The 72,089-nt window shown below is 42.9% G+C and overlaps 1 protein-coding gene across 1 annotated transcript; it reads right to left on the reverse strand.

Moving 5' to 3' along the window:
* Positions 1-2,796: 2,796 nt before the first annotated feature.
* Positions 2,797-40,653, reverse strand: LOC135230557 (protein S100-A7-like). Its single transcript, XM_064279991.1, has 2 exons — positions 40,483-40,653; positions 2,797-3,561 (listed from the first exon to the last, which is right to left on the reverse strand). Exons 1-2 carry the CDS (start codon positions 40,651-40,653, stop codon positions 3,313-3,315), a joined length of 420 nt encoding a protein of 139 aa, XP_064136061.1. The 3' UTR covers positions 2,797-3,312.
* Between the last annotated feature and the right edge of the window lie 31,436 nt (positions 40,654-72,089).

Below are 72,089 nucleotides of genomic sequence, written 5' to 3' on the forward strand. Positions count from 1 at the left end.
CCATGATTCTCAGTGATTTGACTGTTAGCTAATGATGTAGTTTGGCAATTGTGTAATGATATAGTTTTGGCAGTTATGTAATCATGTATTTATCCTTCATTTTGTGATATAATGTAATCACTTCCATGATGTGATCTGATATGATCAGCCAACCTGTTGGAAGGGGGTCCCCTCAAGGGTGTGGCCTGCATCCAATATATGCAGACGTTCTGGCAAAGCTGTCTGGCTTTTGCTCACTCTTGACCTTGCATCCCACTCATCATCATCCGAACTCTGGTTCTTCGGATTTGAGCCAGCGGACTGCCATATTGACTGCCAATCTTGGGGGTTGTAGGCCTCTCCAGGCTGTGAGGCAGCAGCCTGCTGTCTCACCTCTGCTCTTGGGTTCACCCACCTCTAGCAGCCTGCCCTCTGACTTGCCAATCTTCAATTCATCAGCCCCTGCTGCTGTGTGAGCCAGGAGAATTCTCCAACCTGACACCTGACACCTGACACACAGGCTGGGGACTTCAAAGCCTCTTACAACTGCATGAGCCATTTCCTTGAGATAAATATCTCTCTCCCTCCCTCTCTCCCAGTCTCTCTCTCTCTCTACACCCCCTCTTTGATGGCACTGTGGCTAACAGCTATCGCAACTAACCAAAAGGCTTTCAGGTCAAATCCACCAGCTGCTCCTTGGAAATCCTATGGGGCAGTTCTACTCCATCCTATAGGGCCACTATGACTTGGAATCAACTCGACGGCTACACATAAACTTCTCTAGAGTCCCCAGCCTAAGACACCACCCAGGTTCCAATGCCTGCCTTTGCAAGAATCCATTTTCATGATTCTATAGATGACCCCAACAGCTGTTTGGACTCTTGATTACCCTGACACAATATTCTTACCTACTGGGGTCTGTAAATATTCTGACAGGTGCCAGAGCCACTTTGCAGTCTGCCCTTATCACGAAGGGCAGAAGAACTTCGGGGTTCAATTCAATCAATTTTCAGAGGAGTTTTGTGTCAACAAATGTTTATAAACATCTACTCTTTGCCAGGTACACTGCCAGGTGTTGAGGATCCAGAGGTGCCAACACTCTCTGCCCTCTACAAGCTCATATTATACAAGAGATCACATAAATGAAGTAGGTGTTGTGGATGCTAGAAGGAAAAACAAGCATAATGGACAATAGAGACAAAAAAGGGGAAGTTATTCCATCTTTGGGGTCACCTCCGAGTATAACCACTATAGAGAAGATGACACTTAAACTCAGAATTAAGATAAGATGTTCCAAGGCAGGCAAGACTAAGAAAGAAATTAGAGGCACAGGAAACAGAAACAGCAAATGTAATGAAAGCAAGAAACAGCATGGAGTGCTGTGGGGATTCACAAGTACTTGGATCTATACCCAGAGCACAGCTGTTAGGACGAGTTCAGAGAAAAACTCTGTCAACGAGGGAGGCAGGAGACCAGCTTCAGGGCCATGGCACAAAATTAACCATCACAGATCAGCATCCTGAGTAGAAGAAGAGAGGAGGTGAAAGTTGAGAATGATTCTAGACTGGGATGTTGCAAGACAGGTGTGGGTAAAGAAAAGGCAAAAGCCACGTTGAGTTGTCACGGTGAATCATGGAGGGTAGGCTGAGGGAAGGAGGTGAAAACAGTCAAGGTTGACAGGAAGAGAGAAGAACAAGAGGCTTAGAGACCCAAGGTCCTGATTTGTTTGAAAAGTAGGGGAAATGAAAGCGAGGGAGAGAAGGAACAGAAAGGCTAAGCAGAAGTAGGTGGAGAGGAGAATGTCAGAAAGGAGTACAGCCAATTTGTGACAAAGCCCAGAGAGGAAGGGGACCCAAAGTAGAGAGGAGCAATAGATGAGGAGGGACTTGTGAGATAGTTAATTAGTAAAGGATTATTATCTTATCTCAAGGGTATCCTGTGGGTGAGGATAGAGAAGGAAACAGCAGGTCAGGTTGAAAGAGGGGCGTGACCAATACGTTAATAGGCGACTGTGACCAAGCAGATAGGAGTGAAGGAACGAGATGGAGTGAACCTCAAGGAGGAGATGTAGGGGACATGGCCTGGAAGTGGCACTGGAGATGGAAGTAAATACTGAACCCTCCTGCCTCCTGTCTCTCTCAGGCTTGTGCAAGTCCAGAGTGAGCAGACCCTGCCATCCCAGGGAAGAGGCCACAAGGGGATTGGTGTCCTCCAGAGAGCCAGGGCTGGGAAGGCAGCCCCTGTGCCATGTTGGTTTCTGAGTCCTAAGTGCCCAGCAGTGTGTGAACCCAAGCAGAGGATCCACACTGGGAGTTGGTTTCTCCCTTCCCACTTTATCTGGTCAAAAGGTTAGTTTCTTTTTCAAGTATCCCACTGAGGCAAGACTCCTTCCAGCACCTATAAGGGAACACAGAACAAGTGTGAACTTTAACCAGCCCTATTCTTTTACCTGCTTCCTGTGGGACTGCCCCACTAGACAACAAGCTCTTCAAACCTTCACTGTTCCCTCACTTCTGTCTCCACAGTGCACATGTCTCATGCCGCAGTAAGGAGAAACACCTCAGAGCAGAAGCACCCACTCGTTCACACACACACACACACACATGCATAAACACACACAAACACACACACCTTCTGCAGATTAACACACACAAGCACAAAAAAATCAGATCCATGGACTTCTGGAGGAGGAGCTCCTGCTCAGGACCCTGCTGCCTCTTCCCATTCATGACAATGACCCATAAAGAAAATGCCCACTGGCGCTCAGGCTCAAGGGTATGGCATGACTTTGGCCCAGGATGTACTTTTGACCTCAAAGGAGAGATCCAACTCCTCCATGGCTCTTAAAAGCAACTTCACTGAAGGACTAAGAAATAAAGCATCTGCTCCTCCTCCTTGCTCTTTCCTAAACAGCCAGGTGGGAGATGGACATCTCAGTGCCACACCTGAGATGCCCCACCCCCTATACACTCAAGCACAGGCAGGCACCACTTGGGAGACAAAGGGACTTCCCAGGATCCCAGCTCTATCCCAGGAGAAAAAAGAACATGTGCCATACTAGCAGGGCCTTCCTGCGATGCCAGCAGTTGGGCTACATTGGGGCCCTGAGGAGCAGAAGTGGGCCTGGGATAAGACCAGGAAGGCCTCTCTGCACTAAATGTCAGCTGGGTTGACCCCCCTTGTGGAAAGTCTACAAAGCCGAGAGTCAGTATTTGTCCATTTGTCCACTAATACCACCAAAAGAGAAGGAAGGAGTAATGCAAGTATCAGGTGAAAGGAGATATTTATTGTTTTGGGGGTGTCTGGAGGCCTGTAGGCTGGACTGGCCAGGGATCACTGGCATCCCCCGGAACAGGGTGGTGCACCATGGCTCTGTTTGTGGTAGTCAGTGGCTATGTCCCCCACTACACAGAGAAACTCGGAAAAGTCAATCTTCTTATCCTTATTCTTGTCTTTTTCATTAAAGACATTGCGTAAGTAATTTTTGCCCCTTCTTTCCTGCGGGGTTAAAAAACATACAAACAAACATAAAAATATTATCCAGGGGGAAGAAGAGAATAGAGACACATGAAGAGACAACACCTAGGGCTGAAACAAAGGTGTGGTGGCCAGGAGAGGCTATAGGGATGGAGAGTTGGAGTCAAGCAGTCAAGCCCTCACTCTTCACTGGAGATTTCTGGCCAAAAATGGCAACTTGCATGGGCAGTACACTGGTAAATGAGAAGTGGACTCAGGCTCCTCCACCACCTTAACTTCAGATGCACTATCTTCATTCTTCCCCCAGTGGACCAATACAACCCAGCCAGTTACTCTCCTCATTCTCTAATGCTCTTCACACTTAAATTCTTTCCCAACAACACCTATCAGTTCAGCCCCATTTATTCTATTCCTTAGTCTCAATCTGTGCTAATGATTCCTTCTCACAGTTAAATGAAATTAGGGCTATGAATGCACTTTGCCCGTGTGAAAGATGGTGGCCGTGTCTGTAGGGTGCATAATTCTCACTATGTTAACCTCTGATTCCACGGGCAGTGGTAGTTCAGTGGTAGAATTCCCACCTTCCAAACAGGAAACCCAAATTCAATTCCCCAGCAATGTACCTTCGTACACAGCCACCACCAATTCTGACCCCTCCACCCTCCAAGACCTTCCCAGAGTTATTTTGGAAGACCTCGTGCCAAAAGAGTGCACTGAAACCAGGGAGTAAAGAAAACCAAGGGCTACAGAAGGAAGATATTTTTTACCTGACAGTTCTCAGAAAAGCACCTAATACTGAGCCAAAAAGAATAACAAGATCATCTAGCCACACCAGCCCCCCACTGAGACCAGTGGAGAAGAAGGGATATGGGATTTGCCAGGACAAGCACAAGGTCCCACTGTATTAGTTGCAGAACCCACACACACTGACTCCCAGGCCAGGTTAGTATTCCCCCACAGCTACAGGCAGCAGAGCAGGTGGGCACCAGGCATGACTCCTAGGAAAGAACAGAGACAGGTGCAAACTTACTGGAGCTGAGGATAATCACAGAGGGCAGAATTAGTGAGATTGTGCGTCTGGGCACAACACAGGCCCTTTATGCAGCTTGGCCTCAGATTGTCACAGAGGCTGGGTGCCCTGTGGCAGTCTTCATTAGTTTCTCCAAACATTGCACCACTTTGGGTGGGGAGATACACAGAACAAGCTATCCTCAAAACTTCCTTCTAGATATGCTGGGTCTCCAGTGCCTACCACTATCAGGCCACATCACCACAATACTGCCCAGCCCAGGCTCCTGGCCAGTGGGAGGAGGCCCCATGCAAGAGAGATGTGGACAGAGTTGAGTACATTGCCATAGCTCAAGGATGATGGAATCTAGGGATCTGGGAGGGAAGAAACACATGTTTGTTCATTCAGTCATTCCACAACATTCTTTCAATGGCTAGTAATAACTGCCTCAATTTCCAAGTACTGTAGATAGCCACGCAGTGGGTTACTGTTTTATGTACATCACCTCAGAGTCCCTGAGAGCCCTGTGAGTTCACATAGGGCTCTCTACCACTGTGAGGTAGGTATTTTCCCTTCTTACAGATTTTTTTTTTTTTTATATTTACAGATGAGCAAATTGGGACCAAGTCTGGGTTTCTCAAGCTTACTCAGATAGAATATGACAAAGTCAGGATTCAAATCCAGATCTCTCAGACTTCAAAGCCCTCTCCTAATCATACTGACAGCTTGCTGAGCCTCTGATGGTGTTAACATCTGGACTGGGCAAGGGGTCATACCATTGCCTGCCCTGCAGGAGCCCACACTCCAGGACAGATGACCCTGCACAGAAGAATCCCACAGGTACCTCCATCCAGGAAAATGTGGGCTTCAGGGTAACGACAGCAGTGAATGGGGCCTCTGTGATTCACAAAGCCTTGGTTGTCACACTGTTCAGGCTATGAGCCCCTCTGTGAGAGCTGTCTGTGGCCACCATTCCCTGGGGACAATACCTTTCCCATCAGGGAAGATCACTGTGTTTTAAGAAACACCTTCACTGACATAATCTTGCCAGATCTTCAGAGGAATCCCCAGAGGGAGACTGCGATTACTAACAGAGAAAGGACTGACACTCAGCCAGAGATGATGCTCAGTGAGACACTTTAGTATCTTCTCCCACACACCACGTGGGTACCCCAGGTATATACCAGGAGCCACTATCGAGATCCAGATTCAGCTCTGTTGTCAGTATGGTAATCACTCTCTCAATCTCTCCTACTTGGAGATTGAAAGTGGAAAATCACATCTGAGATTTTTTGCATCTAGGGCCCGGATATAACCCTCCAAAGAGTTTTAAGCCCTTGACACTCTTGGTTAATTGTCTTTCTGCTGAAAATAGAGGGAGTGAACCCTCAGGCACAAGAAGAAAACAAATAATAAAAATTAGAGAAGAATTAAATGAATTACAGAAGAGAAAAACAATAGAAAGAGTTATCAAGACAAAAGCTTCTTCTTTGAAAAAAATTAACAAAACTGATAACCTTTGGCCAGACTGAAAAAAGAAAAACAAGAGATGAACGAAATAACCCAAATAAGAAATGAGATGGATGATATCACAGCAGACCCAACTGAAATTAAAAGAATCATATCAGATTACTATGAAAAATTGTACTCTAACAAATTTGAAAACCAGGAAGAAATGGATGAATTCCTAGAAACACACTACCTACCTAAACTAACATGAACAGCATTAGAACAAGTAAATACACCCATAGCAAAATAGGAAATTGAAAAGGAAATCAAATAACTGCCAACAGAGAACGCCCTGGCCCTGAGGGCTTCACTGCAGAGTTCTACCAAACATTCAGAGAAGAATTAACACCACTACTACTATAGGTATTTCAGAGCATAGGAAAGGATGGAATGCTGCCAAACTCGTTCTAGGAGGCCAGCATATCCCTGATACCAAAACAAGGTAAAGACCACAAAAAAAGAAAATTAAAGACCTATATCCCTCATGAACTTACATGCAAACATCCTCAAAAAATTCTAGCTAATAGAATTTAACAACATACCAAAAAAAATAATTCACCATGACCAAGTGGCATTCATACCAGCGGTGGTTCAACATTAGAAAAACAATTAATGTAATTCATCATGTAAATGAAACAAGAGACAAAAACCACATGATTTTATCAAGTGATGCAGAAAATGCATTTGAAAAAGTTCAACATCCATTCATGATAAAAACTCTCAGCAAAATAGAAATAGAAGGAAAATTCCTCAACATAAAGAAGGGCAAAAAAAAAAAAACAGACAACGTCACCCTAAATGCAGAAATTCTGAAAGCATTCCCCTTGAGATCGGGAACCAGAGAAGGATGCCGTTAAGCACCACTCGTATTCAACATTGTGCTGGAATACTAGCCAGAGAAATTAAGCTACATAAAGAAATAAAGGTCATCCAGATTGGCAAGAAAGAAGTAAAAGTATCTCTGTTTGCAGATGACATGATCTTATATGCAGAAAACCCTTAAGAATCCTCAAGGAAGCTACTGAAACTAATAGAAGAGTTCAGCAGAGTTTCATGATACGAGATAAACATACAAAAATCAGTTGGATTCCTCTACACCAACAAAAAGAACATTGAGAAGGAAATCACCAAATCAACACAATTTACAGTAGCCCCCAAGAAGATAAAATACTTAGGAATAAATCTTACCAGACATGTAAAAGACCTATATGAAGAAAACTACAAGGCTCTGCTGCAAGAAACTAAAAGAGACCTACATAAGTGGAAAAACATACTCTGCTCATGGATAGAAAGACTTAACATTGTAAAAATGTCTCTTCTACCAAAAGGCATCTATAGATACAATGCAATTCTGATCCAAATTCCAAAAGCATTTTTTAATGAAATGGAGAAACAATCACCAATTTCCTAGGGAAGGGAAAGAGGCCCTGGATAAATAAAGCAACACTGAAAAAGAAGAACAAAGTGGGAGGCCTCACTCTACCTGATTTTAGAACCTATTATACTGCCACAGTACTCAAAACAGCCTAGTACTGGTACTGCCATAGACCAATGGGACAGAATTGAGAATCCAAACATAAATCCTTCCACATATGAGCAGCTGATATTTGATGAAGGCCCAAAGTCAGCTAATTAGGGAAAAGGCAGTCTTTTTAACAAGTGATGCTGGCATAACTGGATATCTATCTGCAAAAAAATGAAACAAGACCCATACCTCACACCATGCACAGAAAAGGACTCAAATTGGATCAAAGACATAAATATAAAATCTAAAATGATAGATCGTGGAACAAAAAATAGGGACAATGCTAGGTATCCTAATACATGGCATAAACAGTATTCCAAGACCCAGTGCTGGTGAGTCGGTTCCGACATAAACACTGTACAAAACATTAATAACAGTGCAGAAGAATAACTAGAAAACTGGGAGCTCCTAAAAATCAAACACCTGTGCTCATCCAAAGACTTCACCAAAAGAGCAAAAAGACTACCTAAGACTGGAAAAAAGCTTTTAGCTGTGACATATCCGATCAGCGCCTGATCTCCAAAATCTACATGATACTGCAAAAACTCAACTACAAAAAGACAACCTAATTAAAAAATGGACAAAGGATATGAATAGGCACTTCACTAAAGAAGACATTCAGGTAGGTAACAGATACATGAAGAAATGCTCATGATCATTAGCCACTAGAGAAATGCAAATCAAAACTACAAGGAGATTCCATCTCACTCCAACATGGCTGGCATTAATTCAAAAAGCACAAAATAATAAATGTTGGAGAGGTTGTGAACAGGCTGGAACACTTATACACTGCTGGTGGGAATGTCAAATGCTACAGCCACTTTGGAAAACGATTTGGCCTATCCTTAAAGCTAGAAATAGATCTACCATACCAATCAGCAATTCCACTCCTTGGAATATATCCTAGAGAAATAAGAGCCTTTACACGAACAGATATATGCACACCCATGTTCATTGCAGCACTGTTCACATTAGCAAAAAGACGGAAGCAACCAAGGTGCCCATCAACAGATCAATGGATAAAAAAATTATGATATATTCACTCAATGAAATGCTATGATCAGTAAAGAACAATGATGAATCCATGAAACATTTCATAATATGGAGGAACCTGGAAGACATTATGCTGAGTGAAATTAAACAAACAAACAACAAAAAAAACAGCAGTTGCAAAAGTACAAATATTGTATACCACTAGTATTATAAGAACTGGGGAGATAGTTTAAACACAGAAGAAAATATTCTTCGATGGTTACGAGAGGACGTAGTGAGGGAAGAAGGGAGAGAGGTTTTCACTAATTAGATAATAAGTTTAATTTAGGTGAAGGGAAAAACAACACACAATACAGGAGAGGTCAACACAACTGGACTAAGCCAAAAGCAAAGAAGTTTCCTGAATAAACTGCACACCTCAAAGGCCAGCGTAGCAGGGACAGGGGTTTTGGGACCATGGTTTCAGGGGACGTCTAAGTCAATTGGCATAACACAATCTATTATGAGAACATTCTGCATCCCACTTTAGAGGGTGGCGTCTGGGGACTTAAACGCTAGTAAGCAGCCATCTAAGATGCATCAATTATTGCCAACCCACCTGGAACAAGGAAGAACGAAGAACACCAAAGACACAAGGTAATTATGAGCCCAAGAGAGAGGAATGGCCACATAAATCAGAGACTACATCAGCCTGAGGCCAGAGGAAATAGATGGTGCCCAGCCACAACCAATAACTACTGCTATAGGAAACACAACAGAGAACCCCTGAGGGAGCAGAAGAGCAGTGGGATGCAGACTCCAAATTCTTGTAAAAAGACCGGGCTTAATGGTCAGATTGAGATTAGAAGGATCCGAAAGGTCATCTCCACAGACCTTCTGTTAGCCCAAGACAGGAACCATTCCCAAAGCCAACTCTTCAGATGGGGATTGGACTGGACTGTGGGATAGAAAATGATGCTGGTAAAGAATGAGCTTCTTGGATCAAGTAGACACATGAGTCAATGCTGGCATCTCCTGTCTGGAGGAGAGATGAGAGGCCAGAGGAGGCCAGAAGCTGGACAAATGGACACAAGGAGAGAGAGTAGAAGGAAGGAGTGTGCTGTCTCAATAAGGAGAGAGCAATTAGAATTGTAAAGCAAAAAAGCAAGGTGTATACAAATTCTTGTGTGAGAGACTGACTCGATTGGTAGATTTTCAATTAAAGCAAAATAAAACTTGATTATAAATATATATATATATATATATAAACCCAGACCAGTAGGGAGTGATTTCTGTCTTCTCCACTATACCCTGGCGGATGCCAATGGTGACTGCAGGCTTCCAGGCTCTTAAATGCACCTGGAGACATGGCATTGAGAGAGGTAGCCTCCCAACCCTATGACTCTTGGCTTCCTATGGAGGAAGGGAGTGAAGACAAGTCATAGAGTCTTTAGCATCTGTCCTCTTTCCTTTATGCAAAACATTCCCATGAATGTCTGTGCAACGCCTTTGGCCCTGATGTGTTCCTACCTGCTACAGAAGAGCTGGAGTGGGAAGCAGGAGCTGGTGGTCAGAAGGAGAGTCCTTGAGGGCACACTGAGGTACAGCTGCGTGAAATCACTGAACTTTGCTCTTTGCCTGTTACCCCTGCCCCTAAAATTCCCCACAGGAAATCCTTGACCATTCAGACTGTTCCCCACAACTGTTCCTAATACCATCACAGAAAAAACAAACCAGTTTCCATCGAGTTCAGTCTGACTCATGGCAAGCCCGAGTGCATCAGAGTAGAACTGCTCCGTAGGGTTTTCATGGCTATGACCGTTCGGAACAAGATCTCCATGCTTTTCTTCCAAGATGTCTCTGGGAAGGTTCTAATCTCCAATCCTTCAGTTAGTGGCCAAGAACTTAACCATTTGAGCCACCCTGGGACTCTTAATACCGCTGCTAGGAAACTCTGGTGGTGTAGTGGTTAAGAGCTATGGCTGCTAACTAAAAGGTGGGCAGTTCGAATCCACCAGACACTCCTTGGAAACCCTGTGGGGCAGTTCTACTTGCTATGAGTCACAATCGACTCAATGACCGTGGATTTGTTTTTGTTTCAGGATGGGGCTTATTCCCAGGCTCTTCACATTCCCCAGTCAGCCCCTCTTTCAGTCTTCAGTGAAACTTACCAGCTTTCTGGACTTACCCCTTTCTCTCATGCACTTGTCTCATTCCCAAAAATTCCCCACAACGTTCCTTGAAAATGTATCTACAAGTTTTTGCTACTACCCCAAGCAGGACCTCTCGCCAGCCTGGCCCACCAGCCCCACCAGCTCCAGTCTCAGTCTCTGCCTCCATCTCCACCCACCCTCCCACTCACATCAGATCTCCCTTGATCACTGCTTAAAGCCAGTAATTATGGTTTTTAAATCCATCAGTTAAGGACATGCAAGAATTAGTTATAATTGTTGCCCATGGGGAGAAGGACTGAGTAGTTGGGGACAAGAGGAAAAACGATTGAATTTTACATTGAAAAACCTTTTGTGCTTCTTGAATACTGTGTTATAACCAATATGATTTCATTGTACTTTAATTGCCATTTGCTCTTTTTGAATCACGGTACGGAGGAATGGACCGATAATCCCCCTAGGTTTATGGCGTATTATCAACATAGCTACAGGAAAGTTCTTCGTTTTCATTATTTTTTAAATTTTTCTCCATTCCCAATTCCCTCTCTCACTACACACTTATCATGTTTAATATGTATCTATTTCTCTGCATGTTTTCTTAAAGTGTATTGTTTTGTTGTGAATTTCAGTTGGCATGAAATTAAGAAAATTATATCTGACATGTTTTATATCTTTCTGGTTTCTATTTTCATTCACCCAATAGTTTCTTTTTAATACACCCTGTTGCCACTTGTAGACTGTATGAGACAGAAGTTATGTTTCAACACAGCTCCCCTCAACCATGCCCATCCCCTGCACCATGGCCCCGTGCCTTTCTTCCTCAGCTGGATGGTGCTAGTGATGGCTCACGCCATTCCCAGAACCCAGCTACCACTGTTGGGTCTTCTTGCAACTGCACTGATTTTCTCAGCCTCCCGGAAACACAATGGCCAGGTTTTCGATATGGCCTCGATCATACTTTATGTTGTGGGAGCTGCACCAACCCCAGTGCCCAGGTAGGACCAGGCTGCATCTACAAAGGCTCTGGTTTTCTTAGTGGTTGCCCCAAAACAAACAAACAAAAAAAAAAAACCACTGACATCGAGTCAATCCCGACTCATAGCGACCCTATAAGACAGAGTAGAACCGCCCCGTAGGATTCCAAGGGGCGCTTGGCAGCTACAAACCGCCAACCCTTTGGTTAGCACTTAAACACTTTACTACCAGGGTTTCCTGTGGTCACCCCAGGAGGGGAAAAAGTACAACTGCAAACAGGAGAAAGGTAAACTGCAGAGATTCAGCACAGCTGTTCCTCACTGTGCCCCCAGGGACTCTCCTTCTGACCTCCAGCTCCTGCTTCCAGCTCCAGCTCTTCTGCACCAGGCTGGAATGCATCAGACCCAAGGGCATTGCAGACTCTCATGGGAATGCTTTGCATAGAGGAAGAGGGACAGATGCTATAGACTCTATGACTTCTCTTCACTCCTCTCCATCATATGGACCCAAGAGTCACAGGGCTGGGAGGTCACCTCATCCAGTCCCATGTCTCCAGGTGCATTTAAGAGCCTGGGAGTCTGCAGTCACAATTGGCAACTGTCAGGGTTTAGTGCACAAGACAGAAACCACTCCCTATATTTTAGGCAAAAAGACAATGAATCAAGGGACTCAAGGGCTTATAACTCTTTGGAGGGCTGGAGGAGAGGAAGTTAGAGACCCACTGCAGGACTGTTGCTTGCAAGGTGAAGCCTCCTGGTTGTGACCCAGAATTTAGGAAACTGGTTCTATGACGGCTACCACCCTGGCACAACCACAGCTCCCATGCCCACAAAGCAGATGGCTTGGCAGTGTTGCCAGGGGTCCAGGTACTACAAACACTCACGTGTGTTGGGACTTTGCAGCCACCTCTGCAAAGCGCAAGTGTGCGGGGAGTTAAAGTCCTATGAGGCAGACATAAACTGACAAAAGACAGGAAGGAAGGAATCGGCAGATAATTCGCTCACTTTTCCTCCCCGTACCCATCCCTGACAGACTGTTCCAAGATGTAGTGCTCCCATATGACCTCTCTGGAGACATCCTCTGTGACCAAGCACCCAGCTCTGTTTTCTTAAGAAGCAGTGGTCAGCTCAGTAATCCACCACACTATTTATGCTGTCCCTTCTTGCCTCCTTACTTCTATTCCCTTCTCCGTTGTTTCCCTGGAATTATACATACACACACACACAAGCACGCACACACACCACACACCAAAATGAAGGATTGGTATATATGCTTTGCCTTAGACTCTGTTTTCCAAGAACCCTGAATTAAGACAATTGGTATCAGGAATGACCCTCAAAATTAGAGTCTTGAAATGGCATCTAGAATAGACCTTCCTCTTCTCTCAAGGCTATAGAAACCCCATTACCAGTGGTAAATGAAGCGATCAAACCCCTGGCATATAGGGGCAGCATAGTTACTGACGTTCTCCCTCTGGCAACCTGGATTAGATGCAGGTGGAAGGAAAAGCACTGGGAGTTCAAATGCTACAACAGGTGCTCCCTATGGAGGCGATGATGCTTATAAAGACAGTAGCATGGGGAGGCTTCTTTCTACATAACTGGAGGTTTTGATAAAGGAAATAATGGGCATGCAGCAAAAGACAGCACTTCTAGGGTAACATTTAAGGAGACTTTAATCTCCTACGAATACTGTGCACAAAACTGAGGCCCAGTACTTGATTATAATGTTGACAGAGCTGTAAAGGAGACTAAATGCATAGGGTTTGACTTCTCTACCAAGATCAGAGGCCTAATTAGGGAAGATTAGAACATAGAGCTGGGATAGGGATATTTGGATGATATTGTTTTCCTTAGGTGACGTGGAGTTCGTTCCAACTCATAGCAACCCTATGCACAACATAACAAAACACTGCATGGTCCTGAGCCATCCTTAAAATCATTGTTATTCTTGAGCTCATTGTTCCAGCCACTGTGTCAATCCACCTAGTTGAGTGTCCTCCTCTTTTCCACTGACCCTGTACTCTGTCAACAATAATGTCCTTCTCCAGGAGGTAATCCCTCCTGACAACATGTTCAAAGTATGTAAGATGCAGTCTCGCCATCCTTGCTTCTAAGGAGCATTCTGGCCACACTTCTTCCAAGATAGATTTGTTTTATTCTTTTGGCAGTCCATGGTATGTTCACTATTCTTCACCAACACCACAATTCAAGGACGTGAATTCTTCTCCAGTCTTCCTTATTCATTGTCCAGCTTTCACATGCTTATGATGTGATTGAAAATACCATGGCTTGGGTATTTGGATGATAAAAAAAAAAAGATAGATCCCCCAAATTACTCTGATCCTTTCTTGTTGCCAGAAAAGAATAGCCTCTCCTTATCTGAAAACCAGGCAATGACCTCATATAAAGCAGGTGCCTCCCATATGCTTGTTCTCCAGGAAATTTATCTTACTACACCTTATTGCTGCAAGACAATAACAAGAGGCAGGCCTAAACACAATCGGAAGTACAAGCCCTGCTCTGGTTGAAAAAAAAAAAAAAAAAGTTTGCATGCCGAAGGAATGTCAGAACCTAATTACCATGAACCAGCAGGAAGAAATGGAGAATTTGAGGATCTTACTTTATCCTATAGGGTCCTATGAGTCCGAATCGACTCGATGGCACTGGGGCTTTGGGGAGTGTTAGACGAGGCAGCTGAGATAAAGGGTTGAATAAAAGAGATTTCACTGACATGGGGGCACTAGTCCATGATTTGGGATTCAATTTTAGGCAAGGACATCTGGAGCTGGTCCAAACGGTTTGCCAAAATGACTCCTTGATGTTTGGTTACTACACACTGATGACCTTCAGAAATGAGGTAGAGTTGTCAGAGCTTCCTGGGCACAGTATTCAAGAATGACTTGGAAGGCTCAGTTAGAATGAATTTACCAGGCAATAACTGAGAGCCCATCACCTGACCGTGTTCCTTAGGAGAGCCAGAGGACACGCCCCTCATAAGGCCACAAGAAATACACTCGAGAGAGACAACAGCGTCTTTGACAAGTTCAATGGGAGCTATGCACTGCAAACTGGGAATAATAGTGAAGAATGCTACTATGGAACTGGGCTTCTTAATATCAGTGTGGATGATGGAATTCCTGAATGGCAGAGGACAGGAAGGAAAATTTAACCATCAAGGGGGACATAATAAGTCGTGGTTAGCCAGGTAGATGGAGCCCTGGTGCTGCAATGCTTAAGAGCTCAGCTGATAACCAAAAGGTCGCAGTTCAAATCCACCAGCCACTCCTTGGAAACCCTATGGATCAGTCCTACTCTGTTTACATGGTTGCTATGAGTCGGAATCGGCTAGATGGCAAAGAGTTTGGTTTTTTGTTTTGAGGTTTCTTTTCTTTTTTTTTTTAAAGGCACAGATGAATATGTATGGACCCAACAGCATCAGCTCCCTCTCACCGAAGTTGATCTGATGGAAAATTACAGGCAATAAATAATCTCTCTAATGAACATGGATGCAACTCTAAACAAAATGGAGTCTGCCGATATACAGAAAAGATAACTGATCATGACTAAGTGGAGTTTATTCCAGTAATTCGAAGTAGTGTAACATCTTTAAAACAGAGTAATTCACCACACCAACAGAATGAAGTAAAAAAAAAAAAAAAGATCATCTCAATAGATGCAAAATATGCATTTGAAAAAAATTCGACATCCGATCATGTTAACAAAAACCTTTGCAAAATGTCATGGATTCCGTTGTGATCCCCAAAAATACATGTCAACTTGGTTAGACCATGATTTCCAGTATTGTGTGGTCGTCTTTCATTTTGTGATTTACCTATGTAAATCTCTGCCTGTGGCTAAAGAGGATCAGGGTGGGATGTAACACCCTCGCTCAAATCACATCCCGGATCCAGTGTAAAGGGAGTTTCCCTGGGGTGTGGCCTGCATCACCTTTTATCTTACAAGAGATAGAAGGAAAGGGAAACAAGCAGAGAGGTGGGGGACCTCATACCACCAAGAAAGCAGACTGTGTCCTTTGGACCCAGGGTCCCTGAACAGAGAAGCTCCTTGACCAGGGGAAGTTTGGGGAGAAGGATCTTCCTCCAGAGCCAACAGAGAGAGAAAGCCTTCCTCTGGACCTGAAGCACTGAATTTGGGCTTCTAGCCTACTAGTCTATGAGAAAATAAATATCTCTTTGTTAAAACAATCCACTTGTGGTAATTCTGTTGTAGCACCACTAGATAACTAAGACACAAACTATAAACAGAGGGACACTGTTTTAATCTGATGTAAAGTACCTAAAAAGAACCTATAGCAAACAAATCTTTCCCTCTGAGATCACCCATGATTTGAGAGTGTATGTTATGAGCACGTTTATTCCATTTTATACGAGAGGGAGGGAGAAGAAATCTTAAAGTGCAATAAGATGAAAAATTAAAGTGTAATTATTGGAAAGGAAAAAATAGAACTGACATTATTTTCAGGTGATCTGATTAGAAGGGAATATAAAAGAATCTACAGGCAAACTATCGGAATTCATAATTAATTTAGCAAAGACACTGAACACAAGATCAATACACATAAATTGCACTTCTCTATATATGCAACGAATAGAGAAAGGTAATTTTAAAATATCACTGTTTTTACTTTTCATTGCAGTTTTTAAATATCATACCAAAACAATAAATACATGGGTATGAATCCAATGAAATATGTGCAACACCTTTATATTAAAAATGACAAATTTTATTCAGAGAAGTTAGAGAGGACCTAGATAAGTAAATATGCCATATTCATGAATTTTTAAAGATTCTACCTTATAAAAATGACAGTTCTCTTCAAATTCATTCACAGATTGAATGTAGTGCCAGTCAAAATTTCCACAGCGAGGGATCAAGAGAAGGCAGGGAGATCCTTCCGACTGCAATACAGATTTGACACCTGTGAAGGAAAAGGGGAAGGAAATAGGATTGGGTAGGAAGGGTCTCAGGCTGCAGTACAGTTCCAAGAAAGGCTCAGCTAAGCCTTTTGGGAGTCCACAACCCAAAGCTGTCCAGTGAGGAATTCCACATATTTCACGAAGCCCTGCCTTAGTATGTTTGCCACACTCAGTCATTGGCTGAGAAGAGCCTTCAGGAAGCATGGCTTCAGTGCAAGTGTAGTGGTGGTTTTGGAGGGGCAGCAGCTGGGACTGTCAATCAACTATGCAGGAGATCCAATTGGCATATTTCTTACGACCTCCACAATCCACCCCTTGCCCTACACAGATTTACTCTTCCATACTGATCAATGGAGAAGACCTCCATGGTTCCCATGGGCCTCTTTTCCTGAAGCACAAACTCAGAAGAGTGAATGAATTACAGCCCCCATCACTGTATCTAGTCTCAGGGACACAGATTGTACACATATTCTCTTATTTCTCCACTATGCATTCTAAATTCTCCTTATCTTTACTTATCACCTTGGCAGGTCTTGATGGCTTTCCTAATGGTGTGACCCAAATCCTTATTTCTGACGAATGTGAGCCCTAGGCTACCATATTGTTCTCAGTCTAGAGTTGCTACATACATCTCTTTATGCTTACAGTGGGACTAGGAGGTAAACAAGTGAATCACCTGGGTTGCACACAAACTCCTCCCTGCCTTTCTTGTACAACAGCAGCCCTATTTCCTCCTGCTTCTCAGGATGAATTACTTCTGCATGATGGTGACTTATCTTCTCCCTGTTGGTCCCCGGACACAAGGAGCTTCTTTGGTGGCAGCTTTAGCTTTTAGTTGAATGAAATCTCTGCTGTGTCCCACGGCAAGTACGTTCCACCTCTGGGACCAGGACGTTTAACCCTGAGGAAACCAGAGTTACAGGGATAAGAAGCACAAACGACCTAGGTGGGTCATTGGGAGTGATGACAGATAGGGACAACTATGAATCTTAGCTGAGGGAAGAGAAAGATTCAATGCGTATTTTGCATCCTGAAGTATACTACTCCATTCATTCAAATTCTTGTCTCTGAGCTGGTGCTTCAGCTGTGCCTTTAGAAGGTTGTTAAAGTGCTCTGTGAACCTGGATTTTCTGGATGGTATGGCGTGTGATACTACAATGTTCTAGACCCACTCCTGCACCTATTTCACTGTAATGTTAAGTCCCCAAATGGATTTCATCCCTATGGGTCAGGCATTCCATAAACCCCTACATAGCAGTCCTGGTTGAGGCTCTGTTGACAGGAAAGAAAAATTCATACCTAGAAAATACATATATCCCTGTGAGAACAAACCACCGGTTTTTTTCAGGATAGAAGGCGCAGTATGTAGTCCATTTGCCTCCAAGTATCTGCTTGCCTCCTCAAGGAATAGTTCCTTATCAGGAGCTCATCACTGGTTTCTGCTGATGAAAAGTTGGATATTCAGAGACAGCAGTAGTTAGGTAAGTCTTGGTAAGTTAGAGTCCTTGTTGTGGGATTCATTTCTGGCCTCTATCTCTGCCACTCTGGCCACTCCATCCAGTTCAGGGGTGGCCAAAGGCAAAGCTAGTTAATGTCAGTTGGCCAAGTCACGTCTCCTTGGTTGTTCAGTGACTTTTTTGAACTGGGTGCTTTCTGGTGAGTGATAAAGTGTAAAAGAAAAATCTTCACACTCCATGCTAACCTCTGTATATCAACCCACATGCCTCTACCCCATACTTCCTTATATCTGACCTTCTAGTTCTTTTCCTTCCAGGCCTCTGACCAGACAGCCAGGTCATTGGCTTCTGCCGGGAATCTGTATATATTCTCACCTCAGGATAATAATCTTCCAAGTAAAGGGAATGACAACGTGCTCAAAAGTTCATCCACTGGGAAGGAATTTCCCTCTGAGTGTCTTTTAAGAATGTGGCTGCAATACAGCTGCTGTCCATTTCCAATTTTCACCAAGCTGACTACCCACAAACAAAGCTCAGGTATTTTTCTTCTCCTTCAGCTCATAATCCCCATATAACAATAGATTTGAGCTGGGGGAGAGGTGCTGGTGTAATTTTGACCGGTGACAGATTGTTCTGGGCTGTGCGTCCATGCAACTTACTCACACCCTCCATTTGTGCTCAGGCTTACTCCCAGAGGACTCATTTCTATCATATGATGAATTTCTGGGCCCATATGATTTTATGAATTGACAGAGCCAGCAAAACCCAGTTCACGATGGACAGCTACAGATTTGGAATCACTTGATGTCCCCGAGTCAAACATTCCATCTCCACCATGGCCCAATTACATATCAGGAGCTATTTCCCAAAAGGCATATAATTCTCTGGTGTGGAGGGCATAGCCTTGCTACAGAATCCCAGAAATCTGCATTGTGATTCTCCCACTGGAGTTTTCCCACCACTGACCCTTCCACCATCACAGGTCTGATCATATGGTCCAAGGAGGAGGGCTTCTAGCAGTGTAGCTTGAATCTGCTTGCAGAGCCTTTTCCCACACCCTACCGACTCAAAGATGTCACCCAGTGCATAGGCCTGAGCAGTATTCCTAGGTATTGAACACGTTCTTTCCAGAACCAGTGAGGCCCACCAGGTGCTCTGTTTCCTTCTTTGTAGTAGGGATACAAGATACAGCAATTTGCCTTTACTTTGGTTAGAATTCCGAGGTCACATCTGATCCCTGGACATTTAAAAACTTCACTGAAGCAGTAGGCCCCTGAATCTTTGTGGGGTTTATCTCCCACCGTCTGGACTGCACGTCTCTCACCAATATCTCCAGAATAATAGCCACCTCTTGTTCATCAACATAATGCCATAGGAAGGGTGGTAAGTGATAAAAGGAGGACCAAGTTCAGGATCAGCCCACCAGGATCTACTCACAGAGTTGTCTGTTGAAGTACACTCTCAACCACACCAGGACCCATGGATTCTTCCTCTCCTACCACCCTTCTCAGACCAAACAAGTGTCGCATCACAAAGCCCATAAGGGTTTTTGAAAATTCCACATCATCTTCCCCAGACCTGACTTAGCCAGTGCACCACCTCGTGGGTATTGTAAAATACATCCATTGGGCTCTTACAAACTTAACAGCATCAGTGTTACTCATCCTTGTTTGGGAAGGACTGCTGGAAAAAAATAAGCTGCGTGCTTTCTCACAAGGTGTGCATTTGTAGGGGAGGAATAAGATTGATGGAGGATAAGATGGGTTGAAGAGGATCTGAACGAAAGGGGATATAAAAAGTGCGAAGGCAGTGCTATATTGGAGCAGAATTAAATTTATTTTTAATTCTGATCCAAATGAAGTAATTGTAAAATTAAGACAGCATCATTCACATTGTATTTTTGACTACTCCACAGAGAATAAAATCTGAGTGGTGTCCCTGGAGTTGTGTAATGGTCGGCTTTGGATGAGATACTTCCATGAGAGGCATAACAGCAGGACAGTGCTCTGGAATTTAGGACCACTCATGCCGTGTGAGGTCCCTGAGACCATGCAGGGAAATGCTGTGATGCTTGCTATGCACAGAGAAGGGAGGGGGCTGAGCTTCCATTCTCAGGAGCCTGCCTACCCCTAAATGCTGGTTATTGCAAGATTACAGTGGTGAACAGTAAAGGGCACCACACTCATTGCAAAGCTCTCCAGCCAAGCATTGCATATATTCTTTGCCTCAACTCCCAAGCTTTGCCATAAAACCTTACCAAGGGTATAGAAAATCAGGGCATGTGTGTTGGCAGTCCAAGATCTGCTGTCCACAGCAGGAAAGCAGTCCTGAAGAATCTGATTTTGCTTCACTCTGGACAGGTCCAGGAGCTAGGACCCCCTCAGAGTCCTGGATCTTTTCCCATCCCCCAGCAGCACACATGCACACACACCAGGATGATGGCTCTCAATGGCCATAAAGTACACTCTGGTACAGCCTCCACACTGACAAAATGGGCACTTAGAGGCCACTTCCTATTGATAAGCGTGAGCAGGAATAAAACTCCACTGAAGCATTCACAAAAACAGGTTATATCTCCAGGTTGAAAATCAGGAGAAATGCATGCCAAGTTCCTTGATTTCGTGGCAGGTTAGGAGATCTTCAGATTATCCAGGGTTGTGGGTTGTTGACCCCTGATCCCCTCTCAATCAAACAAATCAAAACCTAAGCTGCCTTAAAAAGGTCTAGTCTAGGTTAAGCAACGTGTAATGGTTTGCCAAGGACTGAGGGAATTCCTGGATACAGCGCTAAACCCAGAAAAGTCCCAAGCAAACTGAAACAAGTAGGTCACCGATGTCTGGACTCAGGAAAGTGGGTTGTTACACAGCTGTACCCAAGTGGTTATGGCACATAGTGATGCTTAGGGTTTGGGCTGGACCGGGCACAGGACTGAAGCAAAAGAACAATGGCATCTTTATCACCAAGAACTCCTCACTAAAATAGCAATCCCTCTTCACCTAGGTCATGAATGTAGGCAGTTGATAATAGGCTAAATGTTTCTACCCAAAAACAATGAAATTCACATGCTGGTAACCCAGTCAGGGAAGACATTGCATACCCTATTGTGATGTGACTGGTTTGGTCACTGGGGACAGTGAAGATCTGTGCTTATAAGGCAATGGGCCTTTGCCCTCACAGGCCTGTGGACTGACCCCATCTTTCTAGGTAAGGCTGAACGTGGCCAAGGCAATAGAGTATGAGAAGCCCAGAACTATAGGCAAGACAGAATATAAGATTCTTTGGTTTATCCCTGAAGTATTTCACTAAGAACATTTTGAGAAGCCTCAAGCCCAGATTGCTGATAAAATTCAAGGAAGAAGGAGAGTTAGTGGCCAATGGGATAAAGTGGACACTGGTTATCCTGGGGATGCCTTTGTCCTCAGTTCACATTGGAGCCATTTTCCCCAGTCATCCCCCATGACTGGAGACTCATAGTGTCAATTTCAGAGCTGGAATGGTTGTGGCCCAATATCCTGATTTTATACATAAAAACACTGAAGTCCAGCGAAAGAGTAAATAACCCAAGTTCATATGGTCTAGCTGGAGAATTGATAACCACTTAAAGGCAGCTTACCGTGCTCTTCAGATATTGCACATTGGACTTTACACCAGAAGGAATAAAGGGGGCTGATGCGAACTCCGTGATGCATCACCGAGGAGAAGGACAAGTTGTAAAGAACAGAACCATCTCTATATCTCAGAGCTGGCCAGTGGCCAGACCAGACATGCTGGCAGGGGTCTAGCACCCAGTCCCAGGGATTCCCAACAGAGTCCTCGGATCCACAGGAACCCTGGGACCTACCTGTGTTTTCTGAGCCTTCCGATCCCTCCCAAGTCCCAGAACCTGAGTTGGGGTGATATAATACGTTGAGTTGAAGCAGAGGCTGCATTCAAACTCCAGCTAATAGGGAGAAAACAGCATCCTCTGTCCTACAGCATCCCAATAGTGTCTGGAATGTCTTCCCTGACTGGGTCACCAGCATGTGGATTTCATTTTGTTTGGGTATAGGTTATATCATCTTATGAATGTACCCACCAATGTCCAATATCAAGCTCTGATGCTCAAAAAACAAAAACTTTTCTAAACTATCGATAACAAAAATTTCTTTCAATCAGCAATGTCAGAGGCATATACAGAACACTCCACCCAACAGCAACCAAGTACACATTCTTCTCTAGTGCACATGGAACATTCTCCAGAATAGAGCACATATTAGGGCATAAAACAAGCCTTAACAGAATCCAAAACATTGAAATTCTACAAAGCATCTTCTCTGACCATAAGGCCATAAAAGTAGAAATTGATAACAGAAAAAGCAGGGAAAAGAAATCAAACACTTGGAAACTCAACAATACCCTGCTCCAAAAAGCCTGGATTATAGAAGACATTAAGGATGGAATAAAGAAATTCATAGAATCCAATGAGAATGAAAACAATTCCGATCAGAATCTTTGGGACACAGCGAAAGCTGTGCTCAAGGTCGATTTATATCAATAAATGCGCACATACAAAAAGAAGAAAAGGCCAAAATCAAAATCAAGAAATTTTGCAAAAATCCACAACAAAATTCTCGCCAAGGGAATTCAACAACATATCAAACAAATAATTCACCGTGACCAAATGGGATTCATACCAGCTATGCAGGGATGGTTCAATATCAGAAAAACAATTAATGTTTCATTTTTTTTATCACGTAAATAAAACCGAAGACAAGAATCACGATCTTATCAATTGATGCAGAAAAGGCCTCTAGCAAAGTTCAACACCCATTCATAATAAAAACTCTCAGCAAAATAGGAATAGAAGGAAAATTCCTCAACATAATAAAGGGCATTTATACAAAGCTAATAGGAAACATCATCCTAAACACAGAGAGCCTGAAAGCATTCCCCTTGAGATCAGGAGCCAGACAAGGATGCCAGTTATCACCGTTCTTATTCAACATTGGGCTGGAGGTCCTAGCCAGAGCAATTAGGCTAGATAAAGAAATAAAGGGCAACCAGATTGGCAAGGAAGAAGTAAAAGTATCTGTATTTGCACATGACATGATCTTATACACAGAAAACCCTAAAGAATCCTCAAGGAAGCTACTGAAACTCATAGAGGAGTTCAGCAGAGTATCAGGATACAAGGTAATCATACAAAAATCAGTTGGATTCCTCTACACCAGCAAAAAAAACATTGAGGAAGAAAAAAACCAAATCAATACCATTTACAGTACCCACCAAAAAGATAAAATACATAGGAATAAATCTTACCAGAGATGTGAAAGATTTATACAAAGAAAACTACAAGATTCTACTGCAAGAAACCAAAACAGAACTACAAAACTGGAAAAACATACTCTGCTCATGGATAGGAAGACTTAACTTTGTAAAAATGTCTATTCTACCAAAAGCCATCTATAGATACAATGCAATTCTGATCTGAATTCCAACAATTATTTTTAAATGAAATGGAGAAACAAATCACCAAATTCATAATGAAGGGAAAGGGGCTCTGGATAAGTAAAGCAACACTGAAAAAGAAAAACAAAGTGGGAGACCTCACTCTACCTGATTTTAGAACCTATTATACTACCACAGTAGTCAAAACAACCTGGCACTGGTGCAACAACAGATACATAGACCAGTGGAACAGAATTGAGAATCCAGACATATATCGATCCACATATGAGCAGCTGATACTTGACAAGCGCCCAAAGTCAGTTAATTGGGGAAAAGGCAGTCTCTTTTTAACAAGTGGTGCTGGCATAACGGGATATCCATCTGCAAAAAATAAAACAAGACCTATACCTCACACCATGCTCAAAAAAGAGCTCAAAATGAATCAGAGGCCTAATATAAAATCTAAAGTAATAAAGATCATGGAAGAAAAATAGGGACAACATTCGGAGACCTACTACATAGCATAAACAGTATACAAAACATTACTAACAATCCAGATGAAAATCTAGATAACTGGGAGCTCCTAAAAATCAAACACCTATGCTCATCCAAAGACTTCAACAAAAGAGTCAAAAGATTACCTACAGACTGGGAAAAACATTTTAGCTATGACATTTCCAATCAGTGCCTGATCTCTAAAATCTACATGATACTGCAAAAACTCAACTACAAAAAGCCAAAAAGCCCAATTTTAAAAAAGGCAAAAGATATGAACAAACACTTCACTAAAGAAGACATTCAGGTAATTAACACATACATGAGGAAATGTTCATGATCTTTAGCCATTACAGAAATGCAAATCAAAATTACACTGAGATTTCATCGCACTCCAACAAGCCTGGCATTAAACCAAAAAACACAAAACAGTAAATGTTGGAGAGGCTGTGGAGAGATTGGGACACTTATACATTGCTGAGGGGAATGTCAAATGGTACAACCACTTTGGAAATCGATTTGGTGCTTCCTTAAAAAGCTAGAAATACAATTACCATATAATCCAGCAATCCCACTCCTTGGAATATATCCTAGAGAAATAAGAGCCTTTACAAGACCAGATATATGCACATCCATGTCCATTGCAGCACCCTTTACAATAGCAAAAAGAGGGAAGCAAGCAAGGTGCCCATCAACAGATGAATGGATAAAGAAATTATGGTATATTCACACAATGGAATACTACACATCGATAAAGAACAGTGATGAATCTGTGAAACATTTCATAACATGGAGGAATCTGTTGGGCATTATGCTGAGTGAAATTAGTCAGATGCAAAAGGACAAATATTATACAAGACAACTATTATAAGAACTCGAGAAACAGTTTAAACAGAGAGTAAAATATCCTTTGATGGTTACAGGAGGTGGGAGGGAGGGGGAGTGGGAGAGGGGTATTCACTAATTAGAAAATACATAACAACTAGTTTAGAAGACTGGACAGACAACACACAACACAGGCATATTCAGCTTTCTTCACCATCACCACAATTCAAAGGCATCCATTCTTCTTCAGTCTTCCTTATTCATTCTCCAGCTTTCACATGCACAGGAGGCAATTGAAAACACCATGGCTTGGGTCAGGCACACCTTAGTCTTCAAGGTGACATCTTCGCTTTTCAACAATTCAAAGAGCTCTTTTTCAGCAGATTTGCCCAGTGCAATGCATCTTGTGACTTCCTGACTGCAGCTTCCACCTGTGTTGATTGTGACTCCAAGTAAAATGAAATCCTTGACACCCTCAATCTTTTCTCCCTTAATCATGGTGTTCCTTATTGGTCCAGTTGTGAGGATTTTTTTTTTTTTATGTTGATCTTCATCAGTACTTGCTTCAAGTCCTCTTCACTTTCAGCAAGCAAGGTTGTATCATCTGCATAATGCAGGTTGCTAATGAGTCTTCCCCTGTCTTAGTCATCTAGTGCTGCTATAACAGAATGCCAGATCCTGATGGCTTTAACAAAGAGAAGTTTATTCTCTCACAGTCCAGTAGGCTAAAAGTTCAAATTCAGGGCATCAGCTCCAGGAGAAAGCTTTCTCTCTCTCTTTTGGCTCTGAAGGAAGGTCCTTGGGATGCATCATTCTTCCCTTGATCTGGGAGCATCTCAGCACAGGAACCTCAGCCCAAAAGATGCGCTCTGCTCCCAATGCTGCTTTCTTGGTGGTATGAATTTCCCCTGTGTCTCTGCTTGCTTCTCTCTTTTATATCTCAAAAGGGATTGGTTTAAGACACTACCTAATCTTGTAGACCTCATCAATATAACTGCAGCTAATTCATCTTATCACACCATAGCATTAGGATTTACAACATACAGGGAAATCACATCAGAAGATAAAATAATAGACAGTGGTAATAATCATACAAGGGAATCATGGCCTAGCCAGGTTGAGAGATATTTTGGGGAGACACAATCTAGTCCATGCCATCCTCCAATCCTGATGTCCCATTTCTTCTTCACACTGTCCAGTTTCTCAGATTATTTCCAAAGCATACAGATTTCTCACATTATTTCCTCAGCATACAGGTTGAATAGATACGGTGAAAGGACTTTAAAACCTGTAGTACCCCCTTGTTCTCTTCTAATGACTGCCTCTTGATCCATGTACAGATTCCTCATGGGCAATATTAATTATTCCTGAATTCCCATTCTCTGCAATGTTATCCATAATTTGTTATGATCCACACAGTCGAATACCTTAGTGTAGTCAATAAAACACAGGAAAACATCTTTCTGGTATTCTCTGCTTTCAGCCAGGATTTATACAAAATCAACAGTGACATCCCTGGTTCCAAGTCCTCTTCTAAGCACAGCTTGAATTTCTGGCAGTTTCCTATTGATATACTTCTGCAGCAACTTTTGAATGACCTCCAGCAAAATATTGCTTACATGTGATATTAATGATATTGTTTGATAATTTCCACATTCAGTTGGATCAGCTCTCTTGGTAATAGGCATAAATATGGATGTCTTCCAGTCGATTGCCCAGGTGGCTGCCGTCCAGATTTCTTGGCATAGATGAGTGAGCAGTTCCAGCACAGTGTCCATTTGTTGAAACTTCTCAACTGATATTCCGTCAGTTCCTGGAGCCTTGTTTTTCGCCAATCACTTCAGTGTACCTTGGACTTCTTCCTTCAGTACCACTGGTTCCTGATCATATGCTACCTCCTGAAACGGGTGAACACTGACCAATTCTTTATGGTATAGAGACTCCGTGTGTTCCTTCCATCTTCTTTGTATGCTTTCTGTATCGTTTAATATTTTCCCCCTAGAATCCATGAGTATTGCAACTCAAGACTTGAATTTTTTCTTCAGTTCTTTCAACTCAAGTAATCCTGAGCATGTCCTTCCCTTTTGGTTTTCTATCTCTAGCTCTTTACATGTGTCGGCATAATATTTTTCTTTGTTTTTTCAAGCAGCTCTTTGAAATCTTCTGTTCAGCTCGAACATTTATTTACTGATTATTTTTATTAGAATAAAAAAATGCTACAATAAAATCCTTTTGTTGTTTGTATTTCTGTGGAAACCCCAGAGGAGGAATGGCTGGGAAAATGGTCCTATAAAAAGAAGGACCATCATAAGCACAAAAGAACTCGAAGCCCCACTGCCTCAAGGCAGGAAGAAAGGACTCCTACAAAGGATTGTCTACTGATGTGAGCCAGAAATGGGAAGCAGGAGGCAGAGAGGGTGGTAGCAGAAAGGCAGCATTCAGTACTTCAAACAAAGTATTCCCCCAACAGGTCATGCTTATGCCTCTGGGCAAGAGGTAATGGCATCTCGTGTGAACACAGGATTCTTTAGTTCTTCTTGGAGTGGCAACATCTCCCTGAAAAGCAACTATGACCTGAGTTTGGGAGAATTGGTAATTATCCAAGAAGATATCCAAACCAATACAATAATAACAGAAATAGTTACCAATTGCTTTTGAGTGAAAGACTTCATACAGCAGCAAGGGCATAAACAACACCCAAACATAAATGGGTCTGACTCCAAAACTCAAACTCTTAACCACTGCTCTCTATTGCCCATTCCTCACCAATCTAAACAGCAACATTAAGCTCCCATCCAATTCCTTGGAATTCCCTGAAAATTAAAACACAGGTGTGGTGTAATGAATTACTTAATACGCCCCTTCTAGCCGTGGTCTTTGTGACTCACATACAATGATGGAGTGGGACTATGCAAATCAGGTGTATGGATCATATGATGGTTAAGAGTTATGTGCCAATTTGGCTAGACCATGATCCCCAATATTATATGATTCTCCTCCATTTTTGGGGTCCTGTGTCCTGACTTCTAATGTTGATGAGGCAGGATTAGTGTAGGGTGTGTCTTGGATTGCAGCCTTGCAGGGGGGATTGACTCAAGTCTCACCCTTACTCAAGTTATGTCCTTCCCTGTGGTGTGGCCTGCATGTAAGGTATAAGTGTGGATGACCTGGCAGGATTCTCTCTCTCCGCCTCTGAATCCCAAATCTAGTGCATGATCAATTCACCTCCAGTTCCTTGGACTTGAGCCACAGGCCTACTGTCTGACCTGCCCATTATGGGTTCGCAGATCTCCACAGCCCCATGGGCCAGCAGCTTATCATCTGACCTGATTCTGCAGCCTTGTGAGCCAGCACCCTGTGGTCTGAATTGCCAGTTTGGGTTCATCACACCCTGTAGCCACACGGGTCGAGAGAAGCTTCCACCTGACTCAGATTTAGAACTTGCCAACCTCTACAACTTCTTGAGCCTTTTCCTTTACATGTCCATGTGTTCTGTGAGACATCGCAGTGAAATACAGAATCCAAAGAAGGGCGGGAGAGTATTAAAGGGAGAGGGATTAGTTGATGTTAGAGATGATGGAGTGGCACAGTAGTTTGGAAAAGTTGGACATTTAGGACATCTTCAACGTCTGCGTCATACAATCCAGCTCTGTGCTGATCCTTTTAAAAGAAACTTTTGTTGAACTATCTAGTTAAAATTTTGAGCTCAGGGATGTGGCTGAGTTCACTGTCCCAGTTGCCACGTTCACAGCTGAGCCATGGACTTGACACTAAACTCCTCTGAAAGTTAAATCATTTTAACCCCAAGCTCCTCTCCCCTAGTGAATAAGGCAGACTGCCAAGTGAGTCTGACACCTGTCAGAATATTTACAGACCAACACACATGAGTTATATGCCCGTTCCAAAGATCCTGGCTTTGAGAAGCTCACATCTCTGAGTGCAGACAAACAAACAAAAACAGAAAACATAATACAGACTGGTGAGTCCTAAAACCTGTCTGAACACAAGGTATAAAGTGAAGAGAGCTTGTGGAGGGAAGCTCAGCACTGAAGTTAGAAGGTGGAGTAAGAGAGTGAGAGGTTCAAAATCTAGAGGCCCTGCTCTGGCAAAGATTTGTCTAAACTTCCAGCCTCATGTCACCCTTGCTGCTCAGAACTGAAGCAACAATTGTGGGTCCACACAGAAAGTGGAGAATTTAAAGGTTGTGTGTCAACTTGGCTGGGCCATGGTTCTCAGTGCTTTGACAGTTATGTAATGATATAGTCTGAAAGTTATGTAATGATGTAATTTGGCAATAAGGTAATTATGAAGCTATCTTCCATTTTGTGATATAATGTAATTGCTTCCATGATGAGATCTGATGTGATCAGCCAATCAGTTGTAAGAGGAGTTGCCTCAGGAATGTGGCCTACATCCAATGGATATGGACATTCTGTCAAAGGTCTCTGGCTTTTGCTCACTCTAGATCCTGCATCCCACTCAACATCATCTGACCTCTGGGTCTTGGGACTTGAGCCAGCAGCCTACCATATTGCATGCCGATCTTGGGATTCATCAGCCTCCACAGCCTATGAGCCAGCAACATGCTGTCTTACCTCCCAATCTTGGATTAGGCAGTCCCTGCCACGACATGAGACAGAAGGAGCCTCTAGGCTGATGCCTACCCCAAGGATTTGAAGCTACTAAAATTGCATGACCCATTTCCTTGAGATAAATCTCTCTCTATATAAAGCACTGGGTTATATACAGATAAAGATATACAGATAGATGATGGGTAGATAGAAGATAGACAGACAGACAGATAAAAGATAGACAGATAGACGGATAAACAATCGACGGATAGGCGATCGACAGACAATCGACAGATGGATCAATCGGCAGATGGATAGACCGACGGATGGATGGATCGGCCGATGGATGGATCGGTCAATGGATGGATGGATGGATCAATCGATAAAGATATAGATATATAGGTATATAGACAGATATATACACGGTTCATTGTTTTCCTTCTTTTGAGAACACAGCCTAAGACATTTCATACCAAGAGTGGGTCTAGGGAAAGAAAACTAAAAGGATGAGTTTTCTAAATGTTTTCTCAAGTCTGCTTAGTCTTAAAGATGTTGATGGCTCTGCTTCCAGTAGGAACGAGGGCATTGCTAATCCATGACATGAGGTGGCAATAGAAACACACAAAATATCACTACCAATAGATGAAGTATTTGTGAGAGGTGAAACTCAGAATGACTGTATGTTTCATACTTTTCTACAATTTTGTCACAATGAGAAGTATGAGGAAGATACTTTGTTGGTCATACATTCACTAGACAAAGTGGTAGAAGAAAGAAGTGAGCTCAGAACTTCAGAGTCACAGCTCAAGTGCCACACAAATGACCTCAAAGTTGCCACTTGTTCCCTGAAAGAAAACCTCATTCTTGTAGTAAATGAGCTGATATTGCCAAAGACAAACCCAGAATCGAATAAGAGTGGCTGAATTACAAAGCCAATTGAATTCCCAAACTCTCATGGTTTCTGAAGTTAAAGTGACAGCATCGCTTGGGAAGATATAGCACCCTTAAGCATGGGACAGGGACATATGGGTAGATAATCAGAAAGCTGTGAATACTGAGCCTAAAAATTCTGTTGAATCACTCCTGCCAACAGAACCATTCCTCTCACTCCCATCTGAATAGATTACTGCATCTTTGTCTGCTAAGTCACAATCTCCAGTAAACTCATTAGCCTCTCCACCCCCATCTGATGAGATTAACCCAGCCGTGTCTGAAGAGCCTTTGTCTAAGATATTGCCTGTCACTGCATCTGACTCAATACTTAGGGCATCAGCTGAGACAGACGCCTTACAAGACATTGCTGAATGTTCTCAGAACACATCCCCACCACCCGTTTTTGCTTCCAGACCTATAACTAGATGTAAGTCCCAGGGAGTCCCAAAAAGGGGAGTAAAAGGCGTGACCCAGGAAGAGGTACTCTACATTCCAACATAACTGCTTGGCTTTTCTAATATGTACAAACAGAAATGGGAATAAAAGTGAGAAAGGCTTTTAAAGGGGAATAGTGCAAGGAACGTAAAGTTGGATCGGTCTGAGATTATTGCTATGGGCCCACTAAACTCAGACTCTTCATTCAATGTTTCAGCTCAAAAGGTTAGAAAATAATCTAATGGTTTATTTGGATGGTTCATTGAAGCATGGATTACATGGTGGCCATTACTAAATCAACTTGAAGCACCAGATCTGCCTTGGTATACTGTAGAAGAAGGTATCCAAAGCCTTAGGGAAATGGTAGAGTGGACCCACAGACCCACACATGGAGTGCCCAGAGGACACAACTTTTGCCACAACAGTGCAGAACAAATTTGTGAAGGGAGGCCCACCATCCTTAATGAATACTGTGATTGTTATTTTATGTAAGTTAGATTTGACAATGGGAATTTTCCTAACTAAATTAAGACACCTAAATACAATGGAGCCAATTGGACCCTGTGGTGGTAGAGGCCAAGTGGAAGCACTCAAACAACAAAGACAAGGTGGGCTTGGTTACCATAATGGCCAGTGGAGTCAAAGAAGTAATCAGAACAGTCTGACTCATACGGACTTAAGGAGTTGGAACTTAGTCATGGTCTCCCTAGGAGTGAAATGGATGGGAAATCTACTAAATATTTACTTGATCTGTACAAGCAGGAGAATTCTAGGTCAAATGAACAGCAGTCTAAGTCAAATTGCCAGAATATAGACTCATGGCCCCTCAATCAATTCCCAGACTTGAGGGACTTTACAGGCCCAAAATCCACGGGATGAAGAGGAGGCCAGGTCCCTTGATGAAGGATCCCAGTGTACTGCCAAAAATCTGTACTGTTAGTCTTTCTCCCAGCCTTCCCCAAACAGATCTACAGCCTTTTAAGACACTGACGGTTCACTGGGGAAAAGGAAATAATCAGAATTTCTGGGAATTATGGAATAGTGGCTCTGAACTGACACTTATTTCAGGAGACCCAAAATGTCACTGTGGCCCACCAGTTAGAGTGAGGGCATATGGAGATCAAGTCAGCAATGGAGTCTTAGCTCAGCTTCATGCTACAATGGGTCCCCAAATCCATCCTGTGGTGATTTCCCCAGCTCTAGAATACATAATTGGAATAGATATACTCGACAACACTCAAAACTCCCAAATTGGAAACTTGAAGTGGAGTAAAGGCTACTATGGTAGGACAAAGAAAAATGGAAGCCATTAGAACTACACCTACCTAGGAAAATAGTAAGCTCAAAGCACTACCACATTCATGGAGGGATTGCAGACATTACTGCCACTATCAAAGACTTCAAGGATGCACAGGTGGTGATTCTTACCACATTCCTATTCAACTTGCCTATTTAGCTTGTGCAAAAAATAGATGGATCTTGGAGAATAAGAGTGGATCATCATAAACTTAACCAGGTGCTGACCATAACTACAGCTGCTGTGCCAGATATGGTTTCACTGCTTGAGCAAATTAATACATCTCCCGGTACCTTGTATGCAGTTAGTGATCTGGCCAATGCATTTTTCTCAATTCTGGTTTTGAATGAACACCAGAACTAGTTTGCATCCAGCTAGTAAGGCCAGCAATACACCTTCACTGTCTTAGATCGGATATATATCGACTTGCCACCTAATGGCATAATTGAGTCTGCAGGGAACTTTCTCACCCTTACTTTCCACAAGATGTCCCACTGCTCCATTACATTGATGACCTTATGCTCATTGGACCTAGTAAGGAAGCACTGTCAATGACTCTGGACTTAGAAGTAAAACACTTGCATGCTAGAAGGTGGGAAATCAATGCACCAAAAATTTAGGCCCCTTCCACCTCAGTGAAATATCTCGGGGTCTTGTGGTGTGGGGCATGTCGAGACATTTCTTCTAAAGTGAAAGATAAGTTCTTGCATGTGGCTCCTCTCACAACTAGAAAGGATACACAACGACTTGTGAATCTCTTTGCATTTTGGAGGCAACATATCCCTCATTTGGGTGTGTTACTCTGGCCTATGTATCAAGTGACTTGAAAACTGCTAGTTTGAGTTGGGGCCCAGGACAAAAGAAGAATCTTCAACAGGTTCAGGCAGCTCTGCAAGCTGCACTGCCACTTGGGCCATATAATCCAGTTGATTCAATGGTATTTGAAATGTCAGGGGCAGATAGAGAAGTTGTTTGGAGTCTTTGACAAACCACTATCGGTGAATCACAGTGCAGACCCTTAGGATTTTGGAGCAAAACCCTGTCATCCTCTGAAGACAAGTGCTCTCCTTTTCAGAAACAGCTTTTCGCTTGTTACTGGGCCTTAATAGAGACTGAACATTTAACCATGCTTAGCCATAGACCGAACATTGAATATACAGTGGAATGCAAAAAGAATGAACAAATCTGTCTTGGAAGAAGTTCGGCCAGAATGCTCCTTAGAGGCAAGGATGGCGAGAGTGTGTCTTACATACCTTGGACATGTTGTCAGGAGGGATGAGTCCCTATAGAAGGACATCATGCTTGGCAGAGTACAGGGTCAGCGGAGAGGAGGAAGACCCTCAGCAAGCTGGATTGACACATTGGCTCCAACAATGAGCTCAAGCATAACAATGATTGTAAGGATGCTGCAGGACCGGGCAGTGTTTCGTTCTGTTGTGCATAGGGTTGCTATGAGTCAGAAATGACTCGACGGCACCTAACAAAAACAACAAGCTGTACACCACCAAGTGACCATGTGGCCTGAAGTGCCCATCATGAACTGGATGTTGTCTGACTGACAGAACCATAAAGTCAGACATGCACAGCAGCAGTCTGTCATTAAATGGAAGTGGTATATATGAGACTGGGCACAAGCAGGACCTGAAGGTACAAGTAAGTTGAATGAGGAAGTGGCCCAAATGCCCAGGGTATCCACTTCTGTCACGTTACTCACCCTCTCCCAGTCTGCACCTACGGACTCATAGGGAGTTCTTTGCCATCTGGTAACTAAGGAACAGAAAACTCATGCCTGGTTTACAGATGGTTCTGCAGAATATGCTGGTGCACTCGAAGGTGGACAGCTGGCAGCACTATAGGCCCTTTCTTCCTGAAGGTTGGTGGTGAAGGGTAATTCTCCCAATGGGCAGAACTTTGAGGGGTGCACCAGGCAGTTCATTTTGTTTGGAAGGAGAAATGGCCAGATGTGTGATTCTGTACCGATTCATGGACTGTGGCCAGTGGTTTGGCTGATTGGTCAGGGACTTGGGAGGAACTTGATTGGAAAATAGGAGATAAGGAGGTACAGGGAAGAGGTATGTGGATAGACCTCTCTGAATGGACCAAAGAAGCCAATATATTTGTTTCTGATGTGAATGTTCACCAAAGGGTGCCCTTGGCAGAAGAGTATTTTAACAATCAAGTGGATAGGAAGACACGTTCTGTGGAAACAAGTCATCCTCTTTCTCTAGCCACTCTGGTCATTGCCCAGTGGGCTCATGAATGGAGTGGCCAGGATGACAGGAATGGAGGTTATCCATGGGCTCAACAACATGGACTTCCACTGACTGAGGCTGACTCAGCTACAGCCACTGCTGAGTGCCCAATCTGCCAGCAGCAGAGATGAACACTGAGTCGCTGATTTGGCACCATTCCTCAAGGTGATCAACCAGCACCCTGGTAGCACGTTGATTACATTGGACTGCTTCCATCATGGAAAGGGCAGCACTTCGTTCTTACTACAATAGACAATTAATCTGAATATGGATTTGCCTTCTGTGCATCCAATATTTCTGCCAAAACTACTATCTGTGGGCCTACAGAAGGCTTTTATCACACACCATTGCCTCAAATCAAGGGACTCACTTCACAGCAAATGAAGTACAAAAATGGGTCTGCCCTCAGGGAATTCACTGACCTTACCATGCTCTCCACAATTCTGAAGTAGCTGGCTGAAGCGAATAATGGAATTGTCTTCTAAAGACAATTAAACCACCAGCTAGGTGCCAATCCTTGTAGGGCTGGGGCAATGTTCTCCAGTAAGTTGTATGTACTCTAAACCAGGGACCAATATATGGTTTTGTTTATCCCATAACCAGTATTCATGGGTCCAGGAATCAAGGGGTGGAAATGGGAATGGCACCACTCACTATTGACCTAGCGACCCACTCACAAAATTTTTGTTTCCCATCCCCTCAACCTATGCTTTGTGGGTCTAGCGGTCTTAGTTCCAAAGGGAGAAATGCACCCGCCAGAACACAGCACTGATTCCATTGAACTGGAAGTTAAGAATGCCTCCTGGCCACTCCTCCTCATGTTTCTGGATCAACAGACAAATAAGAGAGTTACTATATTGGCTGGTGTGATTGACCCTGACTACCATGTGGAAATAAGATTCATACTACATAATGGAGGTAATGAAGAGTATGTCTGGAATACACGAGATCCCTTAGGACATCTCTAAGTACTACCATGCCATGTGAATAAAGTCAATGGAAAACTAGCAGCCCAATTCGGACATGACCACTAATGGCCCAGACCCTTCAGGAATGAAGGTTGTGTCACCCCACCAAGCAAAGAACCACAACCACCTAAAGTGCTTGCTGAGGGCAAAGGGAATGCAAAATGGGTGGTGGAAGAAGGTAGTTCTAAATACAAGTTACAACCACAAACACAGCTGCAGAAACAAGGATTGTAATTGTTATGAACATTCCTTCTTTGTATCTGTATATCAAATTTTTTTGTTTTCTTCATTTGTAAAATATAAGATGTAAACTGGTTTTTGATTATATGCATGTTAGTTATGTTAGGTGCACGTATAACACTGTAATTGTCTTTATTCAGAGATTGTGTATGGTTTAAGGAGATGTGCACAGGTGCCAAGTTGACAATGGGTGGACTGTGATGGGTGAGGCTGTTTTTCAACTTGGCTGCGCCGTGATTCTCACTGATTTGGCAGTTACTTAATGATGTAGTTTTGGCAGTTATGTAATGATATAATTTGGAAGTTATGTAATTATGTATGTATCCTTTATTTTGTGATATAATGTAATCACTTCCATGATTTGATCCCATATGATCAGCCAACCCATTGTAAGGGTGTTTCCTCAAGGGTGTGGCCTGCACCCAATATACATGGACGTTCTGGCAAAGCTCTCTGGCTTTTGCTCACTCTTGACCCTGCATCCCACTCGTCATCATCTGATCTCTGATTCTTGGGATTGAGCCAGCAGCCTGCCATACTGCCTGCCAATCTTGGGAGTTGTCAGCCTCTGCAGGCTGTGAGCCAGCAGACTACTGCCTTACCTCCCATCTTGGATTCATCAACCTCCACAGCCTATGAGCCAGCAGCCTACCATCTCACTTGCCAATCATGAATTCATCAGCCCATGCTTCTTTGTGAGCCAGGAGAAGTCTCCAACCTGACACCTGACCCACAGGCCTGGGACTTTCCAGCCTCTTACAACTCCAAGAGCCATTTCCTTAAGATAAATCTCTCTTTCTCTCTCTCTCTCTCTAGAACTACCCCCCTTAGTGGCACTGTGGTTAACAGCTATGGCAACTAACCAAAAGGCCGGCAGGTCAGATCCACCAGCCTATCCTTGGAAATCCTATGCCGCACTTTTACTCTATCCTCTAGGGATGCAATGACTTGGAATCAACTCGATGGCAACAGATTTACTTCTCTAGAGAACCCAGCCTAGGACACCACCGAGGTTCCAATGCCTGCCTTTGCAAGAATCCATTTTCATGATTCTATGGATAACCCCAACACTTCTTTGGACTCTTCATTAGCCTGATGCAGGGCTCTGACCTACTAGGGTTTATAAATATTCTGACAGGTGTCAGAACCACTTTGCAGTCTGCCCTTATCACTAGGGCAGAAGAATTTGGGGGCAAATTCAATCAATTTTCAGAGGAGTTTTGTGTCAACAAACGAGTATAAACACCTACTCTGTGCCAGGTATACTGCTAGGTGTTGAGGGTCCAGAGGTGCAAACAGTCTCTGCCCTCTACAAGCTCATATTATACAAGAGATCAGATAAATGAAGTAGGTGTTGTGGAAGAGGGAAGTAAAAACAAGCATAATGCACAATAGAGACAGAAAAGGAGAAGTTATGACATCCCTGGGGTCACCTGTGAGTACAATCACTACAGAGAAGATGACACTTAAACTCAGAATTAAGACAAGATGTTCCAAGGCAGGCAAGACTAAGAAACAAATTTCAGGCAGAGGAAACAGAGACAGCAAATGTAATGAAAGCAAGAAACAGCATGGAGTGTTGTGGGTATTTGCATTTACTGGGATGCATACAAGGAGCATAGCTCTTAGGAGGAGTTCAGAGAAAAATGCGGTCAAGGAGGGAGGCAGGAGACCAGTTTCAGGGCCATGGCACAAAAATAACCATCAGGGATCAGCATCCTGGGTAGCAGAAGAGAGGAGGCAAAAGTTGAGAATGATTCTAGACTGGGATGTTGTGAGACAGGTGTGGGTAAAGAAAAGATCAAAGCCAAGTTGAGTAGTGGTGGTGGATCACGGAGGGTAGGCTGAGGGAAGGAGGTGACGCCAGCCAAGGCTGACAGGAAGAGAAAAGAAGAAGAGGCGTAGAGACCCAAGGTCCTGATTTGTTTGAGAAATAGGGGAAATGAAAGCAAGAGAGAGAAGGAGCAACAAGGCTAAACAGAAGAAGCTGGACAAGAGAATGTCAGAAAGGAGTGCAGCCAATTTCTGACAAAGCCCAGAGTAGAAGGGGACCCCAAGTAGAGAGGAGTAATTGGTGAGGAGGGACTTGTTAGTTAGTTAATTAGTAAAGGATTATTATCTTATCTCAAGCATATCCTGTTGGTGGGATAGAGAAGGAAACAGCAGATCTGGTTGAAAGATGGGCGTCACCAGTAGGTTGGTAGGCGACTGTGACCAAGCTTATAGGAGTGAAGGAATGCGATGGAGTGAACCTCAAGGAGGAGATGTAGGGGACATGGCCTGGAAATGGCACTGGGGATGGAAGTGAATACTGATCCCTCCTGCCTCCTGTCTCTTTCAGGCTTGAGTATGTCGAGAGTGAGCAGCTCCCCTGCCATCCCAGGAAAGAGGCCACAAGGGGATTGGTGTCCTCCAGAGAGCCAGGGCTGGGGAGGCAGCCCCTGTGCCATGCTGGTTTCTGAGTCCTAAATGCCCAGCAGAGTGTGACCCCAAGTAGAGGATCCCACACTGGGAGTTGGTTTCTCCCTTCCCACTTAATCTGGCCAAAGGTTAGTTCATTTTTCAAGTATCCCACTGAGGGAAGACTCTTCCAGCACCCATAAGGGAACACATAACTACTGTGGACCTTAACCAGCCCTATTCCTTCACCTGCTTCCTGTGGGACTGCCCCACTAGACAACAAGCTCTTCAAGTCTTCACTGTTCCCTCACTTCTGTCTCCACAGTGCACATGTCTCACACCGCAGTGAGGAGAAACACCTCAGAGCACAAGCTCCCTCTCATTCATACACACACACACGCATGCATAAACACACACAAACACACACACGTTCTGTAGATTAACACATACAAGCACAAAAAAATCATATCCATGGACTTCTGGAGGTGGAGCTGGTTCTCAGGACCGTTCTACCTCTTCCCATTCATGACAAAGACCCATAGGGAAAATGCCCACTGGCCCTCAGGCTCAAGTGGAAGGCATGATTTTGGCCCAGGATGTACTTTTGACCTCAGAGGTGGGATCCAACTCCTGCATGGCCCTTAGAAAAACTGCAGTGAAGGGCTAGGAAATAAAGCATCTGTTCCTCCTCCCTGCTCTTTCCTAAACAGCCAAGTGGGTGATGGACATCTCCGTGCCACACCTGAGGTGCCCTACACCCCTACACACTCACACACAGACAGACACCTCTTGGGAGACAAAGAGACATCCCAGGATCCCAGCTCTCTCCCAGGAGAAAAAAGAGCATGTACCATACTAATAGGTCCCTCCTGTGATGCCAGGACTTGGGCTATACTGGGTCCCTGAGGAGTAGAAGTGGACCTGGGTTAAAACCAGGAAGGAATCTCTGGAGTGAATGTCAGCTGGGTTGACCCCTCTTGTGGAAAGTCTACAAAGCCGAGAGTCAGTATTTGTCCATTCGTCCACTCATACCACCAAAAGAGAAGGAAGAAGTAATGCCAAGTATCAGGTGCAAGGAGATACTTTATTATTTTGGGGGTCTCTTGAGGCCTCTAGGCTGGACTGGCCAGGGATCACTGGCATCCCCTGGGAACAGGGCGGCACACCATGGCTCTGTTTGTGGTAGTCAGTGGCTATGTCCCCCACTACACAGAGAAACTCGGAAAAGTCAATCTTCTTATCCTTATTCTTGTCTTTTTCAACAAAGACATTGCATAAGTAATTTTTGCCCCTTCTTTCCTGTGGGGTTAAAAATATACAAACAAACACAAAAACATTATCCAGGGAGGAGAGGAGAATAGAGACAGATGAAGAGACAACACCTAGGGCTGAACCAAAGGTATGGTTGGTCAGGTGAGGCTATGGAGATGGAAAGGTGGGGTCAAGCAAAGTCAAGCCCTGACTCATCACTGGAGATTTCTGGCCAAAAATGGCAACTTGCATGGGGAGTACACTGCTAAATGACAAGTGGACTCAGGCTCCTCCACCACCTTAACTTCAGATGTACTGTCTTCATTCTCCGCGCAGGGGACCAATACAGCCCGGCCAGTTACTCTCCTCATTCTCTAATGCTCTTCTCACTTAAATTCTTTCCCGTCAAAACCTATCAGTTCGGCCCCATTTATTCTATTCCTTAGTCGCAATCTGTGCTAATGATTCCTTCTCACACTTAAATGAAATTAGGGCTATGAATGCACTTGGCCTGTGTAAAAGATGGTGGCCCTGAGTGTAGGGTGCATGATTCTCACCATGTTATCTTTGCTTCCACAGGCAGTGGTAGTTCAGTGGTACAATTCCCACAGTGGTAGAATTCCCACCTTCCAAACAGGAGCCCCAAATTCAATTCCCCACCACTGTAACATGGTGCACATCACTCGCCTGGCAGTGGAGGCTTGCATGTGGCTATGATGCTGAAAAGCAGCTAACAATAACCCCTTCTCCCAGGAAAATGTGAAGAGGAGCCTTTAGGAGGCAACCTTTTACCCCAAGGCAACGAGACCCTTGGAGGGACTCTCAGTGACCAGTGGGAGGGCACATGCTTTAGTCTATTCACTGACTTTCAAATTATAACACTTTCGTGAGTATCTAATATGGCCACCACTTTTTCTCATTGTCAAAGCATTTTCTAATAAATCATTTCATTTCAACAACGCCACCTCAGGAAATTAAGCTCTATTATCCACTTTTGCAAATGAGAAAACTTAGGGTCAAACTGTGGGTGATTTGTCCAGGGTCATGCAGCAGGGAGCCCCAGGGGCAGGACAGGTGCCCAGGAGAAAAAAGAGCATGACTCTTTGTCCTGAGCTCCTAGAATCTTCCATTCTGCCCCCACATGGGACTGGCCCTGCCTTGGGCCTGGAGGTAAAATGAGGAGAGAAAGGAGGTGTGGAGAGAGAATCAAGGAAGGGCCAGATTCCAGATCGGCCAATCACAAACAGTGCATCCACTTCAAAGCGGGATTCTCAGACATGCCAAAGCCCATGGACTCCATCCACCCACCCCGTCTCCTCCCTGCACACACATACACAGGCTCTTCCTGCCCCAGACAAGCAAGACCCCTACTCACACAGTCATTGAGGAAGTTGGGGAAGTTCTCCCTCAGCAGCTTCAACAAGTTTGCCCTATTGATCTTATCATCAAGCCCAGTGTATCGATGAAATAGTTCGACCAAGCTCAGCACCAAATTCTCAGCTGGAGTGTGGCATATCTTGACTTTCTCAGCTGCAATGTTGCTCATGTTGGCTTTTATTCCAAGACAAGAGTCTACAGACAAGAAATCAATGAGAATGAACTGGGTGGAAGAAAGTTTGAAGGACAAGGACAAGGAGTAAATGAGGGCTGAGTCTTTCTCAAATGGTGAGGTAAATTGGTCTCAGGGAGGGGAGAGTGGAACTGAGTCCTCAGTCTTGACACTATTCCTAGGGGAGTCTGGGAGGAGAGGGAGGGGAACAGTGGAGATCAAGGCTGTGTTAGTGACGGGCAGGAGCTGACGTGCAGGGGATGTGCATACATTGTCTTCTGGCTCACCCAGTTGGGAGTGAGATAACAAAGAGAAGCATCAAATCCCAAGGCAAGATATTCCCATCGAGCAGAACTTTTGGTCTACCCCATTCTCCCCACTTCCACTTAGGAAATTACCAAGGACCACCAGCCTGAGCAATCAGGTCTAGAATCCTGGGATTCTGGCTTTCCGACACAGTGGTAGAACTCTCACCTTCCAAACAGGAGGCCCAAGTTCAATTCCTCACCAATGTACCTCGGTACACAGCCACCACCAATTCTGACCCCTCCACCCTCCAAGACCTTCCCAGAGTTATTTTGGAAGACCTTGTGCCAAAAGAGTGCACTGAAATCAGGGAGTAAAGAAAACCAAGGGCTACAGAAGGAAGATATTCTTTACCTGACAGTTCTCAGAATAGCACCTAATACTGAGCCAAGAGGAATAAAAAGATCATCTAGCCAAGCCAGCCCCCCTCTGAGACTGGTGGACAAGAAGGGATATAGGATTTGCCAGGACAAGCCCAAGGTCCCACTCTATTAGTTACAGAACCCAGGCATACTGACTTCCAGGCAAGGTTAGTATTCTCCCACAGCTGCAGGCAGCAGAGCAGGTGGGCACCAGGCATGACTCCTAGGAAAGAACAGAGACAGGTGCACACCTACTGGACCTGAGGATGATCACGGAGCAGAGAATTAGTGAGACTGTGCATCTTGACACAAAGCAGGCCCTTTATGCAGCTCAGCCTCATATCTTCCCAGAGGCTGGGTGCCCTGTGACAGTGTTCATTAGTTTCCCCAAAAGTTGCACCACTTTGGGTGGGGAGACACACCGAAGAAGCTATACTCAAAATTTCCTTCTAGATATGCTGGGTCTCCAGTGCCTATCACTATCAGGCCACATCACCACAATTCTGCCCAGCCCAGGCTCCTGGCCAGTGGGAGGAGGCCCCATGCAAGAGAGGTGTGGACAGAGTTGAATACATTGCCATATCTCAAGAATGATGGAATCTAGGGATCTGGGAGGGAAGAAATACCTGTTCATTCAGTCATTCCACATCATTCTATCAATGGCTAGTAATAACCGTCTCCTTTTCCAAGTACGGCAAAGAGGCAGGAAGTGGGTTACTGTTTTATGTACATTGCCTCAGACTCCCATGAGAGCCCTGTCAGTTCACATAAGGCTCTCTACCACTGTGAGGTAGGTATTTGCCCTTCTTACAGATAAGCAAATTGGGACCAAGGGTGGGTTTCTCTCAGATAAAATTTGACAAATTCAGGATTCAAACCCAGATCTCTCAGACTTCAAAGTCCTCTCTTAATCATACTACCCTCTGGGTGAGCCTCGGATGGTGTTACCGTCTGGACTGGGCAAGGGGTCACACCATTGCCTGCCTTGCAGGAGCCCACACTCCAGGACAGGTGACCCTGCACAGAAGCATCCCACAGGCACCTATAACCACGAAACTGTGGCCTCTAGGGCCACAGCGGCAGTGAGCGAGGCCTCTGTGATTCCCAAAGCCCTGGTTGTCACAATTTTCAGGCCATGAGCCTCTCTGCAAGGGCTGTCTGTGGGCACCATTGCCCCAGGAACAAAACCTTTTCCGTCAGGGAAGCTCACTATGTTTTAAAAAACACCTTCTCTGATATCATCTTGCCAGATCCTCACAGAAATCCCCAGAGGGAGACTGCGATTACCGACAGAGGAAGGACTGACACTCAGCCAAAGATGGTCAGTTAGACACTTCAGTATCATCTCACCACACAGCCCCATGGGGACCACAGAGGTATGCCAGGAACCACTGTCGAGATCCAAATTCAGCTGTGTGGTCAGTACAGTAATCAGTCTCTCAATCTCTCCTATTTGGAGATTGAAAGTGGAAAGTCACATTTTTGAGGTTCTTTTCCATCCAGGGCCCAGATGTGATTAGGTTGAGAATCTCCACAGAGATTTAGAGGGTGCAGCCGAGGCAGCCGCAAAGCCAGCTCCAACACAGGTAAGTGTTCACAAAAGCTGTACCCTCAGTGACACTGTCCAGTCATCTGCTTTGTCCAGTCATGGGAGCTGTGGTGATGCCATGCTGGTAGCTGTCCTACAACCAGTTTTCTAAATTCTGGGTCACAGCCAAGAAGGTTCACCTTACAAGCAACAGTTCTGCAGTGGCTCTCTGACTTCCTCTCCTCCAGCCCTCCAAAGTGTTATAAGCCATTGAAACCCTGGATTAATTGTCTTTCTGCTTAAAATACAGGGAGTGAACCCTCAGGCTCCAGAAGAAAGCAAATAGTAAAAATTAGAGAAGAATTAAATGAATTAGAGAACAGAAAAACAACTGAAAGAGTTAACAAGACCAAAAGCTGGTTCTTTGAAAAAAAATAACAAAACTGATAAACCATTGGCCAGACTGACAAAAGAAAAAAAGAGACAAAGCAAATAATCCAAACAACAAATGAGATGGCCAATATCAAAGCAGACCCAACTGAAATTAAAAGAATGCTATCAGATTGCTACGAAAAGTTATACTTCAACAAATTTGAAACATAGAAGAATTGGATCAATTTCTAGAAACATACTACCTACCTAAACTAACACAGAGGAAGAACAACTAAATACACCCATAACAAAAGAAGAAATTGAAACAGAAATTTCAAAACTCAAAATAAAGAAAAGCTCTGGCCCTGATGGCTTCACTGCAGAGTTCTACCAAACTTTCAGAGAAGAATTCACACCACTACTACTAAAGCTATTTTAGAGCATAGAAAAGGATGGAATACTTAAAAATTCATTCTAGGAAGCCAGCATATCTCTGATACCAAAACCAGGTAAAGACCACAAAAAAGAAAATTACAGACCTATATCCCTCACACCAGGTATGCACAGATGGTTCAACATTAGAAAAACAGTTAATGTGATTCATCATATAAATAAAAGACAAAAACCACATGATTTTATCAATTGATACAGAAAAGGCATTTGACAAAGTTCAACATCCATTCATGATAAAAACACTTAGAAAAATAGAAATAGAAGGAAAATTCCTCAACATAATAAAGGACTTTTATACAAACCCAACAGACAACATCATCCTAAATGGAGAGATTCTGAAAGCATTCCCCTTGACAATGGAAACCACACAAGGATGCCCTTTATCAACACTCTTTTTTTTTTTAATAATTTTTATTGTGCTTTAAGTGAAAGTTTACAAGTCAATTCAGTCTGTCCCATATAAGCTTATATACACCTTACTCCATACTCCCACTTACTCTCCCCCTAATGAGTCAGCCCACTCCCTCCTTCCAGTCTCTCCTTTCATGACAGTTTTGCCAGTTTCTAACCCTCTCTACCCTCCCATCTCCCCTCCAGATGGGAGATGCCAACACAGTCTCAAGTGTCCACCTGATACAAGTAGCTCACTCTTCATCAGCATCTCTCTCCAGCCCATTGTCCAGTCCCTTCCATGTCTTATGAGTTGTCTTCGGGAATGGTTCCTGTGCTGGGCCAACAGAAGGTGTGGGGACCATGACCGCCAGGATTCTTCTAGTCTCAGTCAGACCATTAAGTCTGGTCTCATTGTGAGAATTTGGGGTCTACATCCCACTATTCTCCTGCTCCCTCAGGGATTCTCTGTTGTGCTCCCTGTCAGGGCAGTCATCAGTTGTGGCCGGGCACCATCTAGTTCTTCCGGTCTCAGGATGATGTAAGTCTCTGGCTCATGTGGCCCCTTCTGTCTCTTGGGCTCATAGTTATCATGTGACCTTGGTGTTCTTCATTCTCCTTTGATCCAGGTGGGTTGAGACCAATTCATGCATCTTAGATGGCCACTTGTTAGCATTTAAGGCCCCAGACGCCACAGTTCAAAGTGGGATGCAGAATGTTTTCGTAATAGAATTATTTTGCCAATTGATTTAGGAGTCCCGTTAAGCCATACTCCCCAAACCCCAGCCCTTGCTCCGCTGACCTTCAAAGCATTCAGTTTATCGCGGAAACTTCTTTGCTTTTGGTCCAGTCCAGTTGAGCTGACCTTCCGTGTATTGAGTATTGTCCTTCCCTTCACCTAAAGTAGTTCTTATCTACTAACTAATCGGTAAATAACCCTCTCCCACCCTCCCTCCCGCACCCATCCCCCCCCCGTAACCACAAAAGTATGTGTTCTTCTCAGTTTATACTCTTATAATAGTGGTCTTATACAATATTTGTCCTTTTACATCTGACTAATTTCACTCAGCATAATGCCTTCCAGGTTCCTCCATGTTATGATATGTTTCATAGATTCATCACTGTTCTTTATCGATGCGTAGTATTCCATTGTGTGAATATACCATAATTTATTTAACCATTCATCCGTTGATGGACACCTTGGTTGCTTCTAGCCTTTTGCTATTTTATACAGTGCTGCAATAAACATGGGTATGCATATATCTGTTCGTGTGAAGGCTCTTATTTCTCTAGGATATATTCCGAGGAGTGGGATTTCTGGGTTGTATGGTAGTTCTGGGGGGCAGTGGGATGGTAGTTCTATTTCTAACTTTTTAAGAAAACGCCAGATAGATTTCCAAAGTGCTTGTACCATTTTACATTCCCACCAGCAGTGTATAAGAGTTCCAGTCTCTCCGCAGCCTCTCCAACATTTACTATTTTGTGTTTTTTGGATTAATGCCAGCCTTGTTGGAGTGAGATGAAATCTCATTTAGTTTTAATTTGCATTTCTCTAATGGCTAATGATCGAGAGCATTTTCTCATGTCTCTGTTAGCTGCCTGAATATCTTCTTCAGTGAAGTGCATGTTCATATCCTTTGCCCACTTTTTTATTGGGTTGTTTGTCTTTTTGTGGTTGAGTTTTAACGGAATCGTATACATTTTTCTTTTTTTTATATAGATTTTAGAGATCAGGCGCTGGTCAGAGATGTCATAGCTGAAAATTTTTTCCTATCTATAGGTGGTCTTTTTACTCTTTTGGTGAAGTCTTTGGATGAGCATACGTGTTTCATTTTTAGGAGCTCCCAGTTATCTGGTTTCTCTTCGTCATTTTTGGTAATGTTTTGTATTCTGTTTATGTCTTGTATTAGGGCTCCTAAAGTTGTCCCTATTTTTTCTTCCGTGATCTTTATCGTTTTAGTCTTTATGTTTAGGTCTTTGATACACTTGGAGGTAGTTTTTGTGCATGGTGTGAGGTATGGGTCCTGTTTCATTTTTTTGCAAATGGATATCCAATTATGCCACCACCATTTGTTAAAAAGACTATCTTTTCCCCAATTAACTGACACTGGGCCTTTGTCAAATATCAGCTGCTCATATGTGGATGGATTTATATCTGGGTTCTCAATTCTGTTCCATTGGTCTATGTGCCTGTTGTTGTACCAGTACCAGGCTGTTTTGACTACTGTGGCTGTATAATAGGTTCTAAAATCAGGTAGAGTGAGGCCTTCCACTTTCTTCTTCTTTTTCAGTATTGCTTTACTTATCCGGTCCTTCTTACCCTTCCATATGAAGTAGGTGATTTCTTTCTCCATCACTTTAAAAAATATCATTGGCATTTGGATTGGAAGTGCATTGTATGTATAGATGGCTTTTGGTAGAATAGACATTTTTAGTATGTTAGTCTTCCTATCCCTGAGCAAGGTATGTTTTTCCACTTATGAAGGTCCTTTTTAGTTTCTTGCACTAGCACTTTGTAGTTTTCTTTGTATAGGTCTTTTACTTCTTCGGTAAGATTTATTCCTAAGTATGGTATCTTCTTGGGGGCTACTGTGAATGGTATTGATTTGGCGATTTCCTCTTCGATGTTCTTTTTGTTGATGTAGAGGAATCCAAGTGATTTTCCTATGTTTGCCTTTTAACCTGAGACTCTGCCAAACTCTTCTATTAGTTTCGGTAGTTTTCTGGAGGATTCCTTAGGGTTTTCTGTGTATAAGATCATGTCACCTGCAAATAGAGATCATTTTACTTCCTCCTTGCCAATGCAGATGCCCTTTATTTCTTTGTCTAGCCTCATTGCTCTGGCTAGGACCTCTAGCACAATGTGGAATAAGAGCGGTGATAAAGGGCATCCTTGTCTGGTTCCCGTTCTCAAGGGAAATGCTTTCAGGCTCTCTCCATTTAGAGTGATGTTGGCTGTTGGCTTTGTATAGATGTCCTTTATTATGTTGAGGAATTTTCCTTCGATTCCTATTTTGCTGAGAGTTTTTATCATGAATGGGTGTTGGACTTTGTCAAGTGCCTTTTCTGCATCAATTGATAAGATCATGTGGTTTTTGTCTTTTGTTTTATTTCTATGGCGGATTACATTAATGGTTTTTCTAATATTAAACCAGCCTTGCATACCTGGTATAAATCCCACTTGGTCGTGGTGGATTATTTTTTTGATACGTTGTTGAATTCTATTGGCTAGAATTTTGTTGAGGATTTTTACATCTATGTTCATGAGGGATATAGGTCTGTAATTTTCTTTTTTTGTGGTGTCTTTACCTGGTTTTGGTATCAGGGATATGCTGGCTTCATAGAATGAGTTAGGTAGTATTCCGTCATTTTCTATGCTTTGAGATACCTTTAGTAGTATTGGTGTTAACTCTTCTCTGAAAGTTTGGTAGAACTCTGCAGTATAGCCATCCGGGCCAGGGCTTTTTTTTTTTTGCTTGGAGTTTTTTGATTACCTTTTCAATCTCTTTTTTTGTTATGGGTCTATTTAGTTGTTCTACTTCTGAATGTGTTAGTTTAGGTAGGTAGTGTTTTTCCAGGAATTCATCCATTTCTTCTAGGTTTGCAAATTTGTTAGAGTACAATTTTTCATAATAATCTGATATGATTCTTTTAATTTCAGTTGGGTCTGTTGTGATATGGCCCATCTCGTTTCTTATTCGGATTATTTGTTTCCTTTCCTGTATTTCTTTAGTCAGTCTGGCCAATGGTTTATCAATTTTGTTAATTGTTTCATAGAACCAACTTTTGGCTTTGTTAATTCTTTCAGTTGTTTTTCTATTCTCTAATTCATTTAGTTCAGCTCTAATTTTTATTATTTGTTTGCTTCTGGTGCCTGATGGATTCTTTTGTTGCTCGCTTTCTATTTCTTCAAGTTGTAGGGACAGTTCCCTGATTTTGGCTCTTTCTTCTTTATGTATGTGTGCATTTATCCATATAAATTGACCTCTGAGCACTGCTTTTGCTGTGTCCCAGAGGTTTTGATAGGAAGTGTTTTCATTCTCGTTGCATTCTATGAATTTCTGTATTCCCTCCTTAATGTCATCTATAACCCAGCCTTTTTTGAGCACGGTATTGTTCAGTTTCCAAGTATTTGATTTCTTTTCCCTAATTTTTCTGTTATTGATTTCCACTTTTATGGCCTTGTGGTCTGAGAAGATGCTTTGTAATATTTCGTTGCTTTGGATTCTGCAAAGGTTTGTTTTATGACCTAATATGTGGTCTATTCTAGAGAATGTTCCATGTGCGCTAGGAAAAAAAAGTATGCTTTGCAGCTGTTGGGTGGAGTGTTCTGTATAAGTCTATGAGGTCAAGTTGGTTGATTGTAGCAATTAGGTCTTCCGTGTCTCTATTGAGCTTCTTACTGGATGTCCTGTCCTTCTCCGAAAGTGGTGTGTTGAAGTCTCCTACTATAATTGTGGAGGTGTCTATCTCACTTTTCAGTTCTGTTAACATTTGTTTTATGTATCTTGCAGCCCTGTCACTGGGTGCAGAAATATTTAATATGGTTATATCTTCCTGGTCATTTGTCCCTTTAATCATTATGTAGTGTCCTTCTTTATCCTTTGTGGTGGATTTAACTTTAAAGTCTATTTTGTCAGAAATTAATACTGCTACTCCTGCTTTTTTTTTTTTTTTTGCTTCTTGTTTGCTTGATATATTTTTTTCCTTGCTTTGAGTTTTAGGTTGTTTGTGTCTCTCAGTCTAAGGTGTGTCTCTTGTAGGCAGCATATAAAAGGATCATGTTTCTTTATCCAGTCAGAGACTCTCTGCCTCTTTATTGGTGCATTTAGTCCATTTACATTCAGCGTAATATAGATAAGTATGTGTTTAGTGCTGTCATTTTGATGCCTTTTTGTGTGTGTTGTTGACAATTTCATTTTTCCACTTACTTTTCTGTGCTGAGGCTTTTTCTTTATAAATTGTGTGTCCTCATTTTCATAGTAGTTGAATTTATGTTTGCTGAGTCATTATGTTTTTCTTGGTTTTTATTTTGAGTTATGGAATTGTCATACCTCTTTGTGGTTTCCTTAATATTTACCCCTATTTTTCTAAGTAAAAACCTAACTTGTATTGTCCTGTATCGCCTTGTTTTCCTCTCCATATGGCAGTTCTAAGCCTCCTGTATTTAGTCCCTCTTTTTGATTATTGTGATCTTTTACATATTGACTTCAATGATTCCCGGTTTTGACCGTTTTTTTCTTTTTAAAATTCATCTTAATTTGTTTTTGTGATTTCCCTATTTGAGTTGATATCAGGATGTTCTGTTCTGTGACCTTGTGTTGTGCTGGTGTGTGATATTATTGACTTTCTGACCAATTTCCTTTAGTATTTCTTGTAGCTTTGGTTTGTTTTTTGCAAATTCTCTAAACTTGTGTTTATCTGTAAATGTTTTAATTTTGCCTTCATATTTGACAGAGAGTTTTGCTGGATATATGATCCTTGGCTGGCAGTTTTCTCCTTCAGTGCTCTATATATGTCATCCCATTGACTTCTTGACTACATGGTTTCTGATGAGTAGTCTGAACTTATTCTTATTGATTCTCCTTTGTAGGAGACCTTTCTTTTATCCCTGGCTTGCTTTTAAACTTTTCTCTTTATCTTTGGTTTTGGCTAGTTTGATGATAATACGTCTTGGTGATTTTCTTTTTGGATCAATCTTGTATGGGGTTCGATGAGCATTTTGGATATGTACACTTTCATCTTTCGTGATGTCAGGAAAGTTTTCTGCCAACAGATCTTCAACTATTCTCTCTGTATTTTCTGTTATCCCTCCCTGTTCTGAAACTCCAATCACATGCAAGTTATTCTTCTTGGTAGAGTCCCGCATGATTCTTCGGGTTTCTTCACTTTTTTTAGTTCTTTGATTTGATTTTTTTTTTCGCGATATTGATGTCAATTCCCTTATCCTCCAGGTTCCCCACTGTGCATTCCAATTGCTTGATTCTGCTACTCTGGCTTCCTATTGAGTTGTCTAATTCTGTAATTTTCCTGTTAATCTTTTGGGTTTCTGAATGCTGTCTCTCTATGGATTCTTGCAGCTTTTTAATCTTTCCACTATGTTCTTAAATAATCTTTTTGATTTCTTCAAGTGCTTTAGCAGTGTGTTCCTTGGCTTTTTCTGTAGATTGCCTTGTTTCATTTATGAGGTCATCCCTGATGTCTTCAAGCATTCTGTAAATTAGTTTTTTGTATTCTGCATCTGGCAATGCCAGGATTGTATCTCAGTTTGGGAATGATTTTGATTCTTTAATTTGGGGAGTTGTAGGAGCAATCATGGTCTGCTTCTCTATGTGGTTTGTTTATCAACACTCTTATTCAACAATGGGCGGAGATCAAGACAGACAAATTATGCTAGGTAGAGAAATAAAGGTCATTCAGATTGGTAAGGAAGAAGTAAAAGTATCTCTATTTGCAGATAACATGATCTTATTCACAGAAAACACTAAAGAATCCTCAAGGAAACTACTGAAACTAATAGAAGAGTTCAGCAGAGTGTCAAGATATAAGATAAATATTCAAAAATCAGATGGATTCTTCTACACCAACAAAAAGAACATTGAGGAGCAAATCACCGAATCAATACAATTTACACTAGCCCCCAAGAAGATAAAATACATAGGAATAAATCCTACCAGAGATGTAAAAGACCTATATGAAGAAAACTAAAAGACTCTGCTGCAAGAAACCAAAAGAGACCTAAATAAGTGGAAAAACATATTCTCCTCATGCATACAAAAACTTAACCATCTAAAAATGTCTATTCTACCGAAAGTCATCTATAGATACAATGCAATTCTGATCCAAATTCCGAAGACGTTTTTTAAAGAAATGGAGAAAAAAATCACCAACTTCATATGGAAGGGAAAGAGGTCCTGGATAAGTAAAGCAACAATAAAAAGAAGAACAAAGTGGGAGGCCTCACTCTACCTGATTTTGGAACCTGTTATACTGCCACAGTAGTCAAAACAGCCCGGCACTGGTACAAAAACAGATACATAGACTAATGGAACAGAATTGAGAATCCAGACATAAATCCTTCCACATATGAGCAGCTGATATTTGACAAAGGCACAAAGTCAGTTAATTGGGTAAAAGGCAATCTTTTTAACAACTGGTGCTGACATAACTGGATATCTATCTGCAAAAAAATGAAACAAGAACCATACCTCACACCACGCACAAAAAAGGACTCAAAATGGACCAAGGACCTAAATATAAAATCTAAAACAATAAAGATCATGGAAGAAAAAATAGGTACAAACCTAGGAGCTCTAATACATGCATAAACAGTACACGAAACATTACTAACAATGCAGAAGAATAACTAGAAAACTGGGAGCTCCTAAAAATCATACACCTATTTTCATCCAAAGACTACAACAAAAGAGTAAGAAGACTACCTACAGACTGGGAAAAAGTTTTTAGCTATGACATTTCTGATCAGCGCCTGATCTCTAAAATCTACATGATACTGCAAAAACTCAACTACAAAAAGACAAATACCGCAATTAAAAAATGGTCAAAAGATATGAACAGACACTTCACTAAAGAAGACATTCAGGTAGCTAAGAGATACATGAAGAAATGCTCATGATCATTACCCCCTAGGGAAATGCAAATCAAAACTACAATGAGATTTCATCTCACTCCAACAAGGTTGGCATTAATCCAAAAAACACAAAACAATAAATGTTGCAGAGATTGGAACACTTATACACTGCTGGTGGGAATGTCAAATGCTACAACCACTTTGGAAATCAACTTGGGGGCTCCTTAAACAGCTAGAAATACACCTACCCCACGATCCAGCTATTCCACTCCTTGGAATATATCCTAGAGAAATAAGAGCCTTTACACGAGCAGATATATGCACTCCCATATTCATTGCAACACTGTTTGCAATAGCAAAAAGATGGAAGCAACCAAGGTGCCCTTCAACTGAGGAATGCATGAATAAATTATGGTCTATTCACACAATGGAATCCTACACATCCGTAAAGGACAATGATGAGTCCATGAAACATTTCATAACATGAAGGAACCTGGAAAAATTCTGCTGAGTGAAATTAGCCAGTTGCAAAAGGATAAATATTGTATAAGACCAGTATTATAAGAACTCGGGAGATAGTTGAAACAGAGAAGAAAATATTCTCTGATGATTACAAGAGGGGGGAGTGAGGGAAGGAGGAGAGAGGTTTTCACTAGTTAGTCAGTATATAAGTTTTATTTTAGGTGAAGGGAAAGACACGACACAATACCAGAGAGGTCAACACAACTACACTAAGCCAAAAACAAAGAAGTTTCCTGAATAAACTGAACACTTCAAAAGCCAGCGTAGCAGGGACGAGGGTTTTGGGACCATAGTTTCAAGGGACATCTAAGTCAATTGGCATAATACAATCTATTATGAAAACATTCTGCATCCCACTTTGCAGAGTGGTGTCTGGGGACTTAAACGCTAGTAAGCGGCCATCTAAGATGCATCAATTGGTCTCAAACCACCTGGAACAAGGAAGAATGAAGAACACCAAAGACACAAGGTAATTATGAACCCAAGAGACAAGAATGACCACACAAACCAGAAACTACATCAACCTGAGACCAGAAGAACTAGATGGTGCCCAGCCACAACCAATGACTGCCCTGACAAGAAACACAACAGAGAACCCCTGAGGGAGCAGGAGAGCAGTGGGATGCAGACCCCAAATTCTCATAAAAAGACCGGACTTCATGGTCAGACTGAGATTAGAAGGATCCCAAAAGTCGTCATCCATAGGCCTTTTGTTAGCCCAAGGCAGGAACCATTCCCAAAGCCAACTCTTCAGACAGGGATTGAACTGGACTGTGGGATAGAAAATGATACTGATAAAGAATGAGTTTCTTGGATCAAGTAGACACGTGAGACAATGCTGGCATCTCCTGTCTGGAGGAGACATGAGAGGCCGGAGGAGGCCAGAAGGTGGCCAAATGAACACAAGGAGAGAAACTAGAAGAAAGGAGTGTGCTGTCTCATTAGGGAGAGAGCAATTAGGAATGTAAAGCAAAGTGTATACAAATTTTCGTGTGAGAGACTGATTCGATTGGTAAACTTTCAATGAAAGCACAATAAAAATTGATTAAAAAAAAAATATATATATATGTACATAGGGAGTGATTTCTGTCCTCTGCACTAAACCCTGATTGCTGCCAATGGTAACTGTAGACTCCCAGGCTCTTAAATGCACATGGAGACATGGGACTGAGCGAGGTGACCTCCCAGCCCTGTGACTCCTGGGTTCCTATGGAGCAAGGAAATGAAGACAAGTCATAGAGTCTTTAATATCTGTCCTCCTTCCTCTATGCAAAGCATTCCCATGAAAGTCTGTGCAACACCTTTGGCACTGATCTGCTCCTGCCTGCTGCAGAAGAGCTGGCGTGGGAAGCAGGAGCTGGCAGTCAGAAGGAGAGTCCCTGGGGGCACACTGAGGAAAGGCTGCACTAAATCACTGAAGTTTACTCTTTGCCTCTTATCCCTGCCCCTAAAATTTCCCACAGGAGATCCTGGACCATTCAGACTGTTCCCCACAAATGTTCCTAGTACCATCACAGAAAAAACAAACCAGTTGCCATCGAGTTGAGTCTGACTCCTGGCAAGCCCGTGTACATCAGAGTAGAACTGCTCCGTAGGGTTTTCATGGCTATGACCGTTCAGAACAAGATCTCCAGGCTTTTCTTCCAAGATGTCTCTGGGAAGGTTCTAATCTCCAATCCTTCAGTTAGTGGCCAAGAACTTAACCATTTGAGCCACCCTGGGACTCTTTATACCACTCCTAGGAAACCCTGGTGGTGTAGTGGTTAAGGAGTATGGCTGTTAACTAAAAGGTCAGCAGTTAAAATCCGACAGGTGCTCCTTGGAAACCCTGTGGGGCAGTTCTACTGGCTATGAGTCACTATCCACTCAATGGCATTTGGTTTCCTTTTGTTTTTGTTTTAGGATGGGGCTTATTCCCAGGCTCTTCACATTCCCCAGTCAGCCCCTCTTTCAGTCTTCAGTGAAACTTACCAGCTTTCTAGACTTACCCCTTTCTCTCACGCACTTGTCTCATACCCAAAAATTCAGCATGGCATTCCATGAAAATGTATCTACACCTCTCTGCTACTACTCCAAGCAGGACCTCTCACCAGCCTGGCCCACCAGCCCCACCAGCTGCAGTCTGGGTCTCTGCCTCCATCTCCATCCACCCTCCCACTGACTTCAGATCTCTCTTAATCCCTGTTTAAAGCCAGTCATTATGGTTTTTAAATCCATCAGTTAAAGACATGCAAAAATTAGTTTTAATCATTGCCCATGAGGAGAAGGACTGAGTAGGTGGGGACAAGAGGAAAAACAATTGAATTTTACTTTGAAAAACTTTTTGTGCATTTTGAATAATGTATCATAACCAATATGATTTCATTGTATTTTAATTGACATTTACTCATTTTGAATCATAAGTGGGGAGCAATGGAGTGATAATCACCCTTGCTTTATGACGTATTACCAACATTGCTACACGACAGTTCCTCCTTTTGGTTATTTTTTAAATTTTTCTCCACTCCCAATTCCCTCTCTCACTACACACTTATCATGTTTAATATGTATCTATTTGTCTGCACGTTTACTTAATGTGTATTGTTGTTTCGGTTGTGAATTTCAGTTGGCATGAAATTAAGAAAATTATTTCTGATGTGTTTTATATCTTTCTAGTTTCTATTTTCTTTCACCCAATAGATTCTTTTTAATACATCCGGTTGCCACTTGTACACTGTAAAAGACACAAGTTATGTGTCAACCCAGCTCCCCTCAGCCCTGCCCATCCCCCACACCTTGGCCGCGTGCCTTTCTTTCTGGCCTGGATGGTACTAGTGATGGCTCATGCCATTCCCAAACCCCAACTACCATTGTTGGGTCCTCTTGCAACTACACTACTTTTCTCAGCCTCTCTGAAAGGCAATGGCCAGGTTTTCAACATGGCCTCGATCATGGTCTATGTGGTGGGAGCTGCACCAACCCCAGTGCCCAGGTATGACCAGGCTGGATCTACAAAGGTCCTGGTTTTCTTAGTGTTTGTCCCAAAACCAAAAACAACCAAACCAAGTGCCGTCAAGTCAATTCCGACTCACAGCGACCCTATAAGACAGAGGAGAACTGCCCGATATAATTTCCAAAGAGCACCTGGCAGATTCAAACTGCCAACCCTTTGGTTAGCACTTAACCACTACACCATCGGGATTTCCTGTGGTCACCCCAGGAGGGGAAAAAGTAGAACCGTGAACAGGAGAAAGGTAAACTGCAGTGATTCAGCACAGCTGTTCCTCAGTGTGCCTGCAGGGACTCTCCTTCTGACCCCCAGCTCCCGCTCCCCACTCCAGCCTTCTGCACCAGGCTGGAATGCATCAGAGCCAAGGGCATTGCAGACTCTCATGGGAATGCTTTGCATAGAGGAAGAGGGACAGATGCTATAGACTCTATGACTGCTCTTACTCCTCTCCATCATATGGGCCCAAGAGTCACAGGATTGGGAGGTCACCTCATCCAGTCCCATCTCTCCAGGGGCATTTAAGAGCCTGGGAGTCTGCAGTCACCATTGGCAACTGTCAGGTTTAGTGCAGAAGACAGACACCACTGCCTATATTTTAAGCTGAAAGACAATGAAACAAGGGACTCAAGGGCTTATAACTCTTTGGAAGTCTGGAGGAGAGGAAGTTAGAGATCCACTGGAGGACTGTTGCTTGCAAGGTGAAGCTTCCTGGTTGTGACCCAGAATCTAGAAAACTGGTTCTATGACGGCTACCATCATGGCACCACCAAAGCTCCCATGCCCACCAAGCAGATGACTGGGCAGTGTTGCTGGGGGTCCACCTACGACAAACACGCACGTGTCTTGGGACTTTGCAACCACCTGTGCAAAGCTGAAGTGTGGGGGAGTTAAAGTCCTATGAGGCAAACGTAAACTGACAAGAGACAAAAAAGAAGGAATTGGCAGATAAATCACTCACTTTTCCACCCCATACCCATCCCTGACAGACTCTTCCAAGATGTAGTGCTCACATATGACCTCTCTGGAGACATCCTCTGTGACCAAGCACCCAGTCCTGTTTTCTAAAGAAGCAGTGGTTAGCTCAGTAATGTACCACACTATTTATGCTGTCCCTTCTTGCCTTCTTACTTCTATTCCCTTCTCTCTTGTTTCCCTGGAATGATACATACACAAAGACGCACACACACACACTGGGAGTTCAAATGCTACAACAGTTGCTCCGTATGCAGGTGATGATACTTATAAGGACAGTAGCATGGAAAGGTTTCTTTTTACATAATTGGAGGTTTTGATAAAAGAAAATAATAGGCATGCAGCAAAAGACAAGTACCTCTAGGGTACCATTTAAGAAGACTTTAATCTCCTACAACTGCAGGGCATGCTGTGTGCAAAACTGAGGCCCAGTACCTGATTATAATGGTGACAGAGCTGTAAGTAGACTAAGTGCATAGTGTTTGACTTATACACCAAGGTCAGAGGCCTGATTAAGAAAGATAAGAACCCTGAGAGCTGGGATGGGGCATTTGGATGATGATGTTGTTGTTGTCAGGTGCCCTAGAGTTGGTTCCAACTCATAGCAACCGTATGCACAACAGAACAAAACACTGCCCAGTCCTGAACCTTCCTTACAATCATTGTTATGCTTGAACTCATTGTTGCAGCCGCTGTGTCGACCCACCTCGTTCAGTGTCTTCGTCTTTTCCACTGACCCTGTACTCTGCCAAGCATAATGTCCTGCTCCAGGAACTGATCCCTCCTGACAACATGTCCAAAGTATGTAAGACACAGTCTCGCCATCCTTGTTTCTAAGGAACATTCTGTTTGTACTTCTTCCAAGACAGATTTGTTCGTTCTTTTGCCAGTCCATGGTATATTCAATATTCTTCGCCAACACCACAATTCAGAGACGTCAATTCTTCTTCACTCTTCCTTATTCATTGTCCAGCTTTCACATGCTTATGATGCAATTGAAAATACCATGGCTAGGGTATTTGGATGATCCCACCCAGTGCCCTCGAGTCGATTCCAACTCATAGCGACCCTATACGATGGAGAAGAACTGTCCCAGATCCTCCCAAATTACTCTGATCCTTTCTTCTTGCCAGAAAAGAACTGCCTTCCAGCCCTGAAGACCAGGCAATGACCTCATCTAAAGCAGGTGCCTCCCAGACGCTTGTTCCCCAAGAAATTTACCTTACTACACCTCTTTGCTGCAAGCCAATAACCAGAGCCAGGCCTAAACACAATCTGAAGTACAAGCCCTGCTCTGGTTATAAAAAAAAAAGTCTGAATGCCAAAGGAATTTCAGAACCTGATTACCATGAACCAGCAGGAAGAAATGGAGCATATGAGGATCTTGACAGTGTTAGACAAGGCAGGTGAGATAAAGGGTTGGATAAAAGAGATTTCACTCACATGGGGGCACTAGTCCATGACGTGGGATTCAATATTTAGGCAAGGACATCTGGAGTTGGTCCAAACAGTTTGCTAGAATGAATGCTTGATGTTTGGCTACAATGCAGTAAATATATAGGTACAAATCCAGTGAAATATATGCAAGACCTCTATATTAAAAATTACAAATTCTATTCAAAGAAGTCAGAGAGGACATAGATAAAAAAAGAAATATATTCATGATTTTTTAAAGATTATATCTAATAAAAATGACAGTTCCCTTCAAATTGATGTACAGATTGAATGTAGTACCAGTCAAAATTTCAATAGGGAGGGAGCAAGAGAAAGCAGGGGGATCCTTCAGACTGCAATACAGATTTGACACCTATGAAGGAAAGAGGGAAGGAAGGAGGATTGGGTAGGAAGGGTCTCAGCCTGCAGTAGAAGAAAGGCTCAGCCAAGCCTATGGGGAGTCCACAACCCACAGCTGTCCAGTGAGGAATTCCACATATTTCACGATAGCCCTGCCTTAGTATGTTTTCCACACTCAGTCATTGGCTGAGAAAAACCTTCAGGAAGCATGGCCTCAGTGCAAGTGTAGTGGTGGTTTTGGAGGGGCAGCAGCTGGGACTGTCAAACAACTATGCAGGAGATCCAATTGGCATACTTTTTTATGACCTCCACAGTCCACCCCTTGCCCTACACAGATTTACTCTTCCATACTGGTCAATGGAGAAGACATCCATGGTCCCCATGGGCCCCTTTTCCTGAAGAAAAAACTCAGAAGAATGAATGAATTACAGCCCCCATCACTGTCTCTAGTCTCAGGGACACAAAGTGTACACATATTCTCTTAATTCTTCACTACGCATTCTGAATTCTCCTTATCTTTAGTTATTACCTTGACAGGTCTTGATGGGTTTCCTAATGGTGTGGCCCAAATCCTAATTTCAGAGGAGTGTGAGCCCTAGGCTATCATATTGTTCTCAGACTAGACTTGCTATGTATGTCTCTTCACAGCTACACTGGGGCTAGGAGGTGACCAGGTGAATCACCTGGGTTCCACACATACTCCTCCCTGCCTTTCTTGTATAACAGCAGCCCCATTTTCTCCTGCTGATCAGGATCAACTAAGCCTGCCATGATGGTGACTTATCTTCTCCCATGTTGGTCCCTGGGCACAAGGCGCTTCTTTGGTGGCAGCTGTAGCCTGTAGTTGAATGAGACCCTTGCTGTGTCCTCTGGCAAGCATGTGCCACCTCTGGGACCAGGGCCTTTAACCCTACAGAATTCAGAGTTACAGGAATAAGAAGCACAAACTCCCTAAATGGGTCATTGGGAGTGATGACACCTGGGGACAACCATGAATCTTAGCTAAAGGGAGAGAAAGACTTAATGCATATTTTCCATCCTGTCCTTTCAGATTCTTGTCTCTGAGCTGGTGCTTCAGCTGTGCCTTTAGAACATTTTTTCAGTGCTCTGTGAGCCTGGAATTTCTGGATGGTGTGGCATGTGATACTACCATGTTCTGGACTCACTCCTGCACCTATTTCACTGTAATGTTGAGTCCCCTGAATGGACTCCATCCCTATGGGTCAGGCATTCCATAAACCCGTAGATAGTGGTGCTGGTTGAGGCTCTGTAGACAGAAAAGGAAAATTCTTACGGAAAAAATATGCATATGCCTGAGAGAACAATCGCTGGTCCCTTCAGGATAGAAGGGGCACTCTGTAGTCCATTTGCCTCCAAGTGGCTGCATACTGGTCTCCTCAAGGAATAGGTCCTTATCAGGAGCTCATCACTGGTTTTTGGTGATGAAAAGTTAGATATTCAGAGGCAGCAGTAGCTAGGTAAGCCTTGGTAACTGAGAGTCCTTTTTGTGGGACTCACTTCTAGCCTGTATCTGCCACTCTGGCCACTCCATCAAGTTCAGGGGTAGCCAAAGGCAAAGCTAGTTAATGTTAGTTGGCCAAGTCATTTGGCCACTGGGCTCTTCAGTGACTTTTCTGTACTGGGTGCTTTCTGGTGAGTGAAAAAGTGTAATATAAAAATCTTCACACTCCATGCCAACCTCCGTATATCATCCCACAGGCCTCTACCTCACAATTCCTTTTATCTGATCTTCTAGTTCTTTTCCTTCCAGGCCACTGACCAGACAGCCAGGTCATCAGCTTCTGCCAGGAATCTGAATATATTCTCACTTCAGGATAATTCTCTTCCAAGTGAAGTGAATGACAAGGTGCTCAAAAGTTTATGCACTGGGAAGAAATTTACCTCTGACTGTCTTTTAGGAATGTGGCTGTAATGCAGCTGCTATCCATTTCCACTTTTCATGAAGCTCACCTATCCACAAACCAAGCTGAAGTTTTTTCCTTCTCCTTCACATGATGATCCCCATATAACAATAGATTTGAGCTGGGGGAGAGATGCTGGTGCAATTTTGACAGGTGACACATTATTCTGGGCTGTACACTCCTACAACTTAATCACACCCTCCATTTGTGCTCAGGCTTAATCCCAAAGGTATCATTTCTTTCCTATGATGAACTTCTGGGCCCATATGATTTTATGAGTTGACAAGTCCAGCAGAACCCATTTCACGATGGACAGCTACAGTTGTGGAATCACTTGATGCCCCCTGGTCAAACATTCCATCTCCACCAGGGCCCAATAACATATCAGGAGCTACTTCCCAAAAGGCATATAATTCTCCAGTCTGGAGGGCATAGCATTGCTCCAGAATCCCAGAATTCTCCATTGTGGTTCTCCCACTGGGGCTTTCCCACCATTGACCCTTCCAACATCATAAGTCTTACCATACGGCCCAAGCAGTAGGGCTGCTAGCAGTGTAGCCTGAAACTGCTCGAAGAGCCTTTTCCCACTCAAAGATGTCACCCAGTGCAGAGGCCTAAGCAGTATTCCTAGGAGTCGAACATGTTGTTTCCAGAACCCAGTGAGGCCTACCAGGTGCTGTGTGTCCTTCTTTGTGGTAGGGATACAAGATACAGTAATTTGCCTTTAGCTTTGGATAGAATTCCCAGGTCACCCTTGATCAATGGACATCTAAAAACTTCACTGAAGCAGTAGGCTTCCGAATCCTTGCGGGGCTTATCTCCCACCCTCTGGAGTGCACGTATCTCACCAATATCTCCAGAGTAATAGCCACCTCTTCTTCATCAACATGATGTCACAGTGAGGGTGATAACTGCTAGAAGGAGGACCAAGTTCAGGATCAGCCCACCAGGATCTACATACAGAGTTCTCTGTTGAACTAGGTTCTCAACCACACCAGGCCCCATGGATTCTTCCCCTCCTACCACCCTCCCAGCCTCAGACCCAACAAACGTCTCCTCACAAAGCCCACAAGGGTTTTTGAAAATTCCCCATCATCTTCAACACACCTGACTTAGCCTGTGTACCACATCGTGGGGGTTTTTGTAAAATACACCCACTGGGCTATTATAAACTTACCAGAATAAGTGTTACTCTTCCTTGTTTGTGAAGGACTGTTGGAAAAAATAATAAGCTGTGTGTTTTGTCAAAGGGCATGGATCTGTGGGGGAGGAATAAAGTTAATGGATGATAAGATGGGTTGAAGAGGATCTGAAGGAAAGAGGATTTAAAAGTATGAAGGCAGTACTATATTGGAGCAAAATGAAATTTGTTTATAATTCTAATCCAAATGAAGTGATTGTGCAATTACAAACAGCATCATTCACGTTGTATTCTATGAGTACTCCGCAGAGAATAAAACCTGAGTGGTCTCCCTGGAGTTGTGTAATGTTCAGCTTTGGATGATATACTTCCAGGAAAGTGATAACGGCAGGACACTGTTCTGGAAGCTGGGACCACTCAGGCCCTGTGAGGTCCCTGAGACCATGCAGGGAAGTGCTGTGATGCTTGCTATGCACAGAGAAGGGAGGGGGCTAAGCTTCCATTCTCAGGAGTCTGCCTACCCCTAAATGCTGGTTATTGGGAGATTCCAGTGGTGAACCATAAAGGGCACCACACTGTTTGCAAGGCTCTTCAGCCAAGCATTGTGTATCAGCTTTGCCTTAACTCCGAGACTTCAACACAAAATCTTCCCAAGAGTGCAGAAAATCAGGCCATGTGTGGTGGCAGCACAAGGTCTGATGTCCACAGCAGGAAAGCAGTCCTGGAGAATCTGATTTTGCTTCACTCTGGACAGGTCCAGGAGCTAGGACCCCCTCAGAATCCCGGATCTTTTTCCAATCCCCCCACCAGCACACATGCACACACACCTGGATGATGGCTCTCGATGGCCATAGAGTACACTCTGGTACAGCCTCCACACTGACAAAATGGGTGCTCGGAGGCCACTTCCTACTGATAAGCATGAGCAGGAAGAAAAATCCACTGAAGCATTTGCAAAAACAAGTTATACCTCCAGGTTGAAAATCAGGAGAAATGCATGCCAAGTTTCGTGATTTGGTGGCAAGTTAGGAGGTCTTTAGATTATCCAGAGTTTTGCGTTTTTGACTCCTGATCCCCTCTCAATCAAACAAATAAATACGTAAGCTGCCTTAAAAAGATCTGGACTAGGTTAAGCAACGTGTCCTGCTTTGCCCAGGACTGAGGGAATTTCTGCATACAGTGCTAAACCCAGGAAAATCCCAAGCAAACCGGTAAAAGTTGGTCACCGTTGCTGGACTTAGGAAAGAAGATTGTTACACGGATATATCCATGTGATTATGGAACATAGTGATGCTTAGGGTTTGGGCTGGACTGGGCACAGGATTGAAGCAAAAGAACAATGGCATCTTTAACACCAAGAACTTCTCACTAAAATAGCAATCCCTCTTCACCTAGGTCAGGAATGTAGGTATTTGATAATAGGGTAAATGTTTCTACCCAAACAGAATGAAATCCACATGCTGGTGACCCAGTCAAGCAAGACATTGCATACCCTATTGCGATGTGACTGGTTTGGTCACTGCGGAAAGTGAAGATCCATGCTTACAGGGCAATGGGGCTTTGTCCTCACAAGCCTGTGGACTGACCTGCTCTTCTATGCCAAGCCTGAACTTGGCCAAGGCAATACAGTATGAGAGACCCAGAGCTCGAGTGAAGACAGAATATAAGATTAATTGGTTTATCCCTGAAGTATTTCACTGGGAACATTTTGAGAAGTCTCAAGCCCAGATTGCTGATAAAAGTTGAGGAGGAAGAAGAGTTAGTGGTCAAGGGGATAAAGTGGACTCTGGTTATCCTGGGGATGGCTTTATCCTCAGCTGCCATTGGAGGTATTTTCCCCAGAGGTCCCCCATGACTGGAAACTCATAGTGTCATCTTCAGAGCTGGAATCATTCTAGACTAATATCCTGATTTTATATGTAAAAACACTGAAGCCCAGCAAAGGAGTGACTCACCAAAGTTCATATGCTCTAGCTGGTGAATTCATAACCAGTTAAAGGCAGTGTACCCTTCTTTTCAGATATTGCACCTTGGGCTTTACACCTGAAGGAATAAAGGGGGCTGATGCGAACTCTGTGATTCATCACTGAGGAGAAAGACAAGTTGTAAAGAACAGAACCATCTCTATATGTCAAAGCTGGCCAGTGCCCAGACCAGACATGCTGGCAGGGGTCTAGTGTCCAGACCTAGCCATTCCCAACAGAGTCCCGGGATCCACAAGAACCCTGGGACCTGTCTGTGTCTTCTGAGCCTTCCGATCCATCCCAAGTCCCAGGACATGAGGTGGGGTAATAGAATACATTGAGTTGAAGCAGAGGTTGCATTCAAACTCCAGCTAATAGTCAGGAAGAAAACCGCATCCTCAGTCCTACAACATCACAGAAGTGAATTCTGTCACAACCTGATTGATACTGGAAGCAGATTCTTTCCCAGAGTCTCCTGACAAGAGTCCAGCTGGCTCACACCTTGATTGCAATCTTGTGATACCCTAAGCCAAGAACTCATTCAAGGCCCCTGCCCACATTTCTGACCTACAGAACTGTGAGATAACAAGTAGGTGTTGTTTTAAGCTGCTAAATTTATGCTAATTTGTTATGCAGCAATAAAAAACTAGTATACTGAAGGTCACTTCCATGTATATAGTTAAGTAATTGCTACCCATTCCAGTAAAGGAATGGCTTCTAGGACTCCTACCACTCACTGTGTTGACTCACCCAGCATTACGAAACGAAGGTGCAGGGTCAGATGTTATATCATCTTATGAATGTACCCACCAATGTCCAATATCAAGCTGTGATGCTGAAAACAAAAACTTTTCTAAACTATCAATAACAAAAACTTGTTTCAATCAACAATATCAGAGGAAAGGCTGAATTATCTTTCCAATCAGTATATAGTAAATGATTTTACAAAACAATTGTCACATGAAGCAATCAAAGGTCACAGAGCCAAAAGACACAGGCAAAAAAAAAGTGTACAGTTGAGTCACAAGTTCATAAAAAATATTATGCCATTCTTCTGGCTTGTGTAACATTGGTAATTTGCTATGATTTCTTTACTCATTCTAAATAAAAATTTGCTTTTGTAATTTTATACTTTTTTTCTTAAAGGAAATCAAAACAGTTGAAGTCTCAGGGCTCACGAAACCTGAATCCAGCCTTCACACACTTGTGCATTTTGTCCTTGAATTTGCCCACACCACCTGTCTGCCTGGCAACACCGTCTGCCTCTTCTCTGCTAGAAAACTCTTAACCATCTTTCAAGGCTTGACTCAAAAGTCACCTCTTCTGGGAAGCTTTCCCAGAAAGCTTAAGAAAATAGGCTTCTTCTTCCTGTCTCCAGGACCCCATACACTTTCTTACCTCTCTTTCAACCCTCTCTCATGGCACTCTAATTACTCTGTACAGAAGCCTCCCCCCAGCTAGGCAGCAAGCTCCCAGCAACAGACACTGGACTTAATCATCTCCATAGCATGTTCCCAGAAGGAAAAAGGAGCTCCCAGGGAACATGTTCGTGTTGCTGTTGTTCTTGTTGGTTGCCATGAAGTTGGCTCTGATTCATGGCAACCTTATGCATAACAGAGCCAAGTATTGTCTGGCCCTGTACTCACTCCAACAAGGTGGGCATTAATACAAAAAAAGGCAAAACTATAAATGTTGGAGAGGCTGTGGAGAGATTGGAACACTTATACAATGCTGGTGGGAATGTCAAATGGTACACCCACTTGGAAATCGATTTGGCGCTTCCTTAAAAACCCAGAAGTTGAACGACCATAAGATCCAGCAATCCCACTCCTTGGAATATATCCTAGAGAAATAGCGGCCTTTAAACAAATGGATATATGCAGATCCAACGCCACTGCAGCACCCTTTAAGAAAAAAAAAACATAGGAAAAAGAGGGAAGCAAGCAGAGGTGCCCATCAACAGATGAATGAATGAAGAAATAATGGCATATTCAAACAATAGAATACTACACATTCATAAAGAATGGTGATGAACCTGTGAAACATTTCATAACATGGAGGAATCTGGAAGGCATTATGCTGAGTGAAATTAGTCAGATGCAAAAGGACAAATATTGTACAACACCACTATTACAAGAACTCGAGACATAGTTTAAACAGAGAATAAAATATTCTTTGATGGTTACAAGAGGGGAGAGCGAGGGACAGTAGGAGAGCAGTGTTCATTAATTAGAAAATACATAAGAACTACTTTAGGTGATGGGACAGACAACACGCAATACAGGTGAAGTCAGCACAACTGGACTAAACCAAAAACAAAGAAGTTTCCTGAATAAACTGAACACTTTGAAGGCCAGCGTAGCAGGGGCGGGGATTTGGGGACCATGGTTTCAGGGGACATCTAAGTTAATTGATGTAATACAATCTAATATGAAAACATTCTGCACCCCACTTTGCAGAGTGACGCCTGGGTTCTTAAACGCTAGCAAGTGGCCATCTAAGATGCATCAATTGGTCCCCACCCACCTGGATCAAAGGACAATGAAGAACACCAAGGACTCAAGGTAATTACGGCCCCAAGAGACAGAAAGGCCCACATAAACCAGAGACTATATCAGCCTGAGACCAGAAGAACTAGATGGTGTCCAGCTACAACTTATGATTCCCCTGACAGGGAACACAACAGAGAATCCCTGAGGGAGCAGGAGAGCAGTGGGATGTAGACACCAAATTCTCATTAAAAATCCAGGCTTAATGGTCTGACAGAGACTAGAAAGACCCCCTTGGTCATGGCCGCCAGATCTTCTGTTAACCCAGGACAGGACTCATTCCCAAAGCGAACTCTTCACACAGGGATTGGACTTGACAATGGGTGGGAGAAGGATGTTGCTAGGAGTGAGCTTCTTGGATCAGGTGGACACTTGAGACTATGCAGTCATCTCCTCCTGGAGGGGAGATGAGGGGGTGGAGGGGGTTAGAAGCTGGTGAAATCGACATGAAAAGAGAGTGGAGTTAGGGAGCAGACTGTCTCATTAGGGGGAGAGCAATTGGGAGTATGTAGCAAGGTGTATATAAGTTTTTGTGTGAGAGACTGACGATTTGTAAACTTTCATTTAAACCAAATAAAAATTATTAAAAAAAAAATTCTCCGTCAATGCTTCACCAAATGATTTTACCATCCACTAATGATCATTGCCTGAATTGTTTTTGTTTTTTCCGTTTGGAGTTTCCAAATGATGATTTTCTAATTATATCAATCCTTTTGCTTTTATTAGCTAGATGCTTCTAACAAAAAGACTTTCTCTCATCCAGTAGGGCTTTTTGGTTATACTGACATACACTTTATACCAGAAAACAGAGTAAATTCTATTTTTATTTATCCCTTTCCAGAGTATTAAGTTGGTACCTAACAACCTCCTCCTCATCCTCACTCACTCCTTACCTTCTTCCTTTTCTTTCACGATCATTAAGACCTCATGGCTTTTACACACTCAATACATTTAAATAAATACTTGGTTCCTTTTCTTTATTACAGGACCCCATTTGTCCTTGACAGCATTCTGAATTCATGGCCTAACAAGATGTCCAACTCACCTTGTCTAGTTTCTGTTCTGGTTTTAAGTTATATTTTAAAGATGCCAATTAGTTAAACTGTCCTGGAACTGATGGCAAACTACCTTTACTAATTAATTACCAAAGGGTCTCTGAGGAATTAAAGCTCACCACTAAGACTGGCAGGAATAAAGAATAGGAATGCTAAGAAACCTAACACTTGAATAAGACAACTTTCTGAGGGTTCCACCCCCAGCCTTGCCCAGCCCCTGGGGACAGCAGCAGGAAACTGTCCAGGTCTTCAGTCCATTCACTCCTCTTCCTCAGATTTCACTCTGATTAGGACTCTCAGATATTTGTCCCTGGACTATCTGGCCTTATCTTCCACCCTGGGGCCTTTTTCGTTGCCTTCCCCAGCCCTAACTGGAGCCTACTGATCTTCCCCACCACTTCCCTAATGCTTAACTCATCAGTCTTGCCACGTTCACCACACTCAGTGCCTCCATATAACCAAGTCCTCTTCCCCTATCTTTGGCTTCCCAAAATGAAACCAACTTTAATATGAATATGATATTTATGTTTTTTAAAGTAATACATACTCATTGAAAAATACATCAGAAAACACAGAAGCTATCACAGACACATCCAAACTCCCTGAAGGACCGAGTTACTGGGCTGAGGGCTGGGGGCCATGGTCTCAGGGAACAACTAGCTCAAAAGGAATAACATAGTTTATAAAGAAAATGTTCTACTTCTCACTGTGGTGAGTAGCGTCTGAGATCTTAAAAGCCTTCAACATCTACTGATCCCATCCCACTGGAGCAGAACAGAATGAACAAAACAAAAGATACATGGGAAAAATTAGTCTGAAGGACTAATGAACCACAACTACCACAACCTCCACCAGATTGAGTCCAAAACAACTCGATGGTGCCTGGCTACCACCCCTGTCTGCTCTGACAGGGATCACAATAGAGGGTCCTGGACAGAGTGGAAGAAAAATGTAGAACAAAATTTGAATTCACAACAAAAACACCAGACTTGTTGGTCTAACAGAATTGAGAAACCTCAAAAGTGTGGCCCCTGGACACCTTTGAACTCAGTACTGAAGTCACTTCTGAGGTTCACCCTTCAGCCAAAGATCAGACAAGTGTATAATGGCAAACAATAACATACATGAAGAATGTGCTTGGAAGTGTAATCATGTATACAAGACTAAATGGGCACAGTAGAACAAAAGCAAAGACAAGAAAGCAGGAAGGGATTGGAAAACTGATGAATAGAAACAGGAACTCTGGGGGAGAGAAAGGGAGAATGTTGGCACATAGCAAGTTGGCATCCAGTGTCACAAAACAATTTGTGAATTAGTCACTCAATAGCAAATTAATTTGTTCTGTAAACTTTCACCTAAAGCACAATAAAAAAAAAAAAAAAAACCTATTGGGTTACTTAAACAGTTACTTCAAACCGGGAATATCTTCATGTTAGAAAAAAAATCTATATGCAACTTATTATATGTTTGTAAATACTCAAGTTTTTCAAAAGTCCCGCAATGTTATCTAAAGATGCTGACACATTAAGACTCATCACTTCTAAGAAACAATAATTTGATATCAAATTTAAGGAAATATTGAAAATAATAATTGAGGTAAATATTTGATGCATTACGAACTACTATTTGAAAACTCTTTAATATTAAATATAATTTAATTATACAGCCTAATTTCACACTGCAATCTGTAAATGGAGATTAGTTTTTATTGTACGAGAAAGGAGACAATAAAATTCTCCTCCAAAAAAAAAAAAACAGAAGCACAGAAGCTAGCCCAGCACAGTTTCATCATCCAAAGACTTACCGTGCAGAATTATTTTCAATGTTTTTCCACCTAGGGGGGGTGATTTAACCAAAAATGAATCCACTATGCATGCATTGTGCAAATCCATTCTTCACTTGACATTATGTCATTCGTAACATTCATTTAATAAATATTTATTAAGAGTCTACTATGAGTCAGGCTTATGACAACCCTATTAAGACAGAGTAGAACTCCCCATAGGGTTTCCAAGGCATGGCTGGTGGTTTCGAACTGCTGACCTTTTTGTTGGCAACCACTCCACCACCAGGGCTGTGAGTCAAAATCGACTCCACAGCAATGGCTTTTTCTTTCTTTCTTTATTTTGATGTATCAGGCACCCTTCTACTTGATGAACATTCCCAGGACAACAACAACAAAAAGCAGCATGTGCTTATTTCATTCTGTTCAAGGATACACACTATTCCATAATACAGCCTTTCCAGAATTTGTTTAGCCAATACTTTCTGACTGAACATTTATTTGTTGTTCTTAGGTGCCCTCAAGTTGGTTCCAACCAATAGCGACCCCATGCCACCCATAGCGACCCATAGTGACCCCATCCTCACAACGGTTGCTATGCTTGAGCCCATTGTTCAACCACTGCACCAGTTCATCTCATTGAGGGGCTTCCTTTTATTGCTGACCCTCTATTTTACCAAAGCATGATGTCCTTCTCCAGGGACTGATCCCTCCTGATAACAAGTTCAAAGCATGTGAGATGTAGTCTCACCATCCTTGCTTCTAAGGAGCATTCTGCTTGTACCTCTTCCAAAACGGATTTGTTCCTTCTTCTGGCAGTCCATGGTATGTATAGTCAACATTCCTCACCATCACCACGATTCAAAGGCATCAATTCTTCTTCAGTCTTCCTTGTTCGTTGTCCAGCCTTCACATGCATATGAGGCAACTGGAAACACCATGGCTTGGGTCAGGCGCACCTTAGTCTTCAAAGTGACATCTTTGCTTTCCAGCACTTTAAAGAGCTCTTTTGCAACCACTTTGCCCAGTGCAATGCATCTTGTGATTTCTTGACTGCAGCTTCCATGTGTGTTGATTCTGGATCCAAGGAAAATGAAATCCTTGACACTCTCAATCTTTTCTCCCTTAATCATGATGTTGCTTAGTGGTCCAGTTGTGAGGATTTTTGTTTTCTTTATGTTGAGCTGAAATCCATACTAAAAGCTATGGTCTTTGATCTTCATCAGTAAGTGCTTCAAGTTCTCTTCACTTTCAGCAAGCAAGGTTGTATCATCTGCATAATGCAGGTTGTTAATGAGCCTTACTCTGTCTTAGTCATCTAGTGCTGCTATAACAGAAATACCACATCTGGATGGCTTTAACAAAGAGAAGTTTATTCTCTCACAGTCCAGTAATCTAAAAGTTCAAATTCAGGGCAGCAGACCCAGGAGAAGGCATTTTCTCTCTCTGTTGGCTCTGAAAGAAGGTCCTTGTGATGCATCAGCCTTCTCTTGATCTGGGAGCATCTCAGCAAAGGAACCTCGGGTCCAAAGGATGTGCTCTGCTCTCAGTGCTGCGTTCTTGGTGGTATGACTTTCCCGTCTCTCTGCTTGCTTCTCTCTTTTATATCTCAAAAGAGATTGGTTTAAGACACTACCTAATCTTGTAGGCCTCATCAACATAACTGCAGCTAATCCATCTTATTACATCGTAGTGTTAGGATTTAAAACACAGAGAGAAATCACATCAGAAGATAAAATGGTAGACAATGGTAACAATCATACAAGGGAATCATGACCTAGCCAGGTTGAGAGATATTTTGGGGAGACACAATCCAGTCCATACCATCCTCCCATCCTGATGTCCCATTCTTCTTCATACACTCCAGCTTCTCGGATTATGTCCTCGGCATACAGATTGAACAGGCATGCTGAAAGGATACAACCCTGGTGCACACCCTTCCTGACTTTAAACCATGCCATTTCACCTTGTTCTATCCTAATGACTGCCTCTTGATCCATGTACAGATTCCCCATAAACAATATTAAGTATTCCTGAATTGCCATTCTCCGCAATGTTATCCATAATTTGTTCTGATCCACACGGTCGAATGCCTTAGTGTAGTCAATAAAACACAGGTAAACATCTTTCTGGTATTCTCTGCTTTCAGCCAGGATCCATATGACATCAACAATGATATCCCTGGTTCCACGTCCTCTTCTAATCACAGCTTGAATTTCTTGCAGTTTCCTATTGATATACTTATGCAGCCACTTTTGAATGACCTCCAGCAAAATATTCCTTACATGCGATATTAAAGATATTGTTCAATACTTTCCACATTCAGTTGGATCACCTCTCTTGGTAACAGGCATAAATATGGGTATCTTCCAGTTGATTGCCCAGGTTGCTGCAGTCCGGATTTCTTGGCATGGATGTGTGAGCAGTTGCAGCATTGTGTCCATTTGTTGAAACATCTCAATTGATCTTCAGGCAGTTCCTGGAGCCTTGTTTTTGGCCAATCACTTCAGTGCACCTTCGACTTCTTCCTTCAGTAGCCTTGGCTCCTCCTCATATGCTACCTCCTGAAACGGGTGAACACTGACCAATTCTTTTTAGTATACAGAGTCTGTGTATTCCTTCCACCTTCTTTGTATGCTTTCTGTATCATTTTAGTATATTCCCCCTACAGTCCTTGAGTATTGCAACTCAGTACTTGAATTTTCCTTCAGTTCTTTCAACTCAAGAAATCCTGACCATGTCCTTCCCCTTTGGTTTTCTATCTCCAGCTCTTTACACATGCCAGCGTAATACTTTACATTATTTTTTCCAGCAGCTCTTTGAAATCTTCTGTTCAGCTCGAACATTTATTTACTGATTATTTTTATTAGAATAAGAAAATGCTGCAATAAAATCCTTTTGTTGTTTGCATATCTTTGTAAACAACAGAGGAGGAGTGGCTGGGACAATGGTTCTATAAAAAGAAGGATCATCATAAGCACAAAAGAGCTCTAAGCCCCACTGCCTCAAGGCAAGAAGAAAGGACTCCTACAAAGGATTGTCTACAGCTGTGAGCCAGAGATGGGAAGCAGGACACAGAGTGGGTGGTAGGAGAAAGGCAGGAGCATTCAGTGTCTCAAACAAAGTATTCCCCAACAGGTCATGCTTATGCCTCTGGGCAAGAGGTAATGGCATCTCGTGTGAACACAGGATTCTTTAGTTCTTCTTGGAGTGGCAACATCTCCCTGAAAAGCAACTATGACCTGAGTTTGGGAGAATTGGTAGTTATCCGAGAAGATCTCCAAATCAATAAAATAACAACAGAAAAAGTAATAATAACAGAAATAGTTACCAATTGCTTTTGACTGAAAGACTTCATACAGCAGCAAGGGCATAAACAACACCCTAAAAAATGGGTCTGACTCCAAAACTCAGACTCTTAAACGCTACTCTGTATTGCCATTTTCTCACCAGTCTAAACAGTAACGTTAGGTTCCCATCGAATTCCTTCGAATTCCCTGAAAATTAAAACACAGGTGTGGTATAATGAATTAATATGCCGCTTCTAGCTGTGGTCTTTGTGACTCACATGCAATGATGGAGTGGGACTATGCAAATCAGATATATGGATCATATGATGGTTAGAGTTATGTGCCCACATGACTAGGCCACGATTCCCTATATTATATGTTTCTCCTCTATTTTTGGGGTCGTGGGTCCTGACCTCCAATGTTGATGAGGCAGGATTGGTGTAGGGTGTG

This window comes from Loxodonta africana, chromosome 3, assembly GCF_030014295.1.
Source record: "Loxodonta africana isolate mLoxAfr1 chromosome 3, mLoxAfr1.hap2, whole genome shotgun sequence".
In the NCBI taxonomy this organism is placed as follows: Eukaryota; Metazoa; Chordata; class Mammalia; order Proboscidea; family Elephantidae; genus Loxodonta; species Loxodonta africana.

Coding starts and splice junctions, on each gene's coding strand:
- LOC135230557 (XM_064279991.1), bottom strand. CDS start 40,653: ATGAGCAACATTGCAGCTGAGAAAGTCAAGATATGCCACACTCCAGCT. Junction 3,562..40,482: donor CCAACTTCCTCAATGACTGT/GTGAGTAGGGGT, acceptor TTTCAGCCCTAG/GTGTTGTCTCTTCATGTGTC.